The following is a 63312-nucleotide window of genomic DNA, read 5'->3' on the forward strand; positions in this document are numbered from 1 at the left end:
GTTAAATCTGGAAAGGATGCTAAACAGAGGACAGGAAGAAAATCCCCTGTCCCCCTCAGGGCTTTTCCCCTGAGGAAAAGCCAAGCACAGCTGAGTTTTACAGCTAAATATAACACAGCAAGAGTAATCTTGAAAGACAGATGAACTCCACATCAGCTGCAAAAGAGTTCAAATTAACTGATAAGTAAAAGGGAGCAATTTTTTTCTCTCTTGTTCTATCTCTCTTTCTCCCAAACCTCTGGAGAGACAATGCACAAAGAGCCAGCTGTGAGTCTGCAGTTATGACAAACCAAAAGAGATTTGGCAGTGCAGATGTACATGTTGCACTAAGCAGTGAATTGGTGATGATGGGGTCATGGGTGGCCATGATCATGCAATGACAGAGTTTTCAATTCTCAGAGAAGTAAGGAGGGGGATCAGCAGAACTGCCACCTTGGACTTCCGGAGGGCAGACTTTGCCCTGTTTAGGAGCATGGTTGACAGAATCCCTTGGGAGGCAGTCCTGAAGGGCAAAGGAGACCAGGAAGGCTGGACATGCTTCAAGAAGGAAATCTTAAAGGCACAGGAGCAGGCCGTCCCCACGTGCCAAAACACGAGATGGCGGGGAAGACCACCGGCCTGGCTGAACAGAGAGCTTTGGCTGGAACTCAGTGAAAAAAAGAGAGTTTGTGATCTTTGGAAGAAGGAGCAGGCAACTCAGGAGGGCTACAAGGATGTCATGAGGTTATGCAGGGAGAAAATTAGAAGGACCAAAGCCCAACTAGAACTTAATCTGGCTACTGCCATAAAAAAACATAAAAAATGTTTCTATAAATACATTAGCAACAAAAGGAGGGCTAAGGAGAATCTCCATCCTTTATTGGATGCGGGGGGGAAACATAGTGACATAGGATGAGGAAAAGGCTGAGGTACTTAATGCCTTCTTTGCCTCAGTCTTTAATAGTAAGACCAATTGTTCTCCGGGTACCCAGCCCCCTGAGCTGGAAGACAGGGACGGCGAGCAGGATGAACCCCCCATAATCCAAGGGGAAAAGGTTAGTGACCTGCTACACCACTTAGACATACACAAGTCTAGGGGGCCGGATGGGATCCACCCAAGGGAACTGAGGGAGCTGGCAGAGGTGCTCACCAAGGACTTTCAATCCTTTATCAGCAGTGCTGGCTAACCGGGGAGGTCCCAGTTGACTGCAGGTTAGCAAATGTGACGCCCATCTACAAGAAGGGCCGGAAGGAGGATCCGGGGAACTACAGGCCTGTCAGTCTGACCTCGGTGCTGGGGAAGGTTATGGAGCAGATCATCCTGAGTGCCATCACACGGCACATACAGGACAACCAGGTGATCAGGCCCAGTCAGCATGGGTTTATGAAAGGCAGGTCCTGCTTGACTAACCTGATCTCCTTCTATGACAAGATGACCTGCTTAGTGGATGAGGGAAAGGCTGTGGATGTTGCATACCTGGACTTTAGTAAAGGCTTTGACACCATTTCCCACAGCATTCTCCTAGAGAAACTGGCTGCTCATGGCTTAGACAGGCATGCTCTTCGCTGAGTAAAAAACTATCTGGATGGTCGGGCCCAAAGAGATGTGGTGAATGGAGTTACATCCAGTTGGCGGCCGGTCACGAGCGGTGTTCCCCAGGGCTCAGTTTTGGGGCCGGTCTTGTTCAATATCTTTATCAATGATCTGGATGAGGGGATCGAGTGCACCCTCAGTAAGTTTGCAGACGACACCAAGTTGGGCGGGAGTGTTGATCTGCTCGAGGGTAGGAAGGCTCTGCAGAGGGACCTGGACAGGCTGGATCGATGGGCCAAGGCCAACTGTATGAGGTTCAACAAGGCCAAGTGCTGGGTCCTGCACTTGGGTCACAACAACCCCATGCAGCGCTACAGGCTTGGGGAAGAGTGGCTGGAAAGCTGCCTGTCGGAAAAGGACACAGGGGTGGTGGTCGACAGCTGGCTGAACATGAGCCAGCAGTGTGCCCAGGCGGCCAAGAAGGCCAATGGCATCCTGGCCTGTATCAGAAATAGTGTGGCCAGCAGGACTAGGGAAGTGATCGTGCCCCTGTACTCGGCACTGGTGAGGCCGCACCTCGAATACTGTGTTCAGTTTTGGGCCCCTCACTACAAGAAGGACGTTGAGGTGCTGGAGCGTGTCCAGAGAAGGGCAACGAAGCTGGTGAGGGGTCTGGAGAACAAGTCTTATGAGGGGTGGCTGAGGGAACTGGGGTTGTTTAGCCTGGAGAAAAGGAGGCTGAGGGGAGACCTTATTGCTCTCTACAACTACCTGAAAGGAGGTTGTAGTGAGGTGGGAGTCGGTCTCTTCTCCCAAGTAACAAGCTAGAGGACAAGAGGAAACGGCCTCAAGTTGTGCCAGGGGAGGTTTAGATTGGATATTAGGAAAAATTTCTTCACCGAAAGGGTTGTCAAGCCTTAGAACAGGCTGCCCAGGGAAGTGGTGGAGTCACCATCCCTGGAGGTATTTAGAAGACACATAGATGTGGTGCTTGGGGACATAGTTTAGTGGTGGACTTGGCAGTGCTAGGTTTACGGTTGGACTCAATGACCTTAAAGGTCTTTTCCAACCTAAATGATTCTACGATTCTATGAACCAACATGGCTATAAAACCAGTGCAAAAAGAAATGAGGTCTCAGCTTGCTCCAATAGAGGCTGGAGTGAGATATGCCAGGTGGGAGCTCACCGAGCTCATCTTGCCTAGCTTTACATTTTTCCTAAAGTAATCATTTCCCAGGACCTCCGGGGACTTTCTAGACACAAGCACCAGTGGGGTGAGGACATCTTTAGCTATCTCCCTCAGTGTTGACACAAAGTCAAAACACACTATTATAGCAATTATTCTCAGGTTAACATATATGTTGAAACACTTACTTTTACAAGTATTTTGTTCCAGTTTCCCAAATTTACAGACTTTAATACCTGTGCAAATGAAGGCCAGGAGAAAGGAGTTCATCATGGTGTTTTTATATTCGCTATTTGTTGTCAGTCTGTTTACTTTCACCTTTCTCCCCATGATACAATTTTTGTACATTTTTATACATGCATTTAACCATTTGAGTGCTTTGTTGACACTGTCTGTTTCAAACATACTTGACTCTAATGTCATTTTTCTGATGTCCAGTCATCAGACTCACAAGACACTTCAAGATGTTGGAGGAGTCATTCTTTGTTCTCCACATCCTCAGACATTATAGTAGCTGAGAACTATGAAAACAGCACTGTCACTTATTTCCCATCTATCCTTACAACGAGAACTGCAGCACAGACATATGTGATGGTCAACGGAGTAACTTGGGTATTGTGGAGAGGAGCATCTTGGGCTCCTTCCCTTCCCACTGCCATCTTTCCAGTAAAAAAAAAAAAAAGCATCGTGCAAATAGTTAAAGGCTGCTTGTCTGCCTTTAGGAGGATGCAATGAGACAAAGCCCAGCATCTCTGTGTTCTGGCTGCTCATTCACAATCCGTCAGTGTCACTTATGGTTCTTACCTGTGCATTCCTACTCTCCATGCACTGATGCTAACCCAGGACCTACCTCAGGTTGACTCCAGTTTCCAGCTTTGTAACGTGCACTGGAAGTACCACCGAGATTATTTGAATTGGACAGAAAGACTTCCTTTCTGCCTCTTGAGGTTAAAGCCAGACCAACTTGGAACCTCTTGCTCGAAGCAACTGCTTCTTATCCAAACAGCTTCTCCCTCCCAGACCGCTCTGCAATACGCCGTGTATCCCCAGCTCCTCCCAAGCACAGCCGACACTTGGTCTCCAGCATCAGCAGATGCTGTTCCAAAAAGCAGAGAAACCTGAAAGCACAGAAGAAATTAAGTACCTCTTGCTACCAACCTAATCCAACGTAAAACTGTTAGCCAGAAAACAGTCCCTGTGGCTAGGCTGCCAGCCCAGGAATTGAGAGATACTGTGTAGCTCCTCCACGCTGCTCGCCTGTACCACTTCCCATCCATTTCCTTCTAGACCGAGTCAGTCTTCTGAAACAAAAACAGCTCTGTTGAAATATGCCTTTTCCATTAAATCAATAGAAGTTCTTTCGGTTTATATCCCGGTCATCTGGAATGGGCTCTTCTGGCCTTTTGAGGAGGGAGGAATTTACATCCATAATTAGCCTTCCAAACAAAAGCAGTTACACTGGATGGAAACCAAGGGCAAGTTCCCTTCCACAGCATTGCAGCATGAGACCTCCCTAAATGTGGTTCAGCAGGAGGCAGAGAGACAACAGGTCCTGGTATACCCTGGGCGCGTGGACTATATCTGCTATTTTTCTCAGGAAAATGAAATTCCTTCTGTTTGTCTCAGTTCTTGGCTTGTATCAGTTATTTTAGGTATTTAAGTAGTTTCTCCTCCTCTGTATTATTTATGCTATTATTATGCTATTAACCTTTAATAGACCTTGCAGTAAAGATAGGCATATGAGCGTCCCAGGGTAGACTTGTTTCAGTCGTTGCCTCTACAACATCCTTTTGGGAGGAAGGAGAAAGCAGGGACCCTCCCCTCCAGCGACACATCCTGCAGAGGAGCAATGCTCAGCGAGGTCCCCAGGCCCATTCTGCTCCAGCGGCCAAGCACCTAACCCAGCTCGTGTGTGCCTCCCATGTCCCTCAGAAAAGCAACCATGCCTCAGCACGTGACCGCGAGCCCATGAGGTTGTAGCTGCTCTGGTTTGTAGAAGGGAGTTATCTAAGCAATGCCCCCCACACAGCGAGACCACATCCTCTGCCATCTCTGGAAGCCTCTCACCTGCAGGGTGTGGGACTGGCAGCAGTTAACACCAGCCCTGTCCTGTCCCTCTGCAGAGCCAGCACACCTGGAAGTACTTCCAGTAATGAAAAGGACAGAAATCACCCAGCCTTTTCACATATAGGAAAAAAAACTTGTAAAAAGAGAAAAAGAAGAAAAAAAACTACCAACACTTTTCTTTAAAAGAAATTTGCACTTCTTCAAAAACTGGAAAAAGAAAAAGACATCCATTTTCCTTGGAGAAGGAGACTCATTTGCAGAACATGTCCATTTTCTCCCTGGCTTCAAGGAGAAGGTTGTCACCATACCTGTTCAAGTGCTGCTTTCCCTGTAAGGCCAAAGATGGTGTTTCCACATCACCTTTGCCTTCTCCACCTTATCCAGCACAGGGCAGAGTGAGACCAAAATAATGCAGCAGGCATAGTCCCTGTCCTCCAGGGCTGGATGCGTTTTCAAAGGTGGCATCTGCACTTCATTGCATGTCCCAGTTCATTTCCCAGTGCTGCATTTTGGGTGAAGTACTGGGCCAGGCAATGGCTGGGCACCCTCTTCCCATGTGTCCTGGGTGCCTCTGGTGCAACACGTGGGGAGAATGCCTTGAGCACATTTGCCACCAAGTGTAGATACTACAGTAGGATTAGAGGCTTTCTAGGATCACTGGGTCATTTGGTCTGGCCTCGTGTGCCTCCCGGCCGACCCATTTAGATCCTGCCACGTTGTTTCTCAAACTTCCAGTTAATGGAGGAGGCGAGCTCCATCCTGGTCCCAGCTCTGGTGATCAGCTTAGCCCTTGGTGCAGAAACAAGGCACGACCAGGATGACAGGAGAAGGATTCCCTGTGCCACCTCAGAGGTGGCCTCCCATCCCCAATACCTCTTGCCTCTGAGCAAAATAAATGGTGCAATCGAAGATAATCGGCACAACTATGCTGTTACCCATTGCCATAAGTCTTCCTGGTTCTGCTGAAGTCCTGAGGTGTGCAAGGATTCCCCAGAGGTCATTTCAGGACAAAAACACCGGGGCTGGGAGGGTGCAGAAAGCTCCCTTGTCAGGCTGCGCCACGAGCCTGACAGATCCTGAAGGAAGAAGCCACATCTGGGTTCTTGCCCTGAACAGCAGATGTTTGCTTTGGAAAGTCTATGATAGAGAAAGGCTGGAACAGGGGCCACCAGGCAGAGCATTTCTCCTGTACACCAGAACTTGCCACCCAACTGGCTTGAGCACGGCGGGGAGGAAACCTTAAGATTCAAATGCCCCTGGGGCCAAACCCCTCCCATTCATTTCTGCCTGATGCTCCTAATCACTGTCATGAGCCAAAAAAAATATGCCAAAAAGGGGAAACCACCTGGGAAGGAAAAAACCCACCTTGCAGGGAAAAGCACATGCTCCTTGCATGTCTGAACACACACTTGGCCACGTACACACAACCAAGAGCCTCAATGGCCCAAAGTAGCACCTGAGCACACAAGTGACCTGCAAAAGCAGCCAAAAAAATCGGTTTTCAGCCCATTCCCGGGCACAAAACAAAGTTGAGTCTGTGGGACCTAGTGCGACATAAAATAAGGCTAACCCATGCAAACTCTGCTTCGCAAGTCATAAATCTGGGGTGGAATTTCTCTCCCTTTTCTTCTTGGTAAGCGTTTCCCTTCTGTGGCTGTTGGATGCAATTGGAGGCCAGGCTGCCATCGTCTTAGGTTGGGATTTGGGTAGGAGGGGGAAGGAGCTAATCCTTTTTTCATCACATTAAATTAAACTATAAACTATACCTTTTAATTCCTTCTAATTAAATTTGTCACTGGAAAATAGAAATGTTATTTCTTTGTATTTTTTCACAAAACATGGCAAGAAGCACTTTGGAAGAGGCGTGCCTTGGCATTGCAGGCAGCTATCCCGGGCGTCGTGGAACATGCCTGTGGCTCTCCGAGAGCTGAAGACCACTCCCCGGCTGGCACCTCCCAAGTCCATCACAGGTACTAGACTGGCTCACCTCCACACGTGCATTCAGACTCCGGGAAGAGGGGAGAGTGCAAATTCAGCTGAGACAGGGTCCAGCCATCTAAGATACGCAAGGTCCCAGAGCTAGCTCACCCCCTTGGACTCTTCTGGCAGAGAAGAATGCATTCCCGAAAGCCCTTAAAACACCCAAGCAGCTCTGCATTTGCTGGGCTTTCCGCAGCCACAGTCCTGCCCTTTTCTGCAACCATAGCAGCAATATCAGGCTGCGGTGGTTGCCTCTTCAGTGGATAGATCAAAGGTGCTTTGGGGGGGGAAATCACTGGGGCTTTTTAATTTCTAAAGCAAAGCTGTTTGGGAGCCCAGTTTCAATTAGCTTTCAATGGGCTGACTCCCCTAAATCACAAAGGGGCTGGCTGGCTTACAAATGCCAGGCTTTTCTCTACTGACACAGAAATATAGCTAGAGCTTTGCAATTCTACAGCATTTAAAAGTAATTGGCATTTTCCCCTTTACGTTCCAAGATGTGCTCAAGGGAAGTAACCCAATAGGCAGGAGACCGTCTCCGAGGCCTCTGAACTATTCTGGCTTCACAAAGGAAGAAATCCAATACAGCAAATTGCAGCAAGGAGTCAGCTGAAAGCAAGGGCAGGCCATGGAGGAAGCAACATGTCCCTCTCAGTCCTCCTGGCTTAGCGAGCAGAAGGAGTTTCCATCTGCTCTTCAGATCCCCAGCAGCACAGTAAACCAGTATTGCTGAGACAGATCAGAGGGAGCTACAGCAAGATCAGGCACCAGCTCAGTGGAGTGGAGAAACCCAAATCTCACTCGGGGACATGTGCATCATGGCTGTGTTGGAGGTGGTATGTCCTGAGTTGTACACATGTGATCAGGAATTTCAGATTTCAAGGCAAAAATAGTGTTGTTGGTGTTCCTTTTGCCCAAGCTGATGAGGATAATGAGATGTGAACAGTGGTAGAACTGTCTTCCCAGGTCAGCAGGCAGCCTGGAGCCACAGTTCAGGAGGAGACAAACCACACAGCATTTACCTCCAAGGCTGAAACACAAACACTCCAGTGCCAGCTCTGGCAAGAGCTGCTCGTTTGCAAAGCTGTTAATTCCACATCTACATGCCTCCAAGCAGGACCATGTCCCATCAGGACCAAAACAAGAGTGAGTTCTGCCCCTGAGCAGGCTGGTTGAATTAGAGAAGCCATCTCCATCTGGAGGGTACCAGTGGGGAGTGAGAATTTGGGGGAGAAGGGGTGTGCAGAGCCTGCTATCCCAGAGCATCTACCTTTGTGATGGGTGAGGAACCCTGGCAGATAGCCTCCATGAGATGGGAAGAGATACCTGATCTTGTAGCTAAGGTGCGGGGTCTGAGACTGAAGGACTCCTAAACTCATGGGTGGGTGAGACAAATCTCACAACTTCATACACTGGCAAAGCAAACAGCCTTACCTGAGCTTTCTTGCCCAAAACTACTCTTGCAGACAATGCAGAGAAATGGGCTTTTCTAGGGAGCCTCATTTTTGAGCTCAGTCTGACAATGAGGTGAATTGAAGAATGCTCAAGAAATGGGCTGAATCTAGAAGGAGCTTAGATGGCCAGCGTATTTGGACTCGGGACACCTGGCACTGGTGTCTCTCAAATTGAGGGTTTAGGTCCCAGGTGAGCGGAGGTCCCTCATCACAGTTGGACCCTCTGGTACCTAAACTCCGTCCAAGTCCCATTACACACACCTCAACCCTTCAAGCTTCCTTTCCCCTGCACCACTGAACACAGAACTAAGCCTCTTCCATTCCCACCCTAGGGAACTGTCTCCAACAGCCAGAGCACTCACTGATGTCCTCAGATGGAGACCTCTGAGCTCACGCCACCATCCCCTTCCAGCCTCCTCTGCCCCTGGACCTGAGTCCTCCTGATCTAGGGAGGTCCTGTTGCCCCACCAGTGTCCCTCGCTGGCTAGCCACTGCGTTTCGGGATCCTGCCAGCAGCTCTACCTTTTGGACTGAGAAATATTCCCCAGCCCTAACCCGGAGGAGCTGGCAGCCACCTCCTGACCTGTGCAAGAGAGGAATGTCAGGCACGTTGTGAAATACAAGTCCTGCTTCCCAGAACTGTCAGGCTCCATTAGCGCCAGAGGGGCCTGACAATGTAAGGGTTTTAAACCCCAAACCACCAAACTAGCAAAGTTTCCCTTGCTAATGAACCACCCACAAGCTGAAACACAAGTCCAAGGCACGGGCAAGGCATCGTGTGCAAGAGAGACGCAGGCAGACGTGTGCACACAGACATTCTTCTCTATCCATTTTCAGAGAGGCTCCTTTCCCCTTCATGAGGCATAGCTGTTTGTTTGCTTTTTTGGTGCTGCATCCTCAACCTGCCTTTAATATTAAACCAAGGCTCAGCTCCAAGGCACTAGCTTTGTTCCATCGTACTGGAAAACAAAGCAAACCTAGACAGAGAGTCAGCTAAGACTGTGGGAGACATTAGCCATGTTATTAAACCCCAACACTAACTGATTCTTGTTTAAAGTGATATTTGATGCAGAAAGCATAAGAAAACGGGTGCATAAATATGCAAGTCATCCCTAAGGTCTCCCAGGAACCAAATCAGTGCCTCCAAGCCCCAGGTTTATATGAGCCCTAGGCTTTCCACGCCAGCTCAGGGCACAGTCATTTCTAACACAAGGACAGATGAATGCATGGGTCATGTCACCACACGAAGAGCACACAGCACCCATCAGCAGGGGGAAGATGAGGAGAGAGGGTCTGGTGAAGAGTTTATGAAACGGAGTAGCTGAGGGAAAGGAAAAGTCATTATTTAAATCCTGTTTAACCCAGGGCAGAGCTGAAATCACTTAATGTCCCTAGAGAACACCTGAAACACCCAGCTACTGGTCTCCTCTTACTGCTTTCCTGCCAGCCCTGTGCTCCAGCAGCACTGCGCTGGTCTCATCTGTGGATGCAGAAGGGGTGTGGGAGAGGCACCAAGGGGGTGACAAAGGCTGGGGGACTAGTAACAAATCTCTCCATGCTTTTAAAGGGTGGCTTCTAGCAATGGCAACAGAAGCACTGAGGGACCGGGGTCTCACAGGGTCAAATACCGTCTAAGCAGGGGTCTGAGCAATCTCACCAAACCCCATAGTTTTCGATGCAAGTATTTAAAGGGAGAACAGAGGGAGCATTCAAACCGCTCCGAAGTTATATATTGACCATGCAGGCTTTCACCATCAGTTCTGGGCTCTGGGGATTCTGGTGGACATCCTGAACCCCTTTTCCTTCGTGTGATGAAACCCAGGATGCAGTGGACAGGCTCCAACCCTGTGTGAGAAGCAATGCATGGTAGGAGAGGGTGGCAACGCAGGGCTGGGTCACTCCAGGAGTCCTGCCTCTCTGAACCCTACCCAGAATATTGCTTCACCATTTAAGTTCAGATACTGAAATAAAAAAATTGAAGTCACAATTCAAAAGCATAGTGTCATATGCTGTTAAGAACAGACCAGAAAATTTCTCCTATTCTTTCACAAGTCCCCTTCTTCCTCTCCACCCCCACCAAAACCCCATGCAGCAAAGCATCCTGCCCTTTAAAATGTCTGTATTTAACATAGTAAATACTCACGCTATTTGGTGACGATCTGTTTAGTAGGTTTTTCGAGGTCCAGATACCAGAAAAAGAAACCAAGAAGAAAAAAAAAAACAAACCACAGATTTGCCAATCAAAGAAGGAAAAAAAAAAAATGGACGCTAGCAGTTCATACACAATCCAAACAACATGGGAGGAGATGTGCTCACACACTATAAAAGTCTTGAGAGAACAGCCTTGCAGGGGACTAAAGCCTTCTGCGCTCAGTGCAGTGTCATACAGTTGTGTCTACGCTAATATGCTTTGCAGATTTAGGAATAAGTAAAGCTGGACTCTAACGTGCAGTACACTCAAGAGGTCATTAGGAAAACAGTACAGACATCTGCAGTTAACTAAAGAAATCAGTGGAATTATTCACGTACAAAAAGTTACAGGAACGTGCATTTGGGAGGAAACAGGTACTTAAATTAATCCTTTCTAAATGAACATATGCAATAAAAATGGAATTAACACCTGTGCAGATAAAATACTTCTGCTCCCTTACATGGTGATGCTCGTATTGCATTTTCAGTTGTTCCTAATCAGATTCCTGATAGCTCTGAAAACATGACATCATCCCTGTAACGGTGCAAAGAACTGCAAGGTACACAAGGCTTTACTTCTTGATCTTGTGACATTGTTTTATAGATAATTTTCCCTGTTAATAACAAACAGGATTCAGGAACCTTCTGACCTGCAGGAGTTTAGAACATTTTTGTAAGGGGGCAAAAGAAGTATCTAATACCCATTTTTCATGACAGCATGTTCAAAAGTAACCTCAGTGGAAACGAGGAGAAGAAGGAGATTTAGAGAGAAGTGTCTCAGAAACTGTGCTCAACAGGCCAGGGAGGGAAAGAGGGCTGTGAAGACCTGGTAAGTGAGTAACAGCAGTTCACATCTAAACAAAAAACTTATTTTAATAGCTCTGCAACTTGAGCATTCAAATGAATATAATTTTATCTTGGGTAATATCAACATCTAAAGATCAATGCAATAATGGAATTTTATATAATTTGTAGACTTCTGGTCCCTAAACATTTTATATCTAAACAAAGCATATCTTAGTTTTCTCCGCTATTTTGTTTTTATTTGGTAGGAATGCCAGTCAGTCCCAAGGCTTTTTTTTTTTTTTTCCTCTTCTTCACCTTCTTGAAGACAGGTTTATGCTAAGAACCATCCTCCGGATTTTTTCTTCGTTCTTTAAAATATTAGCTTTTACAGCACAGATCTTGTCTTGCTGGTCTTTAATCAACTGTTCCAGTTCAGCCAGATCAGCTTTTAATGGTTCTACAGCACTGTCTGTGATGCTGAAAGAGACACAAAGAGCGTAATGTTATTGGAAACAGTATGCTGCTTCGGGTTACTTAAGCCTCCAAGAAAGTACATTCAGTACCTGAAAGTTCGCAAAGGATTTAAGTTGCGTCCACCCTTCCTGAAAGAAAGTTTAGAATAAGAAGCACAAAGGCAAAGCTAACAACAGGGACCGAGTAGAATATTGTTCAAGAGAGATCACCCACAATTCAACAGTAAACAGTGACTTCTTGGCTAATCTAGTTTTTCTGCTAAAATCCTGCTTTCTGCTAAAATTCTGCTAAAAACTGCTTTGCAGTTATTTCACCCCACACTATGCATACGTCAAGCACCTCTTTCATTTTACCCAGCTAAAAGCTGCAACCACCTGGCTCAGGGATGAAGCAGCACCTGACTCTGTGGTATATAACACAACAAGGACCAGAGAAGTTGTGGATGCCCCATCTTTGGAAGTGTTCAAAGTCAGGTTGGATGGGGCTTTGAGCAACCTGATCTAGTGAAAAGTGTCCCTGCCCATGGCAGGAGGGTTGGACTAGATGATCTTTAAAGGTCCCTTCCAACCCAAACCATTCTGATTCTAAGGACACCCACCTTTCACAGGGGCCCCTGCATCCTACCATGATACGCATGGTAACAGCCATCCCTGTGGGCCTCACCACAAGAGCTTAAAGGAGAGAAGCATGTGGCAGAGAGGGACAAATACAACTGCTGTGGAGGTTGCTGGCCTGCTACCAGCTATTTCCTGCAATAAACCAGCAAGCCAGCAGCAAGACACCAGCAGCTGCTAGCAGCACCAAACTACAGCAGGTAGACGTCTGAGGAAAGGCAAGGTATATGAAAACTGACCCATCACTAGCTGCTGACAAGGGCAGGCAATCCCACACTAATAGGAAATTTAATAAATCCTATGCTAATAAACCACAAGTACACTGATGCATCTGAAGTGAATGGGGCTGTTTGGCTTTAAAACAAATGTGCCCCCTTCCATAATGCTTTGCTGGTCTTCAGGAACGCCGAACAGCCAGGGAAATGATAAGACTGAACTAGCCTGCTGTCATTCTGAATTACCCAGTCACTTTGAGGACTTGTTAGCTGAAGTCTGCATCTCAAGATCATTTAGTTTTCCCCTCCTTTCTACCACATTAGCATAAATCACAAAAAGCATTGCTAGAAATTGCACTAACATTTCCGCAATGGGATCCTTCACTTGTCTTTCACAGAAGCAAAGAAAACAAAGACATGCATCCAAATTCCAGTACATACGGGAAGCATTGTCTTCTTCATGTCTGATACTCTGTAGTTCCTTCCTGAAGGATTGGACATGCCTTAGCACTACACTGATCTGATTAGGACCTCATACGAAACCTTGTGAAGTGCAGGGATACGCTGCGGCAGTCTTAGCTCATGAAAGGGAACAGACTGGCTCTGCTGAGGGGATGCTAGCCTGCCCGCAGTCTCGCACAAAACAGCTGGCCATTGTAAAGCTTGGTTTGACACAAATCTGCAAACAAAATCAGCTGCGCAGTTCCTTCTTCCCACTCCCCCTCTCCTTCTGCACCACTGTGCAGGAGACAGTCTTGTCCTTAGTACACTTTGCCTGTGAACTCAGCAGACATAAAAAGCCAGCGAAGCATGTACAGCCATTGTGCTGGGAAACCAGCCGAAATATAAATGACTTGTTTGGCAAGGCCAAAGTGGATCCACTGAGTAAGTACATGCCTGGAGAAAGGCCTGAGATTTGCTCCCTGTCACTAGGTGTGGTACAAAGGTGAGTGAGTCAATGCCTCAGTTTCTCCAGCCGCAAAATAAAGCCAAACACCATTTCCTTTCCCTTTGCAAGGGCGGTGCGTTCTGAGACCAATTGGAGTTTTAAAGCCTGTCAAGGTTTTGGGATAGAAGGTGCTACGTAAGTGCAAGGAATTAACATCATTACACTTTATATGTGAACCAAAGCCCTAATTCCCACCCCAGCCAGTGGACTAAGCCAGCAGCTGTAAATTTCCAACATTTAACACATTGCTACCTACCAAGATAGGACTTAGCTAAGAATACCACCCATACTTGCTCTGCATGAATGAAGCACATCGATTCGGGAGCAGCAAATCTATCTAGGATGATTGTGAATCCAAGATCAGTACCTAGTTCATGTTTAAGATCAGAGGGGACACAACTGGAAGGGACATTCTGTTTTCAAGGAGCATAAAGACACATTGGTGAGACAAGAAACTGTTTCTAGGCTTGACCTCTTTGTTTTTATTATGCACGTCACCTTCACTCTCCTGGCTTTCCAATGTTGTTTTTTAACCTTGCGTAGACGACAACTGTTATTAACACCACTGCAGAACATGCTGAATTCAATGGCACAAAGAGAGCAGGTTGTGATTTAGGAATCTACTCCTAGTCCCGATTCAAAATCTGCTTTGTTTACTAAAGTCTTCCCCCATTGCCTCTTATATATTTGTGAGAAGAAGAAAACATATCAAGCCCTGTCATATCACACAAACATTTGCATCTCTGCTGTCATGTATATCATGTGAAATGGAGCTGAAAAGACCTTAAGACTTTAACACTTCAAAAAACAATTCAGACTGCAAAAAAATATCCCCAAACCACAAAAATGACTGATGACAAATATGCTTTGAAAAATGAGTAAAACTCTCCCCTCTCCTAAAAACAGAAATCTGTCTCGAGAGATAAATCAAACTTTCCCTGACCACACTCACCTTTGCTCTTTCTGTAGAGCTTCTGCATGCTGTCTGTTCTCGTGCCGCCACATCTGCAACTCATTCTTCATGGCATCCATGTCTTCCTGAATGTAATCCATGATCCTGCCAAGCGTAAGGGCACTCTGGCACAGAGTCTGAATAGAGACCTGAAACTTCTCAATTTCTTTGGCCACCAAGTCTCTCTCTTTCTTCCTAGCTGCTTCCGATACAAAAGGCTTCTCCTAACAGAAAGGATGAATAAGAAGAAAAGCATCACAACTAGGGAAAATGGTTGTTGCACACGAGGTATTGAATGAAGAATGTTTTGGAGACTGCTAACTGTGAAGTATTTGGAGAAATGTTTATGACAGTCTGCAATGAAAGAGAAGAAACAAAGCAATACTGTAGAAATAGATGAGCAGAAAGCAAGCCCTATCCAAGTCACCACTGCTACAGAGGACTGCTACAAAACTGTGTAATAGCATCAGCAGTATTAAATTGCTTTTCAGATCACAAGCGCACAAAAGTAAAATTAGTATTTGATCCCATAAATGATCTCACTGATGTTCTCATCCTCAACATGATCTCTCCCAAAGCAGTGGGTGTAGGGGGGGAAACCTCCTTCGCATTCAGTCATGGTTTACGTCAACCTATTTCTATGTATCAAAAGGGAAATTTCTGTGGCTTAATACGGCACCATTAAACAGAAGCTCTCAACAGACATGCCATACTCAACAACGCTTTTGTTATCAATCTGCTGCTGCCACTGGTTGCCAACATGTTCGCTGTGTAAATCACACATCCATCCACGCTCCCGCTGCGCACTCTATGGGGCAAGGCTGGACTGTCACGGCCTCACTCCAGAGCCCTGCACCAGGACTTGGTGGATTGGCATTTACTCAACACTGCTGCAAGTCACAGTGCATAACGACACTGAAAAAAAGGTCACATTAAACTCTGGAGGAAGACGATTATGAAATCTGAAAGGCAGTAATTCAGAGAAGCAGAAGCATCCCCGTTCATCATGTTATAGGCTACCGCACCATAAACGTTCATTGGACCTGCTTACCACAGTTTTGCTGCTATTTGTCAGCTACAGCGGATGCTAAAGGGCACAGCCTCCTTCTAGCTCTCTAAATCGGTCCCTTCAGGATGCTTCTCTCCCTCCACTGCCTGTATCTGGATTTACAGCTCCTAATGCTGGTCCTAATAATAGCACTTCACACTGCACAGCTAAAATAGATGGCGGTTATTCCATGCCTTGTACTTCTGTTAACAGTGGTTGTAAATTCATGCAGGCTGCAGATGTGGCCTCAATAAACTCCACTACTCAAAAATAATTTGGTCTTGTGCACACTTCCCTCATGTGCAGCCAGCAAAGTCTCTGTGGTCAATCGCCTGAAGCCTCCTAGCTTACTGCAAGTTAAATACAAGGAAAGTGTTTGCTAAAGCGGCGAAGTCACGAAGAGCAAAAGGATGCCATAAAAAGAGCAAAGTGATGCCACGTTACTAACACACTGTAATAATCTTATTCCAGGAAAGCCTTCCCTGAAAACAACAATCACCATTAAAGAGAATGCTGCTTTTTCCCCCCGCTTTGAGAAAAACAACATAACTTTTCTTTCTTTCCAAGAGCCCTACAGGTCAAATTCCCAAACCGAGTTTTTCTTTAAGACACACAAAGCTTTAAGTAAAGTTTATTTAAAGTCATTTCAGTCATTTAATGTATGCCCGAAAACTAGAAAGGTCTTTCTCTACCACCCCAACCGCAGGATCAACCAATTCCTAAGCACAGTTCCTAGCGGCTATATAAACACAGAGGTGGCAGTGTGCTTCTCTCTTGCTCCGACACCAAATCTACCACGCTGTCCCCTCCTGCCCTCCTACCCAATTGGCCTGTCTTCCTGTGCGAGCTGTGGGCTGTTTGTTCAGCTGCGTTTGGAGGCAGCAGGGACTACTGCCAAACACATTTCAGCAGCCCTTGGCTTACTGATGAACTCAGATATATATATATATATATATATTTTAGAAAAATACTTCTAAAGACTTGAAGGCTGAGATTTACTTACATCTGATGCTTGTGTTTTACCACACACGTGGCGCATGAAAACTGTGGGACTTCTGAGTTTACTGCGATTTTATAATGTTAAAGTTGTTTAATTAGGAACTGGGCTGAAGTGACAAATGCTGCTGAACTTGTGACCCTTGCTTCCTAAGTCAATTCATGAGTGCTGGCTAAACTGTTAAAAATAACACTCATCTTAATTCCTTCTCACTCAACCCATACCTCTCTCACAGAAGCAGGTGTTTCATTATACTACATTACATAAAACACATTATTTAGATACTTTCTAGAGCCATCCATGTGTTTGCTATCCTTTACGACACAAAGATGAAAGCGCCACTTCTTGATCCATTTCATCCCCCGAGAGCTGGTGAGCACCCCTGTTCCGAGCACAGCTGCTTAGAGTTGAGCAGATCTTCTCCCCTGGGTCTCCTCCTTGGCCAACCTCTGAGCACAGTGGCCAACGGTGTTCCCATCAGTGTCATCCAGCTTCTCTCCCTGTTGATCTTGCAGCTCCCCAGAGAAGAGAGCTTCTGCCCGCGTGCCCCTGAAGGCACAGATTACAGGACTGGGTCCTGCACACCAGCCATTTACTAGGGCTCAGCACACATCTCAGGTGGGCAAGAGTTTCTCTCCTGGAAATACTCTTTTGCCTCACCGTCTTGCTGCAGCTAGTAAAGATGTATCAACAGATCTGCACTCTCACAGTGTTTCAAACCCTTTGCTCTCTATTCTAACTGTTTTCCTCGTCCTTGCTACATGTTGTGCTCCACCAAAGCCATAGGAAAGGCTTAAATCCATGGCACCATACTTTCCACATGTATTTGGGAAGTTACCCTTACCACTTTCCTCCCCACCATCCATTATAAGAAGCCACAGCCAAGAGATAAGGAATTTGTTTCAAATACAATGATCTCAGAAGCGAGAAGACTCAGACAGTCCATTATCTGAGGATATAGTTGGGTGTGTGAAAACCTGAAGAATGCTTCATTTTTAATTTCCAAATGCCAAGTTCAATGTTTTATGTTCTTGTAATGCTGGCATGACCTCCCTCATACCTAGACAGTCTAAGCAGCCACACTTCTCAATACCAGCAAGTATGGTATGAAAATAAAAATAAAAAAGAAGTGAAAATCTGACAATTCAGTAAACAAGCAAACCAGAATTGTATACTTTAAAACATAGATCCAGCTAACAATTTGAAATATTCCATGCTAAAATACACAGCTGCTTGAAAAGCTCAAGTGGAAATAAAACACTGTGGAATATTTTCTATGAATCAGGAAGATGCCCTTAAAGTGTATTAGTAAGTATTCAAAAATAATTTTACTGTCCCTATAACTCCAGCATACTCTTTGTGTAGTTCAATTCTTCAAAACTGACATAAAAAGGACATAATATTATCCCATCCAAAGTCATTTCAAGTACTGAAACATACTACCACTAAAATCTATTAAACACTATTCAGACTTAAACAGGTACATCAATAGGCTTGTTAAAAAACCCCGTGTCTTTGAAACACATACTAAGTGGTGTAAGAACAGGCAGGAGTTTTTTAGCGTATCTCTCTAGAGGAGAAGCACTTCAATTTCAAGCTCCCAAGAAAAACTTCCCAACACCTGAAGGTGCAATAGCTCAGCTGGCACACTGTTGTCCCTCCTCACATGAGTCAAAAAATAACCATTGATCCTTTCTTTCATTTCACTAACTCTTGTCCTACCAAGATGCCATGTTACATTTCCTGCGGTCTACAGAAAGCTGAGCTCGGGGCAGAGAATTATCACCATGAAGCACTCACGCTTTGCCAGCTATTGCTGATTATAAATAATTAAGGGGGGGGAGGAAGCCATACTGTTTGTTTTCAGTTTCATAGTTACAGTTATGAGTTAAAAATCTACGTGCGACACTCTTTTAAATCACTAAGAATTATGGCAGATGGTTTATTACAACAGGCAACGTGGGTGGTAAGAGTCCTGAATGCCACCTTTGCTCATTTTGCACAAACATGTAACAGGATATATTGAGTTTTAAGAAAAATGCCAGAATCAGAATTGTTCCAGTCTATTTAATTAGGCCATACACCTCAATGAACTCTCTTTTCACAAAAGCCCGAGAATCAATAAATTATCCCCATATAAAAGCCTATATCACTTCTATAGGCCCAACATACTTCCTCTCCTTCATGTTTTTCATAAGGCACCAAGATAAATGTTTATTCTGGATTCCTAGGAAAAAGTCTGCCTTTCCCATTACCTCAGTGAGAACAGAACACAACGTGGACTCGGATGCAGGGACCTGAGAAATTAAAAAACAGGAATTTTCTTTTTCTTCAATGAAGGGAAATTATCAACAGGGCTCCAGAACCCACCAGAATTTACTTGTGTTTAATTTACCCTCGCTAAAGCAATTAGTATAAATACTGCAGTGTGCACAGCTCCATAAAACGGATCATTCACAAGACATCCATTTCCGATAGCTGGGCTGTTGAGGGCATTTGAAGTGCCTGACATCTACTAAGCTAAAGAGGTGATAAGATTTTTTTTTCCCCCCACTGTTTGAAAAGTTTATTTCTAGAAACAGTATTTGCTTACTTTTATATAGCTTCTCCTTTGTTTCCATTTTTTAAATTAACAGTTTTTAAATATGAATCAAATTAGAACAAACATCCATCAAGCACTTAATAGTTTCTACAGCCCCTTTTAACTATTGTATTATGCCCCATTATGAAAACAGACCCAAGTAGTCATAGTTTTATTGAGCTATACCATTTCCCCCCTACCTCCTTCTATAGGACAGGACAGAAACTTCATTTTGGACAAGTAATTTTGATACAATCAATGCAAAAACAACAAGGTGGGGTTTTTTTATTGTACAAAATATTTTTTGATCATAAAGGGTGTTTTCTTTTCCTGGTTTTTACAGAGTCTGCATTTTAAGTAGATTGTAACTATCCACTAGGGATCACCATAAGAAACTTTCACAGAAACACAGGGAAAACAGTAAATGTTAAATCATTTCAAATGAACAGGATGCTTTTTCTGCTTATGCCAGGTACCAAGTTCAGTAACAGGCCAAGGCATTGGAGACACAATGTTCTTTACCATTAGATTTGCCAGTTAGTCCGACCTGCTTCTGAGTTAGAAGGCACCAAACGAAAATAAAAGGATAGCTGTTTAAAGGGGGCTTTTTTCCCCCTTTTTTTTTTTGGGGGGGGGGTGGGTGGGTGTCCCCGAGTTCACATTTGATACGTCTAAAAAGAGCTGGACTTTTCAGACATACATAAACACCCCACCTCAGCCCCCAGAGCCAGTCTGCCTTACTTCACATTCAGTCCATGTTGGGGAGAGGTCAGTTCATAAAGCCTCGTGTATTTGGTGCAGTATTCAGCACACTAAGCAGAATCCTATGAGTCTGACCACACATATGCCAAGAGACAACTCTAGTGGTAATTAATGATAGCAGATAGTATTAATTCAGCCATAATGGCATACTGGGTGCCAGTCCTGCTCAGCTTTCCTCTTCTGCTCACACTGCTGAAACTCTGGGTCCACGACCTCCTCCTCTTGAAACAGCAGCCTCTTCCCTGTTCAAAAAGAATTTGCAATAAACATGTTCCTTGTGTTAACCAACTGCTTTCACACCAGTCTATGCCCCAGAAAAATATCCCAGCCAAACCCATTGATAAGCTTCTTGAAATATGTGAAAGTCACCTGTACTATGTCCTACAACACACTGCTGCTACACAGCTGATGCACTGCATCCTCTCCTAGGGATGGAGATCACAGCTGTCTCACTGCAATTTTATATATCCTTTCTGTTTAACATATCCATCTGCTGTCTCATGTTGTATTTATACGGTACCCACAGGAGAGAACATTTTGTGTTTTTGTGTGCAAAGGCCACAGCAAAGGAGCCATGATACCAGGAATATCACAAGAATGACAAAAATCCTGTTCCTGTGTTCACAGCTTGTAACACAATTACTTGGGGACCACAGTTTTTTTTCTGAGAGTTGGTAGTAGTGTAACAAGGACACTCAAGCATACACTCATTCAATTTAAGCTCCTGTGGTGCTTGCCCATAACCAGACTGCTTGGTACAGTTCCTATTTTTGAGGAATTGCATGCTTGCACCAAAAATTTCTCACTGCAGCTTTATTCAGATCACTGCGTTAACATCACATCATCATGAACAGAGCTGTCACACAAAGATGAAAGCCCTTCTGCAGGTAAGTCCTATTAAATTTTACCGTCAGCATTTCTTATGACATATTAAGCTGGCAGGATGCTGAGAAGCTGTGGTCTTGAATGGTAAGCCTCTTCAAAATACTTAAATGGTGGGACATATGAATACATCTGGTTAACATGACATGTTACTAATTGCATTGACTGGAGGGGACACCCAACATCGTACAGCTGATGGATTAATGTAAAAATCAATGACCTGAAAAACTTTAAACAAACAGAATCAGCAATGATTGTATTTGTTCTAAGCTTAGAAGTACATACTTAATTTATCACATTTGTAATTAAAGTTAATATTATCCAGGTGCTAAGCTATTTAATATCACTTGTTCCTAGCACAAACCTCAAAGCTGTTTCTTTTCTGAAGCCTGTGAACTGCATTTGGTAGTGCAAAGATGGGAATTCTGTGATCCCACTTGCTTAAACTATTTAATAACCTGCCTACATTTTCCACACATCAAATAAATGAAGTGGAATACAAAATGTAACATCTGTTTCTTTCTCTGTTTAACATTAGAGGGTTAGATTCTAAACAAATACATTTAGGAAGTCTTTTTAGGGATTTGTTAGGCTGAACACAGCTAATCAAGGCAGCAAAAACCTTGTGTATTTCCAGAATGACCTCTTTGTTTGACCTGAAAATTGTGTATATTATTTTAAGTTTCTGCACATGCAAAACCTAGATGATGAAAGTCCCAGTCTTCTTTCCTTTTCTCTTCTTTTTCTTTATTAAAACTTCTTAAAAAGCAAATGCATGTTTGGGAAACGCAGCACATAAAAGGTTTCAGAGGAATGCTTTTAACACAAATAAATGCTCCGCGGCGATCAGCAGTTAGAAGTCAAGGTGTGAAACATCCCCAAGAGTTCACCAGTGTTACATTTGGATTAAGTATTAATTCACCAACCTCACCTAATTTCTAGTTGATTAATCCACAATAAATCAGGTAGATCCATTGATCATTTTTTTGCTGAATATTGGACTTAATAAAGTATTAGCCAAAAGTTCCAGCACTCAGACTACAAACATATTTTTTTCTCCCTTCATTTTCCCAACTGACAGAAGAACAAGGCTTTAAAGACTAATGAATATAACTGGGAAAAATATTTCATTTATTTTGTATGTATTGAATAGTTTAACAAAACGAGGGAAGATGAACATTCTTACTGACAGACACAAGGATAACCTTCATTTCATCAGATGTAATTTCCCAAAGCAAGTATTCTTTCAAATTTTCACTGGACTTTTGGTTACCTTACTCCAAAATACAGAAGTACAATTACATTTTACTCTCCAATGCATAATACATTTTGGAATACAGTTGCATACTGATGTAGAAGATATTTCTTCTGGAGAGTTTGATGGAAAACAAATTAAATAAAAGAGCTGACGGTCTGGGGAGAAATGGTCAAATCCCAGACTGATACTGCTTCCCAGCAGACTGCAGAGCTAGACCTGGCACAAAATCTACGGCCATTTGAACACAGCACACTGGCCAGAGTTCATTGACCCATTCTCGCAGTCCCATCAACTTCACAGGACATGGTTCCACTTGCCTGCCTAGACCACTTGGCAGGAATAAACCACTTGAAACTCCTCCTCCTTTTTAATTACTTTTGCTGCCTCTCTCCAAAGAGATTCCACAGACCAGTAACTATTCCTCCCAAAATTGCTAGTCTGCAGTCTCGCAAGAATAAACCTTGCCACTGCTTTCCTCGTGATGTTAGGAACAACCCTCAGAGATGAGACATGCTTATGATGCTAGGGCCACACGAGCATGCTAGACCCCCACCTGCTACCCTCTGCATATCTGGTCCCTGAAATATTCCCAGAGGCAACGCCACATTGGAAATGTATTTTTTACTTTTACTGTCTCCTGTGTCACAGTGTCTCTATCCTCTAAAATAAATTCCCAGGATTCAGTAATGTCTCCAGCTCATGTTTTCTGAACTACATCTGTCAAGTCCCAGTCACTAACTCCAAGCATTTTTAATCATCTTTTCCATTGATTTTTTCCTCTGCTGTCAGGAAAACTACGCTTCTCCTCTCTGGATCGCAACAACTTCAACAACATAATTTGAAAAGCAGTAGCAGCGAAGAAACCTACTGCAGTAGCAGCCAGCTGCTTGGATATGAGATCAGATGATATTCCAGGAGCTTCGCGTTGTATGCAAGTTTTCACGTGATGGACTAGGAAGTCAGCACGTTTTTTTCCAGAATTAGTTGTCTATTATCAGCGCTGCTAACACAGATCAGTGCTTCAAAAGACGCAACAAAAGACAACTGAATGAATGTTTTAGAGACTGAAAACGGGCAATGGGACTAAATGGTTATTGTAGAAGGACACAATGGGCCACGTGCATTTAAAAAAAAAAAATCTAAGGGGTTAAAAGGGAATTGTTTTAGTTAGTTAGTTACTCTTATTCAGAAAAAAACCCCAGAAAATTTAGCACAAACACCAGAGGAAGCTTCCCGAGCATGAAACCCATGCGGTTTTGTAAACCCTCCCCCATTGTCCCTTTCTATGTCCAGTGCTTAAGTTAACACGACACAAGACCGAACAGTACAGCCTACAGCACAAATTATGTACTGGCAGAAGGCATTATTAAATGAACTACTACCAAAAACTTAGTCTTGAGACCGATGATTCAACAGCACCACCTAGTTACAAAACCAGGAACAGCTGTATCTCTTGTTCTAACAAGTGCCAGCTCAACATGCACTCCAGTAACGAGCTTTAAAGCTACTGCATAAACAGAGCAATATCAACTTTTACCCCTTCTTTTCTCCAGTTATACAAAGGCAGAACTTATTCAAGCAGGCAAATTTTCACATCAGACATATTCATTAGAAATAGCCAACAGTGTTTCAATGATCAGTACACAGATGCTACAAGCTGCACATTTATAATAAATGGTATGTGATTCAGCAAGTTGGATAAAGCTTTAACTATTCATAATGGATTATGATCAGGAAACTAAAGGTGTTTTCCTGTCTTAAGGAGGATTAATTTTCTTCATTAACCTCAGCCCTTGCAATACATGAAAGGAATTTTCTTCCAGCTAAGCAGGCCTGGATCTCAGACAGTCCCAAACTTCAGATAGGAAGGTAACTCCCCCCAAGGGTCTGACCTGCCTTCCCACTTTCTCAACTTGCTGGGGAAGAAATGAAAAGGCTGGTCTGTATGGCAGCATAACCCGTTACCACTGGACACAAAAGCATACGGGAGTATCTCTGTGTAAGAGGAGAGAATTGCTGATTTTACCCTCCCAAAATTCCAATCCTGAAAGTTAACACTGTGTCACTTTTGCTGCAGATTATAGAGGCAATTATAAAGTCATACAGGTTCTAGATAAGACCAGGTTTTTAAAACAGTCTACTGTCTATCATGGTTTTAGTCCCTCAGGGACATTTTTTTTTCTGCTGTACACTTTGCTCATAACCTATCATAATACCATTACTCATTGCCAAATTACTACAGCTGATAAAGCCAAAAGGGGCAGTCAAGTTGTCAAGGCTCCAAAAGTCACTACTGATTTCAGACAGCTATTTGAAAGAGCTTGATGCTCTGTGAAAAGCTGGACTCTTGAGGTCTGAGTTGCAGCAGCTTAAACAGTATGCCCAACTATAGATCATTCCTGAAAAAGAATATAGGTAGTAAAAACCTTCAATACTGAATTAACATTAAAAAAAAAATGAAAAGATGTGATTGGAATTGAAGACTTAAGAGTTCGTGAAAAGCATTCACCCTTCCAAAGCATTATGTACCTGTCTGTATTTTTATAACAGCACTCTGCACTGCATTCCTCAGTGCCTCCTCACCGGCACACCAAACTAGATCAGTGATTTAGAAACTTGCCAAAGGGCCAGTGGATCAGAAAAGTCCATCTAAATGCTCTGCCTTTTGCTGCTTCTTGTAACATGAGCTTTGCAAGGCTGAAAAAACAAGAGCTTTCCAGTTGTAACAGGAAGACACTGAAATCAGGGGCGTTCAGCCTTTTGCTTTTGGTTTGTGATTGCTGCTAGACCCTTTCTACACCCCTAAAAAATACTGACAAAAAACCCAGCAACAACAAAAACCACTTTCCCTTTTCCCAGCTACTAATTGTGGAAAAAATCCAATCAAATCACTTCATAGATTCAGACCTGAATGCTGGGGTATGCTAGGACATTACTTGGGAAACATTTGGTGACACGAAAATACTTTATATGGTTAACTGCACCAGAGATCCCATTTTTTTAGACAATGATAATGATTGCTGGGCAATAGGATACCCTCTTCAAATGCCCAGAGGACAGCTAAGATTGAAACAGTAACGGTGCAGCTGTACAAATGCACAGTGTGCCCTACTAGGGTAAGGCTGAAATGAGCACACTTTGTTACAGAAAACAAAAGTATAGGTTAAAGAAGGATCCCTGAAAAATTGTACTGGAATACTGAAAAAAACCCCAAACCACAAAAATTAAAGGTGAGAAAGAGAGAGCACTACACAGAGAAGGTAACAATACTTGACAGACTAATGGAGAGAAAAAGCAGCATAACACATCAAGGAGGAAAGCTTGATCATAAATGGAAAAAACGCTTTTAAGGCAGAGAAAAAGGTCATGATTACAATATTTAATATTCACAGTTCTTTGGAGGCCACTACCATCTTACCCTCTCTGTCGTCTTTGATGATTTCTGTGATGCCTCATAATCTTTCTTTGTTTCTAGGATTCTTTTTACAAGCCCACCTGTCAAAAAATCAGTATATTTCTCAGCCTTGGTTGGCACTAAAATGTTGTTTTAAACATTCAGACAATAAAATCAAAATCAACTGCTTAATTTTTTTTTAATATAAACAATTTTTAGAGCAACATGAACAGCATTCTATTATGTGTTTTAATTACTGAGATACAAGGTATTTGTTATTTGATCTATTTTCTCCAGTGTCCTCTAAATCAAATGGAATCATTAGTAGCATTTACTGAACGACTCTTGATACAGAACCAGATCCTTGAGCTGTATTAACACAAAGGCTTTTTCTTTGCACCTCTCCTTTTGGAAGAATTCAAGAACTGCACACAGTATCACAGGTATATAGATAGACATATATATGTATTCCTTTACGAGGAATTTTTGGATACAGGTAAGCATATCTGCCTAAATCACATCCAGTGTAACCACAATGGAAGCCCCTGAATCAGAGATCTGAGGTCACCAGTAAGCATAAATGTTAAGAACCGGTCTGTCAATTTTTCTAAAAGCTTTTCTATAACTTGCCTTGAACAGCCAATACCATCTCATATCTCAGAGCTGACAAGCTATACCCGAGACTCAAAGAAACATTAGTTTATGACTTTTATGCAGAATTTTAAATCCTGCTGACATTAAAGTTGTATAGAAAATCTGTACTTAACATCAGTTGCAAATCCAGCTGCTCAACTAAACAAGACTGCATTTGATAAATAAATTCTGTTTTTCTTGAAAAAGTTGCAAGCTCCTACCCTCAGGAGGTATTCTGCTGCTTTATTCAGCATTTTAAGTATTCAGCATTTGGTTTAAACCCATGGTTTTATTCTATATATACATAAATATATGTAAAAGCAAACATACCGTGCTTTTCATCCTCAACCAGCTCCAATTCTGGCTCCTACACATGCAGGAAGAGAGCTTTAGTTGCAATAAGTTGGCATTGCTATAATATACAACTATGCAAAAATATTCAGCTAGAAGCCACTTAAACAAGTAAGTTACAAACAAAGTATGGAAAAAAGCTCTATAATTTGCAACATGAACAGACCATTTCCATCTCTGGCATTTCTGGCAGTGGCAGTGCTGCCTCCACCACAAACTGGTCATCATCATCATCATCAGAAATCTGCTGGTCTATGATCACATTTGAGACTGTTTTACCACTACCACTCCTGAAAAAGACACAATGAAAATGAAAACCTTTTAAGATCTGTCCAAACCTATTAAGATCTATCCAGAATAGAAGAGACAGCAGTTCCCTCCCTTCCTCCCATAAAATAAATCAGCACCAACTAAAAGCACATCAAATTCTGTCATTTCCATTCACTGCCCAACTCTGAAAACAGTTAGCCATCCTTGTCTCGCATAAGGACATATATTTTCCTTCTAAACACACTTCTTCAGTAACTGGCACTTATCAGAGATCAAGTATGGCTGTTTCAGACTTTTTTGAGCATGGGATATTCACTGCATGTTTTACGAATCTCTTCTAGTGGTAGTTTAGATACCACTAGATACCCTAACGTTCTAGGGTTATCTGTTTCAGAGTTCCCAAAGGCAAAAAAATTAAATCATATTTATGAACTTCCAGATGTGACTACCAACCATAACTTTTAGATAATGCACTGGATTTGCAGAAACAATAAAACAAATAAAGCAGGTTTGAATTTTCCAGTATGAATCAATGAGCAGTGGGATGATCCATCCTAAAGCTGTTGAGCAGCAGGTGAGGCACAGAAGATCTGAGAATACTGTGGCACAAAAGCTAGAAACGTCTGCTCTGCATCTCCCACATTCCTTACCTTTCTGGAAGTAAGACCGCTGCGCTTTCTTGACGTTTTACTCTGGGCGGTGCTGGTCTTGCACTGCTAGGACGGGGAATGCGTCTGCAATAACAAAGAGGCTTTTTCATTTATACTATAAAAGGAAGCCTCACATGTCCTCCAAAGGAACAGACATGTAACACACGCATGAGCTGAGTAAACTAGCCAATGCATAACAACACTGAAAACATCCCCGGTATACAATCCAATATCACAATACTTGCTATCCTAGTAGGAGTCTAGGAAAATCTAGAAAATGTGTCCTAAAACAAAGAAAACTGTGATTCTGTGTAAAACCACCTCTTGATTTGTCTCACTAAAAAATAACCTGTATACAACACAGTTATTTACCATTAACAACACAAACTGCAATGTAAACGGGGAAAAAAAGCCATTTTCACAAGTGATGCAATTACACAACCCTTTGCTGGGCAAAGAAAAAGTAAATTGGGATTTAGGAGGCAAGTTCATCTTATCCATAACACCATACTTAGGAAAGTCACGTATGTCATACAATGTTCTTCTCATTAGACTCTCCACACATCCCTCATATTTTAATAACATTACATTAAAGCACTTCATAGATTAAGAAAGTAAGTCCAAAACACTTCACAATGTAAAGTTTTCTTTATAGAAGGACATGAAAGTGAATAAAGGGAACCATACGCGGGATAATATTTATTTTTTTGGTACCACTAGCAGAAATGTACTGCTCCAAGTTTCCTTGCTGTTTTCAAATGGACTGTTACCTCCAGACACATCATAGTTTGATTCAAACAGAATAAAGGATAGAAACAAACCTTTGGATGGGCTGAGGTGGAAGATCGCTAGGTACTTCACCATTTTCAGACACTGCAGGCTTTTTGGGAGCCATGTTCTCTGCTTCTTCTATTAAATGAAAAAAAACATACAATTTTAGCTTAGTTGGCAAGGCAAATCTAACTTTTCTTACGACAGTATTTTTGTGTCTTATCAGCACTATACTTGAATATGTGCTCATGAAATACGTCACAACAAACTTTTAAAATTAGAAATAAAATTCTATAAGCTTATATAAAAGTTAAATATCTTGTGAACTTCCAGTTTTTAAACACCTCGGAGCATTCACAATTCAAAAGGGACACAGAAAAAACATTTAAACTTTATTTTTTGTTTCTTAATATTGTGAAATTCCCTTATCTGTGAAAATGACATCATTGCATTCAATTCTTCCACAGTCGCATGGTAACATTTGCAATGTTTCAAGTTGCTCATTATACAAAATCGTAAGAGGAAAAACCGTATATTATAATATACGTATATTATAATAAACTATATTCTCTATGCTGGGTTTTTTTTAAACCTTTCTTTTGTTTACCTTAACTACTTATTTTCCTCTACTGCTATTCTTAGTTGACCCAGATTTGAGCAGGGCATTGGAGTGGCTGACCTCCATCTGTCCATCCCTTTCAACATGAAGGATTCTATGATTCAAGGATGAGGACTTCTTCTGTAATCCCACCATAGTTATGCTCTCCACAGGGTTGACCCCATTTGCAGTTTAAATCAGACAGAACCAGTTTAACCACTCCTTCCCAGTTGACAGGTTTCCCACCGAGTTACTCTGACCAGTCCAGTGCAGTTAACAGCATGAACCCACACCTGCCAAGCTCAGGTTAGACCATTCTCTATACCGGCCGAGAACAAGATGAATGACATCTTTGTCTTGACAATCTAACTGCGCAAGATTATGGACATCATTCACCACTTTCTGCTTTAGCATTTCTACAAATAATTTTGGTAGGTAAAAAGCATTCGATGTTGGATTCCATCTAGAAAGCTTGCTCAGATGAATTATCTGTTGGTAAGTATTTCTTCCATATAATGCCACACACAGAAAGGACTCCTCTAACACTGTTGTCCACTTCAGTGTCCCTCTGCTCTGAAATCACCAACAAATGGAACCATTGAAAGAAAAAAGGCCAAGGCAGCTGGGCTTTTACCAGCCCAAATTTAGGCCAAGAAATGCAAGTATCTTTCCCGGCATCTACTGCATTCCACTTTCCTAATGGGTTTATGCGTGTTCTCTGAACAGCCATTTCACAGGTAGGACCTCATTTAGAACTACTGAACAGTACACGTACTACATTTTTATACAGTGTATTAATTCTACATATGGTCCACTGGAGAACATAAGGAAGATAACTAAATATATTTAACAACCTTAAGTGCTATGTTAAGTCTTCCCTCAGTCTTACTGGTACGGGAACAACCACTGTGCATCAACCAGTCCTACGGTCACTGGCACACGAGATGGAGCAGTCCCTATGTTAAGACTAAGCCAGGCCCAAGTCAGAAAGTTGAGTTCTGTTGCTGGCTGTACCATGAGCTTCTTGTGCTTCCCTGGGTACCTAATTTAGTATTCCTGCCTAACGGATGCGATAGGGATTTCAAAATTCCCCTTCCACACAGCAAAAGGCATTTTCCCACATGATGGAGATAACAGAAGTATGGAGAAATAAAACCCAGAGGTCTGCTCCTTAATAAAATATTTGATTTTGCATAAAGGCTCTGCTTGGAGCCTGCACATGCAATCACAGGAGCTGACACAGCCCACTGGTGACTGTGGGTACCCCAGGTAGGTCAGACAGAATGAAGAACTCTTTCGCAGCTTTTATGCAGACACGCTTGAGGAGAGGCATGAGCACATCCAGGATTTTTAATTTTTTGTGTGTCACATTCAGTCCGTCCATAGCACAGCTTCACTTCTCATACTGGAAAGCCACCACTGACCTTTGGCACAGCAGGTTTCTGCAGGTTTGTGGGAAGCATGTACAGTCCTCCCTTGCCTCTAGAGACACCCAGCTCCCAGGAAAAAACACCTGCAAGAACCGTTATTTTTGTTTTCAAAGATACAACTACCATTAAGCAAGGACGGCAGCCTGCTAAAGAAATATAGCTTTTGGAGCAGTTATCGGCCATAGTCAAGGTCTCAGCTGATTTCTGGCTCTCGCTACATCCCGACATGCATCATGCTGACATAACAGCTGCTCACGAGATAGAAAGTCAACAGTTGCAAGGAGTCCTGCAAGCATTCATTTACTCTGTGTGAAAAATGAGCATCTCCAAAATCTTACTTCCCTGGTTCATCCCAGCCCCAGAGCACCAGTGGAGACAGAGCAGTGATGGTATCACAGCACAGTGCTGTGACACCTGCACAGAGCAAACTAAGAGATGCTTCAGGGACCCCCTATATACCAGATTTCCAGGAGATTTCCAGATTCACTGCCTATTACTGGCCCAATTATCCAGTTATTTGAGGCAAGGTTTTGTGGATCACTTTCACTTTTAGTATGAACAGAAGCCACAAAGGCAACAAGTAATAGGAGGAGGGAAACAAAGTCATGTACTGACATTAAGAAAATGGAAATCATACATTTCATTAATCTGGTTGTTGCAATAACTACCTGTAATATATTGAAAAAGTTCAAAACAGGTTCTGCTTATTTTCAAGTTAGAACCCATAAAGTGCTTATAAACTATTACTTCTTTTTTCTTTTTTTTTCTTTTTTTTCTTAAACACTTAACCCAAAGCACAAAGCACTTTCATAGATGGCTTTTTGGTATTCTTTTAAATAGAAACTACTTGGATAAAGTCTACTCAAAGCATTCAAACAACTAAATTATGTTTTGTTACAGTTTAAAAATTCTTTAATACAGAGCATAAAAGGAAAAAAAGCACTAAACTAGAGAAGTGCTTCATTTATTAAAAAACACTGTTTTTTCTACTAGAAGTTTTTAACTATCATTGGTATGTTCAGTGCTGGTCTTTTGTCACCATAATGTTACCGAGTCGCTGGCAAATTCACCTGGAAATAACAAATACGATGATTTTTCAGGTAAGTTATATAAATTCTTTAATAACAATCTCACCAAGTTAGGCATGAAGCACACAACAAGAACTACAGCCAGCTTCTTACTTGGGAACTACTACTGGGGCAGGGAGAATAGGGACGAACACATTAGGGACTGTTTCCAACAAACTCACACTTGTGTGCTAAAGCCATCAATGTTCTGGTCACTAAGCTGAACACACTCATCAGAAATGAAACTTTTTTAAAAAGTCAAAAGACAGTGGAGGATCAAAATGTTTCTCTTGATAGAATATCTGAGTAGACACTCCTGAAAGTTAAATGAGATGTGTAAAAGGTGAATTGTATAGATCTGAACAACAGATTTGAGAGGCAAAGCCATGCCAATCTACTTTGAACTAGGAAAGCACAGGGACTGCTCACCCCTCAAAGTAAGTTTACACAGTCTGTAAATATAAAAATTAAAGGTCCAGAGGAAATTCAGAAGCAGTTCACGGGTTGTAATACTTTAAGTAGTCCCAAGTACCCCCTAAACCCTTGAAAACCTTGAGGAAGAACTATCTTCAGCTCTTCTCTGACTAACCTACTCCAAAGGTAAGTTTGGAGTTGCAGAAGGGCAGCGACTGTGACTTTCAAACAGTTTCAACACCCAGTTTCCATTTAATTCCACTGGAGTTAGCTGGAGTATAAATCTAATGCACAATTAACCAACCAAAAGGTATCATGGACCAGCTACACAAGCAAACAAGACAGTGCCTAAGCATCTTGCAAGGACTGTGACTTCCAGGATACAGTGACAAACTAAGCAGAGTTTCAGTAGTTTCCTAAACCTTTCCACTAGTGTAAACTGGCACTGCCACCAAATAAGCACTCCTGCCTTCACACTTCCCATTCCCTCCCGTTAGCACATGCATTCACACACTGCCTGGAGAACTGGATCAGCACAACTCTGTTTCAGACACTGCCCTCCCAGCCCTTTTGCCAAGCTGGTGGAAAGGATGTTCATATTTTACATATACACCAGTTCTCTGCGGATGGGGTGGTAGGTGGCTGTGATGGCTCAAATGAATGAGTGACATCATCTTAAGCTTACTTTGAGATAAACTTTAGAAAGCAGCCTGGTATTACTCCTCCCAGAGAAGCGCACCTCAACGTAATTAACAAAACTGTGAGAAGATAAACTTCTTTATCTTTTTGGGAGTGAAACCCCCAAAAAAGCTCATTTTAGAATTTAACAAGGTTCAGGAAAAATCTTACATAATCATCAGCTTCTGAAAAAGCCTCATGCAGGCCTACACTTTTATAGAGTGACCGTGAAATCCAACTGTTCCTCCCTTCTTGCCACAGTGGGTGCATTTATGTGCACATATCTCAAGAAAGTGAACCTAAGTAACTTCAGGAGTGTATGAGCAAATAGATGAGGCAGGCCAAAACACCCTTTTGCTAGAAAGCTTTAAACATATACTTTTTATTTAAGAGGCTACCATGAACTAGCCAGTGAGGATTCCTAATGGAGGACACCAAGGGAAAATAACTGATATGCTGACAAATCCTCATTTATAAAGAAGAAAAAAAAACAAACCCACAATGGAAAGGTTCAGAGCCTCAATGCTCAGAAACAGAATGTAAGACTGAAGCAGAATGCAGAAATAATACTCCAGAAGATCCAGGAAAATAAGTTTATTTCAGTCAGTAAACAATGTTTTTAAAATCCTATAAATGATTCTTCCTTTGGAAACTTTCATTTGCAGTTAAAGACACAAGAGCACGGCAAGAAGGGACAGGTGATCACTGTCTTATGATTACTCCAAATAGCATCCAACTCAGCTATCTGCAATGACTGTTCTTATCGACTGTCATAATTGATTTCACATTCCAACTGTGAAAGCTATTAAATGTGTGAATGACAATTTCACCTCTATAAGAACTTACAGAAAATTAAGCTTCACTAATGTACTACGATGTTACACTATCTTACTGAATAAAGCTGAAAATAAAGACCAGTTGATACAATATTTGGTTCTTATACCACCTGAGAATCCAATCCAAATCAATAATGAACCTGGGGGTACTCCTCTTACAAACATTCAAATTATAAATAGAGGAATATAAAGTTATATTCTGTAACAGATACATTCCAATAGACAAGACAGCTCCAAAAAATTAAAAGGAATTAGCATGGAAGTTCTCCCATTTGTGTAAGGTCACACAAATGCCTTGGCTGACCATCTACATTTCATTAGACTGACACAGCTATGACACCCTGAAGGCCACAGGTGGACTGGGAAACAGCCTTTGACCTCCCACATTCATGGTATCACTCTCCCAACTAGGTCAAGCATCTGGATCTGGAGAAAACAAAAACGTAGCTTTTTGCTTAAACCTCAGTTCTTCCTCCTACATTTTGCTTCCATGGCTCCATGTATACTGTAGCTGGATACAAATACCTCATTAGCAACGTATGTCTTGGGGGCTATATACAGCTTGAAAAAAAAACAGAGAAATAAGAATGCAGAGATGGAATTTTCCTCTAAAATCCTGTAAAATGCAAACAATAAGCGAGACTCCCAAATACTTGTACAAAAAGGCAATGTGCAACGATTCAGTTCTTATATAGAACAAGTCACCAAGGGATTCAGGTGCAGCAGCCCTGCATTTTCCTTGGGACACTGTAAGCAACTTTGAAAAGTTGCATAAGAGTAAGGAGAGAAAATAGAAGTAAATGTTTTATCAGGGAACATACATTTTTAAAACCAGGACATTAATCACAAGATGTGATTAATACACAAGGCAGCAGTTGGATTAAGTGTAAGTCACCCTCCTTAAATCATTTTGCTGCATGGATTCAAGTTCGACCCCAAAGCACTCAAGTTAAACTTTCCAAGGCAGTCAAGTTTTTATTCTCCCTACCTTTCTGTTTCACTGCAAGTCCTGGTTCAGCTTTCTCTTGCAGTTTAGCAACACTGTCCCCTGAAATTCTATCTGCCATGCTCTTCGTTTCCACAGTTCCTATAACAAAACGGTTTATAGTCATATGAAACCAAAGATACAATAAAAATTTAAAATAAAAAGCCATGCTAAATACCTGTTAGACTTACAGTATTTACCTAATAAAGTCTAAGTAATTGCTAAAAATACACAATATTGTTTGTATACTACCTGGAATGCATAATGCACTTCGGTTTGTTTCAAAGGCTTTAGCTTTAAACACATTTCATACTAAAGCCATTAAGAAATTTCAAGCAAGAAAAGCTGATTTCTGGTGGCTGAACTTCACAACTTGCTCGTAATACCATAGAAGAGCCTAGTCCACAAATGCTGTTCACTTTTGATGCTACCTAAAACAGTTTCATTTTTGCAAAAAAATGAAAGACCATTTAATCTACCAATTGTCTTAAATTAATTCCCCCAGTTACAACAGGACGATGTTCCCAAAAGCAAAGTAACACACAGTGGAAGAAAGCTGTAACATTCAGGTATACATCTGATTTCTAAATTATCTGTCCAGGGAGAAGAGACATTCGGGGCAGATGGACACAAAGGAGAAACGATTCAGCTCCACTTGTACATCATTCCTGAAAATATACCTGTGCATTGAACACACGTGGTCAAGAAAAGTTAAACTATTCATACAGTTTGTCAAGATATGTACAGAATGGGTAGAATATTTAGCTTTAGTTTTATCATTAAAAATATATACACACACACACACCCCCCTTCACTTGGAATAATATGTTCAGTTCTCACATTCCTCAAAATGCAGCAAAAGCAGAATAAATTCAGAAATAGGCAAGATTACAGATACAGAAAGAGCATGCGTGATTAAAACAGAGGTACCAAAAACGCTGCCCAGGAACTGAACCCAGCGCTTCCAAATCTCCTTATCTGCAAACAGGTAACTGTAATGCAAAGGTAAAGAACAGATTCACAGGGCCCCTATCTACAGCCAGGACACCTCAGGTAACTTTTCCACCACCAGAACAAATGAGCAAACAGTTTTGATAGCACAGGAAGAGATTTACCAGATAGAGCCCTCCCCAATGCTTGGGTTGAAACATCCAACACTTCCAAAACCAGCGATGAAATTACTGCATGCAGCATAAAGCTGAAGCTTTCAGGACGTACAGATCAATAGCGGAGGATCTACTCCTCCACCCATGCCACAGGAAGCATCCACAAAGATACACAGTCCATTGCAGCAGAAATGCTGAGTTCTACTAGTTTAGGAGGAGATTAACACACAGTAGAGAAAGGTCAACCAGCACTTTCACTTACCTGTGCTGACTAAGGCCAGGATGAATGGTCATTTAATAAAAGTGAAACTAGCATTTAAACATTCATCACCAACCTATACAGCAGTGCTACAAGTTACCCATAAGGTGTGGAGCTTAGCAGAAAAGTCAAACCAACGGTGGAAAGTGAAGCACTTTACTCCATCATTTCCATTTAGAAAGTAATTCAGTGTCTGAAAGGAAACCTGTTCAGATCTCAATTAAGAGCAACTGCAAGTTTAAAAAAAAATTACGTTCAATTTATCAATCAACTTCTAAATTAGCAAAAATGGTCTCTATTGCATGATACAAGTTTTGCTGCAAGGCATGTTGGAACTATAAAAGCAGTCATTGCCTGAGTGGTAATTAATGTAACATTAACTATAAAAAAAAAAACAAACCACCCAAAAACATTTGCTCCAATACCATTAGGAATTTGTTCATAATAGAGGTGAGCAAATGCTGGTATAACTTGCTTTAATTACCAGGATAGCAAATATACCTGGTTTTACTTAACTAGTCTTCCATTCACCACTTCAGTTTTATTTATTACAAGTTTAGTCATGACACTAGCCCTTGTGTGTTCTCCTGTTGTGCATTTATTTATCTCCAGTTAATATTAGAAAATACAGAAATCTCTGATCATCATCACCAGTAACTACAGAGACCAGCGTGCAACAGGCATCAGCATAGCTCCAGGAGGTTTTTAATACCCTCTGGACAACTTACTGGAGCACCTCTGAGCCTTACTCACCTACTGCAGCTCTGCTGCATTAGAACAAAAAGAGGGCTAATGCCCCAAAGTATTTATCACTTAGGTAAACTGAAATTTGAGTGCGCTGGCCTGCAGCATCATGAAAAGAGGAGTATTTTAAAATATTTACCTTAAAGCCAAAACATGGGATAAGTCATTAAGCGTATTTCTTCTATCAGAAAAACTGGATCCAGATTTTAAAGGAGGGATGATCCTCTAAAATGGGGCGTGTCTGGTCACTGTAGTTTAGTGCCAGTTCAGGCTTTAAAACAAATATTCAAATCTTGGGAAATAAAAAAGTTATAGGATCAGCTAAGGATCACTAAGTAGTAAAATAAGACTACATTTAATGGAATCCAGATGGTATTTTTCATCTACAAAATTATTAAAACCTCACAGCACATAAGTACGTGAGATGTGGCATAAAATTTTCAATTTTCGAGCACCAACTTGAGTTAAGCTCCTAAGTCAACAGACGTTCATATCCAAACTGCCAGATCTTTCTCAAAGTATTTAAGGTGCCTAAACATACTTTTAATTTTTTCCCCAAGTCCTTTTGAAAACATGGCTATTGGTTGATATGAAAACACTACCCAAGCTCTGATATAACTTCAGTATTTTGCCTCAGACACATGGAAACCTACTAAAACACAAACCCAATGAAAATGTGGATGCTTGCGAAGACACAGCAACATGCAATCTCTTCACACAGATTAAAAATAGTGACATTGGCAGATTAAGTGTATGAAGATCTTCATGCTTCATTAGTCTAAACAGTATGCTTTTAGCCAGAATTAGCTATTTAAAAGGTATCAATTCAGAGGTGTTATTGTATCTTCTGAACTGAGATGTTAAACTGATTTATGTACAGTGACTTCTTCATTAGAAATAAAATATCAGCTCCCAGGGCACAAAATCATTGAAAGAAAACTTGAATCAGAGTAAATAATCAGGTCACCGCAATAGGAGTAGGAGGGAAAAGGGCATTTAAATGCAGACAGAAATTGCAGTTACACCGTTATATGAGCTCCAGTTAGCAGCCAGTTTTATTCCTTATCTATGTGTTTCTCTAGGCTCTTCCTCTTGGCTTTCTTACACAAAGGGCTAGCAGTACTACGTTTAGATTCCTTTCTTCCTGATGTGAAAGTATTAACTACTTGGGATATTCTGAAGAGAATCTAGTTTCCATTTAGTATGCAAATACAATATTTAATACACTTACATACAAAAGCTGGTGACATAACCAACTGCAATGAAGCACCTTCACAGATAAGATAAAATTATTTACTTATTTGTAAAGCCTGGCACAACTGTCTATTATACTCAGTTAAAACTATCTCAGGACTAAAATCTTCACTTAAATCTTGTCTAAAGAGACAAAGAAAAATGACTAATGCAGGTGCAAAGCAGATGAGGAGGAATGTTTATTGATGATTGTACCATTTGTTAGATAGCTCCAGTCAACAAAGACTCAGAAGAGGTTATCATCCAAAGGCTGGTAAAATGGCCTGTAATCAATACAGTTACAGTTTATATCAATCCACTTCCTAATGGGCAAGCACAGATACCACAGATCTATTATCACAGGTGACAGTCTTGACAGACTTAGTGTGGAGGAGTGGCTGGTACAGCAGGGGCACGATCTAGGATCCGTGAGCAACCCATGTTTTTAACAGTAGCAGGGATATGCTGACAAAGACGGCTGGTGACCTTGACCATCCTTCCCTGGGCAGAAGAAGGAGCCTCGCCACGTGATGAACAACAAAAGCGGAACAACACCCGGGATAAGGAGGAGGCAGAGATCGGCGAGACCAGCCAGCAGCTACCAATGAGAAGGGTGTTGTGAACGCGTGGACAGCTGTGATTAACCAATTATAGGTTGTTATGAAGCGCGTGTCCGAAGGTGTTGTGAGTGCGTGGATAGCTGTGATTAACCAATTACAGGTTGTTATGAAGCGTGTGTCTGAAGGTGTTGTGAGTGCATGTATAGCCGTAATTAACCAATCATAAGTTGTTAGGAACCGCAATTAGCCAATCATAAGTTGTTAGGAAGCGCGTGTTCATAGTAGATAACTATATAAGCCCTGTTATAAGTGTAAATAGAGGAGGATGACCATACTCATATTGAGATCCATCATTACTCCGGATTTGCACTCCCGCTCCGCCGTCGAAACTGGGAAACTCCGACACTTAGTACCAAAGCAAGGACGAGATGACTACAGAGCTACTTCCTCATCTGCTGTCAAGACTAGCACAGCCAGGATTCAGTTTGGAGTCCTGGCACTGCACACCCATCAGGTGTGACGGCCACAATGCTACCAGGGGTGACTCCTGGCCGGCACAAAGAGATGGGCCTTTTACAGATTCTCATTTCCTGCTGATAATTCCTCGGTAACAAATAAGGACCTGGCCTTCCTTCCCCAGCACTCTCAACAGAAAAGCCACAGGGCTTGGTTCCTTACACCTGTCTGAGCTAGTGGAAGACGACATGGGATAGGATTCAGTAGTGATGATACCCAGATCACCTTCCCTGTCCAACTCAAATCACAAGGTCCTAGCCTGACACCAGTCCAATGCAATACAGTTGACCACGGCTGTAATGACAGACATTGGAGAGAGTCAAAGATCTACAAACATGTGCCATTTTTTCAATACTCAGAGGAATCTTCTCTAATCATCAAACGCCAGAGGTTCTGCTTAACACCTTATCTTCATCTGTTCTCCAGCTTACACTTGCAGTATCGTAAATGTCTCAAGCTATGGAAGTCACTCAGAAAGGTTTGGCTAGTCTTGAATTCGCCCAGCCATCTTTTCACTGAAGAAACCTCAGAAAGTTTACACAAATGTGGATGGTTTAATGTACTCCTTATCAAACAAACACCCAGGGAAATTCCTTTTTGCACTGGCCAGTACTCAGTTAATCTCAGGGAACATGCCTTTTTTTGTTTTGTTTTGTTGATTGGGGTTTTTTTACAAATATGATCTTTTCATTTATAAACCCAAAATTTCTAAAGACCAAACACTAAGACTTCAGATCCTTGAGAAATGATGAAAAATTCAGAAAATAAATGAAGTTTGGATTCCCTAGCCAAATTTAGGAAAAGTACTCTTCCTAAATATTAGTAAGTGATGAAGTTACAAATTTAGGGTTCATGGCTGTATGATTTATCCCTAAAGGAAAGCACATCTTGCCTCACAAATGTCTTTCATCCTACTAAAACAACCTTAAACTACCTATCTTAAGTCTTACTAAAACAAAAATACTGCTCTGCTGTAAAGATTTAACAAACCTTTACATGTGACCTTATGTAAAGGTAACATGGAATAATTTTATCAACTCAGACATACTGTCCACTAATCCCCAGTGATAGAAAAAAAAAAAAAGCCTCCCAAAGTTTGGGAAGGCATATTTGTCTGAACTTGCTAGATTCTGAAGCAAAGAAACAGTTCTTGTGAAACTAATAGAAATAGTTGTAGACCAACTAAAAAAGCCCAGTCAGAGAGAACATAATAAATATCAAGAGCAGACTGAATTTATATCTGCAATTGCACATGAGGAATGCGAGCAAACTGAACTGAGTACCACTTTCTATGTATCGAATCCATGCAGAAAAAATTTCTGTTGGATTCATGAATGCAGACTGGGACTATAAAACAAGCACTGATAAATAATAAACACGGACATTTAAGTATTTATGCTATTCCTATTCAATAACCCTCCAGCATATTTAATAGAAATAATATCCTCCCTCTAGTTACCTTCTTCTTCGGGTCTGGCGCGTTGCCTTGATCCTTTTGTTGAAGGCTGCCTTGATATTCCTGCAGGATTTTCACTCTTTTAAAAAAAAAAAAAAAGCCCACAAATTTATGTAATTGTATATAAAAAATTATATATATATAAAATTTACTTACATGTGTTGCTTTTTTTATCTATATGTACTATATATAAAAAATATTCACTTACAAAACTGACCCACACATAGACTTGACATATTCTTAATCTTCTATTTTCCTCAAAGTCTGCAGGTATTATTCCTGGATACATGCTAGCTATTTTCTTTTAAATGAACCTATATGATTAGATTTCATTATTGTAAAGACAACATCCAAATGTGAACTAAGAGTATCCAAGGCAGAGCAATCCTGTGAAACCTGTAGAGCATCTATGATGTCACTGCTGGTCTTCGGTCACAATGCTTAGCTATCAGTGAGCTACCGAAAGGAGTAAGATGCTTACGATCACCTATATGTTTCAGCTACATCAGATACACAGTTCCTCTTTAACCTTCTGGGAAGTGTTTTAAATTGCATTCCAAAATAGAAGCAAAGACTAAAAAACTGTGCCACTAGAATTGCACAGTCCTTTACTCAAATGGCACTTTCCTGGACAAAGACCCTGGACAAACTAAGAAATGGGTCCTGCCAGAAAGTCCAGCAAACAAGCAGTGGATGATCTGAAGGTGCAACTGGTACAGGAAGGATAAGAGTTCAAAAGTGGAAAAGATCAAATAGGAGGAAAATTCAGGACGCTTCTGAGGACTCTGACCTTAGTCCGAAAGTGATTCAGAGAGGCCAGGAAATGAAAGCAGGCAAGCACACACAAGAATTATTTTGTTTTCTCTGGATATAGTTTGCACTGCCTGAAGTCGAGAACACCTGACTGACAATACCTTCTGCAAAGGCACTATGTTGCAGAGGCGCAGGTCCATGAGAGCTGCCACTACTATAGGTAGGGTATACTACAGTTTTACTACAGCCGGGGCCCAAATGCCTCCAGAGAAGGTGCAAGGTGTAAAGGAGGACTCCTGCCAGCCCAACAAAACTCCTGGGTATGGGATCAGGGTGGGAAGGAGGCAGTCTATCCCCAGTGGATGGACACCAATCTTGGCTAGCAGAAGGGGCAGACTTCTGCTTACATGTAGACTGGCGGACGGAGCCAGTGATGGGATCTGGCCCACTATGCACGCATGCAGGGCTTCCAGCTTCTTACAGGACTGTACGTACTAATAAACCAGTAGCTTCCAACAAGCTATTCATGCTTCTCATAACTTTCCTGTCCTTTCACCTAACTCCCTGATTTCATTAGCAACATTTGTTGCTAAAGAAGCAGCAACCACCTCTGAACACAACAGATGAAGTACAGGTGATTTACAGAATACCATTTTATGTTTCTATGCTTTCTATCCCTATAATACATGTCTGCATCTTATTCAAAATCCTGAAATATGTTTAGCACCTCACAGGATTTCCTCCTTATCTGCTTTTTTGTAGTTTGTGTGAATTAACAGTCCATGCAGTTTGCATCCAAGATTTATTGCCAGCCCTGCTGATAATGTCCGTATTGATAACATAAATGAGAATTACAAATTCTTCCATTTCTATGCAAATGTTAACATTATATGTTCCAATAACCTGTAAGAGAAAATAGTCAAATTACACAATGTAAAACATTCATTTTCCATAACATCTTGCATATAGGACAATGGACCACGCATGTCCTAATGGAAAATAACACTACAAGATGTTTAAAAATATAGGGTACTGGTTAAGTATTTTTACTCAAACTACTTTAGGTGACCATGCAAGAGAAACATCCCACCTCTACAAGCTTACAGCAATGTATCCACTGGCCCTGGAGACACAGCTACATGAAGGAGGGGAATGAAGTTGACATGTCAGGAACATAGTGATAAGTTTGCTTTGAAGGCAAATGTTGCTTTTTTATATGCCAGAATGCACCACGAGCTCAACAAAAGTTCTTGACAAACAAAGGGGAAATGCTTATTAACAACAGATAATGACAGTATGCAACTCTGATAAACCGAGAAGTTGAACTGTTGGAGGTGCTTTATAGGACAGTGAGCAGTCTACGCCAGAGTCAGCTTCAACAGTTAGTTTAGGTCCTTTAGAAACTACATCTCCTTCACCTCCATGATTGTAATATAACATGTATGCTCAGAATTTCAGGTGTTCGATCAGCCAAAAGAAAGCCCTACATCCTACGCTTCGCAAAAATCTAGCTGAATGGACAGTACATGGTCCTGCTTTGAGATAAACTAGTTTTCACTTGCACTATCTTCACTTGATTATTACAATTATTATTTGACCCACAAGCAGAGCTACCAATACTTTTGTTTCACTCTTTAGAAAATGCTGGCATATTATAAAGAAAAATAGACAGAAATCCAAAATGCATAGCTAATACTGAAGTGGTTAATCTTAATCTTAGTTCATCTTAATTACTACCATCTTTCACAATCACAACACTATGCAAGAAGCAAAAGTAAAGCTTACATACCATCAGGGTCTGGCTCTACGGGCCCGCAGGCCACATCTGGTATACTCAAACTTCAGCAGCTCTTGGGGTGATGTAATTATTAGCACAGGTGGGAAAGGAGTTGAGAATAGGTGCTGAGGCTTCTGGAGGAGTGGATTCAGTCATTTATTTATGTCAGGTAGTGACTACAAACACCGCTTAACATTTTTGTAGAGCCACATGTGCACACTGGCAACAGGTGCAAAGTAAAAGCTAAAGTTTAATCACTATGGTAGCACACAAAAACATAAATATTGTGGGATTTATGATCTGAGTCTTTCCAAAGGGAGATAAAATAGGTCATTCTTCCTCTTACAAATTCATAGGCTCCAAGACTTTGAAAAGCAGTCACTGGAGCCATTAAAAAGAAATCTTACACTTCATCTCACACCATCCTGGAAAAAACATATTAAAGTGGAATCCTAGATGGATGTATGCACACTTCCCAGTTTTGAGTAATTACGCTTCTATTTGGAGAGGATACAGCAGCCTTCTGTAAACCATCCAATCTGCTGCTTTGTCCTCATTATTAACCTTTAAATAGGTTGACTTTTACTTTAAGACATAAGAAAACGATGATTTCTAATGTTTCAGCAGGTCAAGAAGAGGAATATGCTTTGAAAAGACATCCTGCCAAACTGTTAATTCCTCCCGCTTTCCATGCAACAACCAACCTCTATATTCATGAAAGGATGTCATGAGGAGTTTCTATCTGTGACTTTTATACTGCTCTCATAACTAATTCTGTATATGCTTAACATACATCTCCTCTAGCCATGGCAACTCCATGCATCAATAGTCAAAGGCAGAAAAAACACTCCTACCCAAGCAAGGGAGGGGGAGAATTCATTATATAAATAGGCCACTGGGATTTTCCCCCTCTAATTCATCAGATCCACCGACAGTTCACTAATATTAAACAAGAATTCAGTCTGCGAATAGGAATCTAACTCAATCATCCCTCCACAATGTTTTGGATGACTTCTTTTCTAATTAGATCCACAGTGCCAGGAGGTATATTTGCACCTGTAATGTAAATAGTATGTATATAAATATAGAAGTTTTATATAAATAAAACTACATATACAAATACACTTTTTAATTTTGTGCAACAGACTATTCCTCAGAAATACACACAGCTCATTTCTAATGCTTTTACTGCAAGTTATGTATCCCTCAAAGACTTTCTTTGCTCTTTCCCTCAAACTGTCTTTATTCCCAGTACTTATTCCTAAAATGGCTATCATTATTAACAGGCATAATTTATTAGTGTGCAACAGCAACAAGGAAAGATCTCTATTTGCTAAGGTCACTTTGACTGCTGTGATGATAACACTTATTAGGAAAGTATCAAACAATTATCTTTTCCTCAAATGAAGGCTCACAAGGTGGTGTTCTATTGGTGTTAGCTTCTGCTAATTAAAACCTTTCAAACGCAAAAAGAACTATTAGAAAAATCCCGCTTTTTAAAACCTAAGTTTTAATGACGGTTTTCTATTACATGAGCCAGTTATGAATAACTGACACCAAAAAGAGAGGGTCATTCACAGTACCGGAACAAAAATATTTGAGCCATGTTCAGCAGATTTCCATGGAACGATTCTCTCTGCTGTTTCTAGGGCAGTTATGTCTTTTTTTCATTCAGTAGTTGTTTCATTATATAGTCAAGATGAGTTCCAACAGAAATAGAAGTTCATTAGATATGACTTAGAGGCTGATTCAAGTGACCAGTTCCAGAGCAATACAGTTTGTAGGGCAAAAATAAAAATCATTATAGAAGTGGCCAAAAGTGACAGGATATTACAAAAAGCTTTAGCCAAGAGTTTCGGCAGCCATCTGTAAAATGGATGAGACTTTTCCAACGTGTTTGGCCTTAGGGGTAAATGACATACCTGTTCTGCAGCCACTTTCATATAAACAGCACCATACGCTCAGAAGCTCTACGACCTCAATCACCTTTTGTCAAAAGACAAAGTTATCTTTATTATTTAGAAGGTCAATCAGTCATGCTACAAAGCGTCCATTTTAAACAAGGCTTTTACCTGAGCTGGACTGAGAGCTAACAGAATACAACTCAACTCGCTCTGATCACAAACAGCGTGGTATGCAACAGCTAGCCTTGAAGCAGCAAGTAGTCTTCTTCTGATTGCCATGTGTTAGCCAAATGTCTCATCTTAATTCCTACTTATACTTGCTTTCTTTTAGTTCCAGGAAATTATAGATACTCATGTGATGACTCTTACATGCTGGCTAACATACAGTTTCTTTAGTACCAGAAAAATACATTTAGGGAAGAAAAAAGTCAACCTGTCAAAATTTAAGTAGCATTTTAAAGCTGGCCTCTGATAATTAGCAGCAAGAAAAATTAAGACTTGCATGAATACAGATAGAATCTTATTTACACTCCTAATCTCATAGGAGCAAAGCCAGGAACTAAGCTTTAAGTGATAGCTTTGCTGTACATGTAGAATATGAAAAAAAATATATAAATTAATTTGTTCTCTAAAGTAAATGCAGCACAGAAGCCATTCAGCCTGAAACTCCACAGACATCTCAAATGAAATAAAAGTTCCCATTTCCCCACTGCTTTTCCCCCCACTGTTTCCATGTTCTTATGCTGCCAAGCAGCGTGTCTGAAGAAGGGGCCTAATTCAAATACAGAAGAAGCAAGATGAAAATCAAGTGTAAGACAAAGAGCTCATAACGCTGTGAAGCCACGTGAGACTAGGCTTGGAAAGAAAGAGAAGCTGTGGCTAGGAGCATGAGGATAAAGAGTGGAGGAGTAGGAGCCACGGTAAGTGGGTAAGTGACCACGACAGGAACAAACCAGAAAAGAAGAAGAGGTTAATCCTCAGGGCAGAAAAGAGTGGGTGACATGTTAGGTACTGGCATATGAGCCATTGCTTGAGAGGGGCTGCTATAAATTGTTTCACTTGTATTATATTTACAAAAAGCTAAAGACAGATGCTGAAGATTTATTCATTATGCAGCAGAGACTACAAACTATGATCCAATACTCTTCATATGCATAAAGACATAAACTGTTTCCCGTCTTTTTAATACACTTGTTTCACTGCCACATGACTTAAATGGAGTTACAGTAGTTTAAATCAGGGTAAATCCCTGGAAATAAAAGCATTACCCTGCTGTGAAACTACTGTGAGGACAGGATGATCAACCCCAGTCCATTAGAATTCATTTCATGATGGAATTTCCTCTAAATCACTTTGTGCAGCTATCTTAGCTCTCCAGCTCTAAAAATTCATTGGGAACATTTTCATTTCATTCCTCTCTTCCAGTCTTAGGAAGATGTCCATTTGTCATGCACTGGTCTAAAGTGTGTGTTTTCATCACCTAAAAACTAAGCAGTGTCTACTGTTACACAAGCAAGTAGAGGAAAAGCATGTCATCTAGATTTAAGGTAATAAACCCACATGCCTTGGAATCACTCCCAAAAGCACTTAAGACGGGAAATGAAACTTTACTGCCCCAGTGTATTATTGTGGTGCCCAAGAGCACTACGATAGTTTGGGATGAGGCTCAGAATTTCCATTAGAGACCAAATTTGCAGGAAGTTTAACTTGGCCATGAACATTTGCTTCAGGCTAAAAACTGTTTTATAAGCTCTCCCTCCAAGTGCCAATAATTTAAAAAGTTTGGTTGGATTTCAGTCAAAGAATAGCTATAAATTTGTCATCTCATGTGGAAGACACGATGATGTCAGTGGCCCATAGACTCTCAACAGAGACTCCTGCTAGACTTGGGATCCTGCCTATTTTTTCCTAGCCTGAGCTGCTTTAGGTTAATTTATTGAAGTCTCACTCTTTAAACATTTAGCCATATGGCTCCATAATTCCCAAAATTGCCTCAGGTCATCAAGAAGCAGCAGATGCAGACACAATGCTATCACAAGCAACAGCTACTGTTCAGAGGCAATCAGTGAGTTGCTATCTGCCCTACCATCATCCAGCTGCAAAACATGGGCCCAGACACAACATTGGACTCACTTTCTTTCCAAAACAGTAACTTCTATTAAAGTACAAAAAAACCAAAAAACTAACAGCTTTCCAGGAAAGATTCAGAGGAATAAACAGAAAACTTTGAACAAATAAATATTTTTTCTCAAGTACCCAACATATCAATACACAGAAATAAAATCTGGAAAAGGAAGTAAACTGGGTAGACTTTTTCGGTCCAAGCTCAGAGAAATTAAAAAAACAAAAACAAAAAAAAACCCCAAAAAACAGACAAGCATCTATTTTACAGCTCTAAAACTTGTCATCTACCTACCTTTCAATCCTACATTCCTTTCATGCAGACTCCCAAATCATTCTAAAATGCAACACTTTCAATATTGACCTTCCCAGATCTTCTGTACTACTAACCTCATTATCTGGCTGGCACTTGCTATCTTTAGTGGGCCTCTGCATTTTTCTAAGTGTGGATTCCTTAGAATCTGCAGACTGAAAATAAATTAATTGCTTTAGATTCAGTGTGCTGAGAAGCGAGCTACTTACCCGAGTAACATGAAAGGGGAAATGAGCATAGAGTAGCACTGAGCACATTACAATGGTATTCTTATCCATCTACCTGCCCTCTTTACCTTGCCTCCCCCACGTAGGAGACTAACCAAGCAAAATCAACAGTTAAACACTGTTTTTTGAGTAATACGAGGAAGGTAAGAATCCTCACATCTGACAAAATTAAACTACCCCCTAACAGAAGCACCTTTGACGCCCATTAATCCCGAATTTCTACCATGAACCAGCACGCAACAGAACAGAAAAGGAGAATAGGAAATATTTAGAGGAGGAAGAGAGAAGATAAAAAGAACAACAAAATGAAAGGCAATGAAGAGATGGCTCTTAAGGCAGTTTAGGACTTTACACTGAGAAGGTCTGAAGTATGGGGAAATGGTGGATGTGTTCTTTCTCAAAGATGCAACATGATGAGCAGAGTCCACTGCAAATAGAGCACCCTTGCAAGAATCCAAATGGGCTTCCCAACAGTTCTTTCAAGAAAACAAAAAAAATTAAGCTGGAAGCAAGCAGCTTAATCTAAAAAGCCAGACAAAAAAAATACAGATGTACAACTCCATCCTACATGTCCTGCTACAGAAGAAGTAAGCTCAAGAGAGATATTAATGACTAGTTATGGCCCAAAGGAACTCTCTGCAGCCCCATCTTCCCCAAAAGCTGGCTATGGCTGCAACAGCAGCATGCATTACTGGGAAGACACATCAGGATATAAGTACACAGCTCCAAAAGTCACTGCCACCCCTCTCTGCCAAACATAATGTAACGTGATCGGGAGAATTCAGGCATGCAGAGTTCAGAAAAGAAACTGCTTATTAGATGTTCAGGAAGCACAGTCAGATGAGTCTGATGGCTCAAGTCAAGATACATCATGACAGAGACATGAAGTTACACACACGGCCTCAGTCACACTCTTACCAGATCAAATCCACACTGACACTTTCACTTCATGAGAGTAATTGCTGTTAAAGGAAGTACTTAATTGTTAAATGAGCAGAGAATACAAACATGCAAGATCATTATAACAAATGTTCAGTCCCTACCACAGCATGCCAAAAGTTATTGTTCTCTGAAATAAATTTCAATTACCTTTTTCTCTGCTTTATCCTTTCCATGTTCTCTTAAATGCTCCACATCTTTTTCTCTGTCCCTTTGTCTATCCCTTTCCCGATCTCTTCCTCCATCTCTGTCTTTCTCTCGTTCTCTGTCCCTAGCCTTATCTTTGTCTCTTCCTTTCAGTGTGTCCTTTTCTCTTCCTCCTTCATTTTTTTTCTCTCTTTCCTGTCCTTTATCACACTCGAGATCATCTTCTCGTTCTATGTCTCCTTTCCCCTTTTTTTTTTCTGTTTCTCTTCCTTGCTTGGTTGTTCTGCTTTTGTTTCTTTCCCTTTCTTGTTTTTCTCCTTCCTTAAAGGTGTCTCTTTCAGGGTCTTTGTGTCTGTCTTCATTATCCTTCTGTTTATCACTTTCCTTTTCTCTTTCTTCGCTCTCTTTCAAGTCTCCTTTGGGTTTTCTGTCTCTGCTTGAGCTTCTGTCTTTAATTTCAGTGTCTCCTCTACCCTAAAAAGAAAGTAAAAATTAAAAATTAATTCCAATACATGGCAACTCTATCATGCAGTTAACTTTCCACAGACAAAAATGCAAGCTAAAAAAACCCAAACAATAAACCATCAAGAGTGGTAGCCCCTGTACCCCACAAAAGTTGCAAATGCCTACCTCTTTATGGGTTTTTTGTTCTTCTGTTTTGGATTCTCTGCTTTCTTTATCTCGAGATTTAGAGGACAGAGGTTTCCCTTTAGCATCAGCTCTTTCCCCAGCTAAGATCCTTTTTACAGCAATATCACTGGACAGCTGCAAGGAATAGAAAAACATGATTGAAATGAGTAAATTATTTTATTAAATATCTCCTTTCTTCCTATCTCTGTCATCAACGTGACTTGGTGGTTTTTTTTGGGGGTGTTGTTTTTTTTTTAAATAAAGCTTGTATTTCTGCTCTTTTGGAAACATTATTTTGCAGGACTAATAATGCTCTTTTATGTCAAACACCTCCTTGTACTTCTTGTAATAATTTGATTATATGTGCCAGAGCTATATAAATATATGGTGCTTTTTATGTATTATATAGCACAATAGCAATTCTCATTGCAACAACCTAAATATTTTTCAAAATGGTAAGGTAAATGACTGACAAATCCTTATACCACAACTGCTAGATTTGTTAAACATTCTTAAAACCACACTATGTTGTATTTGCATCCACTTTTAGGCCACTCCACTTTCACCTAATACTTGCTCAATCAGCAACAGTCACTAAAGTAAAGAAAACTACATTAAGAATGACTTTCAATAAGCTGCAGTTAGTGTTTAAAAAGCTTCTGCATCTAGTTCATTTGTTAATACGACAAGCAATTATTAATTAGATCATTTAGACAGCAAGTTAATGTCATGTTTTCATGTCCAAGTGGCAAAGAGTTTGACTACATTAACAAAAAAAAGAAAAAAATCATCACATTGCCAGCGAATTCTTCCTGAAACAGGAACAGCTTTTAGATCACTAAAACTGATATTGCCCTGGGGGTTGACTCCTGATTCTTTCCTGGTTTGTAAATGCAAAACTATGAATTTTTGTGGGTTTTCACATTTGGACACTAACTTCTGCACATTAGCAACACTTGCCTGAACTAAGTAACTCCAAGAAGTGGGCTCAGCTCAGCACTAAAAGTATCAAGCTAGAGACTTGGGAAAAAGATTTCCTTCATGCACATCAAGCTTATGTTTCACAATAGAAGCCAAGGGGCTAATTGTCTTAGCTCAAATGGATAGACTATGTCCTCTAGATATTAAATCTAATCACAACATTCTATACAAAACTGTTCCATATCAAGCACATTTTCAAACTCAACCAGTCTCCGTGCATATGTTTATCAACTTTCCCCTTCCTGATCTCAAGCAATTCATAAAGAAGCAGCTCATAGCACTCAGCTAATTAAAACAAAATAACATAAATTTAAATGAGATTATCAGACAAAGATAATCCAAACTAAATCTGCAGACAGCCTGTAAACGCTGTAGTATTTCACAGTTAATTATACACTATTTCTTCACACTCATTAATTAATTCAAGGGGTTTAGATAATACCTTTGTATTTCAAAAATCTCTGTAACACCTATAAGCAAAGGATCTCCATTACTTTTAATGCAACAATTATTTTAAGAATGTAACAATTACTTTAAGAACTGCCCCTGCAGTTATTTTTAACAGGTTATCAAATTTCTCTTTTGCTGCATTTCCATATTCAAAAAAGTAAAAAAAAAAAAAAAAAAAAAGGCAGCACATTGGAAAAATTACTTTCATTACAGAATTAGAGATTTGACTGAAATTTTAAAGGAGATAAAGTCAAAGGTGGCAGCATCCGGTCATATAATTCATGTGTCTGCATCCCAAAGTTTTAAAAGTTCTGAAGCTTCATACTGTTCTTCAAACCTAGTAAATGTTATTAAATGACCAATGAATAAGGCAAAAAATAAAAAAAGTACACATTAAAAGCATTAACATAGCCAGAACGTATTTGAATGGGGACCTGGCTCAACTCTGCTAAGGATCATATACCATCTATCTGTTGTTATTATTATAAGTGGTGACCCAACGTGTATCTCGCGTAATTAAAAATAGCAGATGAGTGTCGATAAAGTCTGTTAGAAATAAGCTCTGATAATGTATCACTATGGGTATAAAATATATATAGTAATGTCATACTTTATTTAAGCAACACTTCCCAATTGCTTGCAGAAATTCATTGGTTTTTTCGGGTTCGTGTCCGGCCACGACACGCGCTGGTTTTACTGACAGTGGCTCTCCTGTTACCATTATAACAGCATCAATTGCCTTCTGAAGGAAGCTGATTTTGGCATCTTTATCCTGGTAAAAGAGCAATTAAGAAATAATACTGAGACTTCAAAATAATTCTGCACACCACCTAAAGACTAGAAAAACTCTCATAAGAGGAACAGTTGCAGAAAGCATCTGTACAACAAGAGCAGCATGTGATTTGTAAGGTCAGGAAAGAGGGCTGCCCCTGATTTATAGTTAGCTATTTATTTCTGATTAAGAAACGACAGCTTTGATAATGGATGAACACTGAACTGGAATGACCAAAGTGAAAGTATAACTTTGTCTTTTTAATACGTTTATCATTTAGCTCCAGTGCATTTTAAGACTGCTATAAGACCCTTGGCACTCTCTTTTCAAGCATTACATGTTAAAGAAAACAAAGTTTCGTTTAAGAAATGATTGCAAATATTACCAAAAAAATCACTAAAGAGTTATAACAGGACTGTTACAGCAGATATTGCTCAGAAGGACAGTTCTTGCCCTGAATATTTTTCAGCACAGAAGTCACAAAGTTATGGGACTTATATGAGTCTAAACTGAGGGACTTACACGCTTGTATGCATACTTTACAAACCAGACTTAACAGTGAGTAAAGAAAACATACGAAAGATGGTGGGAAAGGGATACAGGCACATATTTTTATCTCTGCAATTACCAGATGTGTTTTAGTTTTATAAATATACTTTACAAACAACTTTCTCCAAGTGCCCTTCAGTAGAGGTGATGGCTTTTGGTGATTATGCAAAATCATAAGAAAAAAACAAAGACAAAATAAACCAACCCCCACCAAGTAAAATTTTATTGCAGGGTTCCTGGCCCAGAGAATGAAATAATGGTGTGAAGACTCTGCAGCTGCAGAATACTCAGGGGGAAAAAAAAAGGTTTTTATTAATAAAACATAATAAAATTCAAGGAATATTTACCAGGCCCAGCACAGAAGTCTACTCACTCATCCTTTACAGTCATGAGTGGAGATAAAGAAAGTATTTTACTAGCCTGTTAAAAAGTAAACCCATGTGAGAAGAATTCTGTATGCATGTTTTAATAGGCATCGGTTCAAAAGAATATAAACTACAGCATTCAAACTGATAACTGGAAAGCCACTGCCGTTTCAGTTAATTCCGAAAAGGAGCAGTTGTAATTATCCAGTTAAAACACCTGATTTTGCACTGCACTTACTGTCTGAGTATCTCAGGTGCACAGATCCAAAATAACCTGGATCTAATCTGACAGACATACTGATAGAGAGGAAAGCAACAGAAGCCAGTATTTCCTCAGTTGAGCAAGGCCAACACTCTTTACAGGCCATCTGGTAGCACTATCTATCCCTGTGGCACTGGAGCTTAATAGAGCTGTTCATGTGTTATCTCAAGTCCCAGAGCCACTCTCCATAAACAAGAATCGGGTTCTGCTGCAAGCACATGAATGATAGTTAAACGCGTGGGAAGACAGTCTCCAGAGTCAGGGTACTTCCCGTCTTTGACTCTTCTGAAAGAATTAAAACAAACAACTGCCACATAGCTGGAATTTTCAGATTGTCTCCATTAACATCAGGAGCACTTCACCCTCACCAGTGCTCCCTGCATTCAAAAATAAAAAAGGAAAGGAAGGAAATACTGCAACTTTCTATTAAAATAGTCGTCCATCCTTCCAAGGACATATGCAATCTATTAATTCAGGGAAGGAGACAGGACACTATTCTAAACCAAACAAGTTTTCAAATAAAGATCCAAAATTTTCTCTTACATCCTCATCATTTTCAGCAGTTACATTATCAGTGTGTTCTGTCCATATAAGAAATCCTCAAGAACCCAGTGAGAAATCTACGGCTCCTACCTGCATCAGCTCTATCAAAATAGAAACAAACATCTGAAACTGCTGAGAGCTTAAGATAATATTTTTTATTGGGTAGCTTTCAAACAAAGGTGTCTCCACTATTCCAAGTGGTAAGAGGTGTTTTTTTTATACATATATATATATATATATGACTTTTTTGTGTATATCTATAAAGCTGATGTGGAAGATTAAAAGAGCAAGTCTGATATCCAATCTTTACATTTACAAGAGAACGACCTTTTACTAGACCGAACAAGATGAACCTTTCTGATAAACACGCCAACAGCAATACCATCCAATGTAGCTGTCCTCACGCTTTACATTGCCCTTACATCTCTCTTCCATTGATTGCTTTGACTGTACATCCCTGAAACAAACTAGAACTCAGCGAGGTCCACATGCATGCTCTGCAGGGCAGATTTGGCTCGTGGGATGCTTCCAGCCTGCCTCCCACCTCTTTCTACACAGGAGGAGGGGACCAGCTATCCATGCAATATGTGTTATCCCAACAGTGGAGACATAAAAGGTAGCACAGAAGAAATGGTGGGTACTTTAGGACCCCACTGCTATGTCCAGGTGAGAGAGACGAGTTGAAATTAGAAACGAAGACAGTTGCTGCACGTATGTGTGCATGACAGGGGTGTCCAAACCAGGAGCCAGCCCCAGCCGCCACCGAGGCTGGACCACGAGCTTCGGGCTTTCCTAATTTCAGTCTATGCACCTCATCACCTGCAACAGCACAGCACAGCCAGCTTGCAAGGAGCAACTGTCAATTTTTCCCAGCCCACAACAAGCAGACTGTGGACTACAGCACTGGGACTACTTCACAGTGGGTACAAACCTTTTCTTTTTTCTGAAAGCATTCTGCTTGTTCCAAATCTGTGCATCTTCTGCCAGATCGTCACACCAGATGAGTATCATTCCCTAGAGTTACATAAAGCAGATCACCCTCGCATAGAAATATATACAGCTATTTACAACATGGACTCAGGCTGCTGCTCTCAGACTCTAGCTCTCTGTCGGCAGTTTTGGTCTCTGCATAAAGATTACTCTCCTGATTTTCTAAAACTCCAAAAGAAATCACAGTAATTAAGCATCCTGTGACAGCCCAGTCTTTCTCCTGACCAGTGTCTTGAAAAGAGGAACACAAGCTAGAGCTGTTTTCCCCCACATTGCAGCATTTTAGTCTCCTCTGCCTGAACTCTTGAAAACCATGATCTCATGGACTGTGAAATAAATTCTCAGAGAGGTACTCAAGCAACTTGACAGCTATCACAGTATGCAGGTACAAACAAAGACCTTCCCAGGAGTTCCTAGGTAATCTGCTTTTTCGATCCACAAATAAAATGCACGGTGCTCTCCAAAGAAGAGGCAGCATGTGCTAAGCCACTCTTCGTCATAGAAACTATTGACAAGCTTCACCACAGAATCATAGAATCATAGAGGTCTTTTCCAACCTTAATGATTCTAAGATCATCAAGTCCAACCGTCAACCCAACACCACCATGCCCACTAAACCATGTCCCTAAGTGCCGCATCTACACGTCTTTTAAATACCTCCAGGGATGGTGACTCAACCACTTTCCTGGGCAGCCTGTTCCAATGTTTAACCACTCCTTCAGTAAAGAAATTTTTCCTCATGCCCAATCTAAACCTCCCCTGGCGCAACTTGAGGCCATTTCCTCTCGTCCTATGGCTAGTTACTTGGGAGAAGAGACCGACACCCACCTCGCTACAACCTCCTTTCAGGTAGTTGTAGAGAGCAATAAGGTCTCCCCTCAGCCTCCTTTTCTCCAGGCTAAACAACCCCAGTTCCCTCAGCCACCCCTCATAAGACTTGTTCTCCAGACCCTTCGTTGCCCAGCTTCGTTGCCCTTCTCTGGACACGCTCCAGCACCTCAACGTCCTTCTTGTAGTGAGGGGCCCAAAACTGAACACAGTATTCGAGGTGCGGCCTCACCAGTGCCGAGTACAGGGGCACAATCACTTCCCTAGTCCTGCTGGCCACACTATTTCTGATACAGGCCAGGATGCCATTGGCCTTCTTGGCCGCCTGGGCACACTGCCGGCTCACGTTCAGCCGGCTGTCAACCAGCACCCCCAGGTCCTTTTCTGCTGGGCAGCTTTCCAGCCACTCTTCCCCAAGCCTGTAGCGCTGCATGGGGTTGTTGTGACCCAAGTGCAGGACCTGGCACTTGGCCTTGTTGAACCTCATACAGTTGGCCTCGGCCCATCGATCCAGCCTGTCCAGGTCCCTCTGCAGAGCCTTCCTACCCTCGAGCAGATCAACACTCCTGCCCAACTTGGTGTCGTCTGCAAACTTACTGAGGGTGCACTCGATCCCCTCATCCAGATCATTGATAAAGATATTGAACAAGACCGGCCCCAAAACTGAGCCCTGGGGAACACCGCTCGTGACCGGCCGCCAACTGGATGTAACTCCATTCACCACAACTCTCTGGGCCCGGCCGTCCAGCCAGTTTTTTACCTAGCGCAGAGTACACCTGCCTAAGCCGTGAGCCGCCAGCTTCTCTAGGAGAATGCTGTGGGAGACGGTGTCAAAGGCCTTACTGAAGTCCAGGTAGACCACAGCCACAGCCTTTCCCTCATCCACTAGGCGGGTCACCTGGTCATAGAAGGAGATCAGGTTGGTCAAGCAGGACCTGCCTCTCATGAACCCGTGCTGGCTCGGCCCGATCCCCTGGTTGTCCCGCTCATGCCTTGTGAGCGCCCTCAAGATGAACCGCTCCATAATCTTCCCCAGCACCGAGGTCAGGCTGACAGGCCTGTAGTTCCCCGGATCCTCCTTCCGGCCCTTCTTGTGGATGGGCGTCACATTGGCAAGCCTCCAGTCGTCCGGGACCTCCCCCGTTAACCAGGACTGCTGATAAATGATGGAGAGCGGCTTGGCGAGCTCCTCCGCCAGCTCCCTCAGCACCCTCGGGTGGATCCCATCCGGCCCCATAGACTTGTGAGCATCCAGGTGGCATAGCAGGTCATTGACTGCTTCCTCTTGGATTATGGGGGGTTCATCCTGCTCGCTGGCCCTGTCTTCCAGCTCAGGGGGCTGAGTACCCTGAGGATAACTGGTCTGACAATTAAAGACTAAGGCAAAGAAGGCATTGAGTACCTCAGCCTTTTCCTCATCCTCGGTGACAATGTTCCCCCCCGCATCCAATAAAGGATGGAGATTCTCCTTGGCTCTCTTCTTGTCATTAATATATTTGTAAAAACATTTTTTTGTTGTCTTTAACGACAGCAGTCAGATTGCGTTCTAGCTGGGCTTTTGCCTTTCTAATTTCCTCTCTGCATGACCTAACGAGATCCCTGTACTCTTCTTGAGTCGCCTGCCCCTTCTTCCACAAGTGGTAAACACTCCTTTTTTTCCTGAGTCCCAGCAAGAGCTCCCCGTTCAGCCAGGCCAGTCGTCCTCCCCGCCCGTTCTTCTTATGTCGTATGGGGACAGCCTGCTCCTGCGCCTTTAAGACTTCCTTCTTGAAGATCGTCCAGCCTTCCTGGACCCCTTTGCCCTTCAGGACTGTCTCCCAAGGGACTCTCTCAACCAGCGTCCTGAACAGGCCATAGTCTGCCCTCCGGAAGTCCATGGTTGCGGTTTTGCTGGCCCCCCTCCTTACTTCACCAAGAATCAAGAATTTGATTCCATATTCAAATTTCATTTGAATGACCATTTCATGGTCGCTAAGCCCAAGACGGCCTCTGACCACCACATCTCCCACCAGTCCTTCTCTGTTAGTAAACAGCAGGTCGAGCGAGGCACCTCCCCTGGTAGGCTCACTTACCAGCTGTGTCAGGAAGTTGTCTTCCACACACTCCAGGAACCTCCTAGACTGTTTCCTCTCTGCCGTGTTGTATTTCCATCAGATGTCCGGGAAGTTGAAGTCCCCCACGAGAACAAGGGCTAGCAACTGTGAGACTTCTGCCAGCCGCTTGTAGAATGCTTCATCCGCCTCTTCATCCTGGCTGGGTGGTCTCTAACAGACTCCCAGCAGGATATCTGCCTCGTTGGCCTTCCCCCTCATCCTTACCCATAAACACTCGACCGTATCATCATCACAATCGTTGAGCTCTAGACAATCGAAACACTCCCCAACATACAGAGCCACCCCGCTGCCTCTCCTCACCAGGGACAGTACCAACAAAACCAACAATCCTAATTTAGATTTTAGTTATCCCAACAACAATAAGAACAGTCACAGAAATAAACGTACATATCAGATCAGTAATTAGCTGCAAGAAGTGCACAAAACATCCATGCAACTGGCTGTATTATAATACTTTCAGGTGCTATGTTAAACAATCACCAACAGATGCAGCTGTCTAACTAGCAACATACAAACACTGCGTTATTTGCCATGAATAAGCGACCAAAGGTTCTAATCAAGTTGGTAGCTGAAGTCAGCATCAGCTCAGCAAAGAGGCAGACAACAGAAGAGCAGCAAACAGAGACTAAAGTCACCCTTGTACTTAAGAAAACCATTTTTCAGTAATAACATTAACCTCCTCTTTCAGTAATTAGCCATTTGTATACTGTAATAAACCTATTGTGGAATGCATATACTAGACGAATGCCTCAGCAAGTCCTGGGATATTAAGCAAAAATATTTACTGTATATCTGTATACAGTATATATATATGTGTGTGTGTATACACACACATATATAAAGCAATAAATATAAAATCATACATTCCATTGAGAGACCACAAGACTCCTTAAAAAGCTGTGTGTGGATTTCTAGTATTTGTGATTTATTACCAATGCCTAACTACTTTAAGGCAATCTTTCTACATACTGATTCTTTTCATCAGTAACACAACAGTATTTTGGAAACCCAGACCTGGTCGTAGATTAACCCTCACTGTTTTGAGATCTTTACAGAAACAGTTCTTTACACACAACAGCTTGTTTGTGTCACATCCACAAATGCAATCTATCGGTGTTCACCCCATGCATAATATAACCAACAGGCAATAGCTTTTACAGTTTCTTCATAAAACTAAACACAGCTCCTTGATGTTGAATGCGGAAAAGACCAAAAGTACCTTGTGGCAAGTTTCAAAGAATACGAATATTACAGCTAAATAAATAAGGAAGTTTCATACCCACCTTAACGTTATCTGATTTCAATTCAAAATCTGTGTAAAGTCCTTTCATAAAACCCGTCACTCTAATTACCTTCAAAACAGAAGAAAAGGAGTAAGTTAAGAACACTTGAAGGCCTCTGTTCAATATAGCTTTTGTGACAATAGGAAATACAATGGCCTTATTCGCTTTCAGAGATGATACCTCATTTAGAACTATTTCTAGAGCAGGTTCAGAGGCCTGCTGTGCCTCTGAACATGGTCTGAAACAACGAGACGTAATCCTTGCTTACAGCTCAGGCCTCCCTTCCTATTTAATTCCATCTTTAACCTTGATGGTTGGTGAATCTGGGAGATTCACAACATAAACACCAGCATATGCATTTTAAACGCAGCTCTGCGTTATTTCCTTATTGACTTCTTTACATGTGACTATATATAAAAGCAGCAGCTCGGTGAATATAAAAATTAAGACTTTTTTTTTTTTTAAATGGGAGGTGGAAAAACAACCTACTAGCAGGTTTCACGAAAGCCCGAGGGAAGAAGTCAGCCCCCTCGTCTGGTCTTAACCACCACCAGCCACCCTAAAACCCCTGAGATTTACTTACTACCCTAAAACCCCTTAGATTCACTTGCTACTCTGAGCATACCCCCTGCAGCAGTGACCTGCCTGCGCCACCCAGCCCTGCGCAGGCCCCGGAGCCCAGGAAAGGTGACGGGGTCCCCACTCCCGAGCGAGGGAGCGCTTAGAGCCCCGGGTGTCCCCCCGGTAGAGCCCCCCCACAGCCCCGCGCCTGGGGGACCCCCCTCTCCTCCCTCCCCGCGGCAGCCAGACCCCCGCCCGCCAGGGGGCGGCCGAGCCCGCAGTCAGGTCCTGTTGCCTAGCAACAGCGGAGCGGGCCCGCAGGCCCGTTCCCGGCCCACCTCGGTGATCACGTCGTGCAGGTAGCGGAAGGGCGGCTTACTCAGCAGCCGGTCCGTCAGCGGCGGCTTGCGGATCACTCGGCCCAAGGATTCCTGCGTCCGCCGCACCACCGCCTCGTTCATGGCGGCGGCGGAACCGCGCCGCCGCCGCCACCGGCGGCTCCGCACATTCCCGGCCTGCCCCGCGGCGCATGGCGCGTCACTGCGCAAGCGCACAGCCGGGGTAGGCGGTTGCTAGGCACAGCGCGGCCCTAGCAACCGGCCGGCGGCCTGGTTCGGCCCTGCCCTCCCCCGCCCTGTGCCTGAGGGAAGTCCCTGGAATCAGCCCCAAGGCCTCTTGTCCCACATAACTAGTCACACCCCAGCCCCTTGTTTGAATAATCAGCAGGTAAACAGTGCTCAGAAACTTCAACTGTAACTTTTGGCTTGTTGTTTTTTTTTTTTAATTTTTCTTGAAATAAAGAAATAGAAAGTAAGAGTGACAGATGGGAGAGAAGGAGCCAATGCCCAGATTGCCCGATCCCATGTCACGCTCCCTAGCAAAGCCAGGCCACGGCCATTAAAGAACAGCACAGGACCCCCAGCACCATCCTCATCTCCTGCAGGCCCCTTCCCACCAGGCAGTGTACTACACCCTCCCTGCAACCTGCTTCATCCTCGCCCCATCACAGCCCTCACCAACAAGCAAAAACCTGGCTGGCAGCGATGTGGAGGCTGGGGCACAATCTCCCTGACCAGGTTTGGGAACCTGAAAAAGAAAATACTGCTTTTCTGCTTGGCCAGTTGTGACCATTAATGTTTGAAAGCTGAACTTCAACAGGGCTGCATGGGGGCTGTGCTGCCGTGCTTCAACTTACAGCTCCAGCTTGCCTGCCTTGGTAAACATGAATCAGATTTAGGAACAAAGAGAGACATGTTACAAAGCACATTTATCTGGTATCAGTTCAGGCAAGGAAAGAGGTTATTTTTTCAGGAGAGGAAGGGAAGCAAACAGCTTCTACACTGACAGGGTAATTACACCTGGACTCCTGAGAGCAGGTGGTTGCAGGGAAGCAATTTCTGCCTTCCCCCAGCCCAACACACTGGTGGGTTGATGAGGTTCCCAGACAGGCTGTGACTACAGGATCTGGTGAGCCTGGGAAGAAGAGGAGGTGTTGACAGCTTCTACATCCAAGGGCATCGGAAGACATCGCAGAGGAAGCAAGAAGAGTGGGAAGAAGCTGCTCTGGGGAAGAGGGTTGTTTATTTTGGAATCATATGGTTTATCTGGATTTCTGCCACCAGCTCTCCATGAAGCATCTGAGATGCCTGAGAAGGAATCTTAGGGGGTTTGTTAAATTTGACCTTTGGCATGCACATTTTGCTGAGGAGATAGTACCCCAAGGAAGCACAGCTCAATTTAACTGAAGAACCGAAAGCTAGCAACCCACAAAGTCTCCACAAATCCCTGTGGACCAAAAGGGAGGCATTGGAATTGAAAGAAGACTGTAAAACAGATAGCTTTAAGTTTAGTCTGGAGACCTAGTCTTTTTGAGGACCTTGGACTAGAATTGTTCATAGACGTTGGGCAAGCTGAGACCAATCCTCCTAAAGATGTCAGTAGGAAATTCAGCTGACCACACAGTATCAATGAGAGACAAAGCAGCATACCAAATGGATCAAGAGAAGATTCACAGATCTCCAACATGTGCCAAAAGCCATCCTAACACCAAAAGGGTGGCAGAGAATCTTACTGTTTTGAGCACCTCACCAGCATCACAAGCAGGAGTAGACATCAACACACACTGCCTTTTCCTCCAAGGTTTTGCCTCCTCCCAGAGGAAGGGACTCTGACCTTTCCAGCCACTAGTTTGACTTAATACAGCAGAACTTATTTGCAGAAATAGCCTGGAAAGCAGCAAGACAGCACCATGGTACATATTGCTGGCCAAATATTCAAGGCCCAGCAGCAGGAATGTAAAGCTCCCTACCTGTTTCTTTTTGCATGCCACAAACAGCAGGATACTATCTCCAGCCTCAAATAACCTCATGAACTCAGTAGCTTAAGCGCACACATGTATATATGCAGTTTCCAACCCCTATCAGCTGAGCTACCAAATGCTGCTGTAAAATATAGATGCAGCTTGACAACAGAAAGCACCCACTGTCTGCCTCAGTCAAAGACATGCCTAGTTCAGGCCTGAGGATACTGGTATCAGGACATCAGTAACATGGAAGGACATACAGACTGCATTACCTTAGAACAAGATTTTTGTTGCTATGATAAATATTATCAGGTTTTCGTGCTTCACTGGGTTTCTCAGTTTTAAGACTTTTTATAAAGGTAACGGGAAACCAAACAGTTTGTAATTGTGTGGAATTCTAAACCAAGTGGGACTTTTCCAAAGATCTCCATGGTGTAGGATTTGAGAAGTTTACATTAAAATCAGTTCCTCAGGCAGAAATAAACATTCATATAGTACCCCTTACCCTAACATCAAGAACAGCAACCAAACCAAGTCCATGGAAAGAGCCTGAGACATAGAAACAATGGCATTTGCTTGAGAGACAGCCTTCCACTCTCAACGTGCTCTTGAACTAATCCCCTCTCCTCCTTTAAACAGCTGCTGGTTTGTTTGCCTTTTAAATTACTACCACCCTTTAAAAGCCATGTTTTGCCCTTTGAGCTGCTAGTCAATGTAGAATTGGGAATTTTGTCCAGCAGTCCCACACATTTTGGATTATTATCAACCATCAAAATTACTCCCAGCCCATCAGGTAAACATATCAAATGTATAGTTCAAATCACTGTGAAGACAGCATGCTTTTGAAGATCAGCAGGAAACTCGTGAAACACAAGCTACTGTCATGCTGTACATCTTTGCTCCTAGATGATTTGAAGTAATTGTATTTTGATGCTGCACAGGCCTGAAACATTTGGTTGGCAGGTTCTGCAAGATGCCTTAAAAAAATATAGATTTAAAATAGCCTATAGCTGCCATAGAGTTCTGTAGAAGTCCATGCTGCCTGCATCTCTGGATATGTTTTATTCTGTGAAGGATCTCTCTCCTATCCTATTGCCACCAACTCCAGAACTGATATCAGCTTTGCCACGCAGCATCTCCACATGAGAAGTGTGGTCGCCAAAGTTACAAAACTTCAAGGAGTGTGTATTGCACTCCCTGAGAGCAGCTTATATTCTTTTACAAGAAGGCCTATTTACATATATTTACTACTTACGGTTAATGTAGTCTCTGGCTTCCAAAATTATTCAGAAAATTGGTATCCAGCCTAAAGTCTTGAGCTAGGTTCTCCTGACAATGGCAAGAGTTTGCTTGCCAGACCTCCCCTTACCATGGGGCCTCATCTATACACCCACATACAACCTAATTGGGAACAGTCATGCTCCACGAGCAGCCCAGGTTTATCTGACAAATAAACTCAGATGAGTTTCAAATGAATCCACACTCTGTGCTACACTGGCAATTTTTTAACCTTGACACGGAAAACTAAGGGTTGTGACTGTGCCCTCTCTTCCCTGCTGCTTTAATAGCACAACTCCACTGCAGTGGAAAACTAACCATTTTCACTTAGCATGGACATACCAGAGACACTTGCATGTGGCATCATCTTGTGAATGTTTCAGAAAGCAGGCTCCAAGGATGGGAATTCACAGTGAGCAGAGCTGCCACCCGGGACCACTTACACAGTTCCCTTGTCCTAAAAGGTAATTACATGAACCCAACACCTGCAATATGGAAACCAGTGAGATTTTCCATGTGTTCTGTCGTATTAATTAGCTGTCCTCCCACCAGTAAGCCATGAAGAAATTGGTGACTATAGGTCTGGGGCTAATGACTTCTCATTTTCATTTACTATTTAATTCTAATTGCAAGGAAAGTCAATGATGGGGAACCTACACAGTTTGGAAAGGGGAATGAAGCTGGCATTTGACACCAAGGGTGTTCCCCATTGCTGGCTCTGCATTGCTAAGCCAGCGCTTGCAATAACAAAAATCATTTTATTCCATGAAACTTTGGACTTGCAAATTGCAAAATCCAGGTTCAGACACCAGTTGCTTAAACCAACTTCTCTCCTTTCCCCTGTGTGCTAGATAGAGATCTCCAGCATACATTCCCTCTTCTCCAAGGCAGCTGGGCTCAATCTCACCAGTGCAACACACTGACAGATGCTAGTGACTGCTTGGCTCTAATCTGGTACTGTAACGAAGCAGGCAGATATTTTGAAGTGCTCAGCATCTCTTGTGAAAGTGTGGAAGTGACTTCACACTTCAAAACACACTTCACTTCAAAATCTGAACCACGTCCAACAGGATAAAGTCTATGGCAGAGGGAACTCCTTTGTACCAGCCTACCTGGTGACAACTAACACAGAGTCATAGGCACCTTCTACACCTTTTTGTTTTTTTGAATACAGGATTAATCTCAGCAAACCTTTTTTTCTGCCAGCTGAGGATCTGGCCTCTTACATACCTCTTTTGGGGCTTGGCACGGCCCCTGGTATTTTTTTCATTTCCTGGCTGCTTGCCATGAGATGTATTTGTAGGACTTCCAGCTCTGCAGAGGTTCTGTCGCCCTGTCTCTGACATCAGCAACAACCCAGCTTG

At 42.0% G+C, this 63312-nt stretch overlaps 1 protein-coding gene across 5 annotated transcripts; it reads right to left on the reverse strand.

Moving 5' to 3' along the window:
* Positions 1–10647: 10647 nt before the first annotated feature.
* TRAF3IP1 (TRAF3 interacting protein 1) lies at positions 10648–58875 on the reverse strand. Of its 5 annotated transcripts, none has more exons than XM_076342012.1 (15): positions 58707–58875; positions 57808–57876; positions 50712–50873; positions 48671–48805; positions 48044–48514; positions 46805–46882; positions 39863–39938; positions 33989–34087; positions 28028–28115; positions 27207–27290; positions 26453–26576; positions 26266–26302; positions 25327–25403; positions 14381–14604; positions 10648–11653 (listed from the first exon to the last, which is right to left on the reverse strand). In XM_076342012.1, exons 1-15 carry the CDS (start codon positions 58827–58829, stop codon positions 11488–11490), a joined length of 2013 nt encoding a protein of 670 aa, XP_076198127.1. In that variant the 5' UTR covers positions 58830–58875; the 3' UTR covers positions 10648–11487. The 5 variants fall into 5 exon arrangements, with proteins under 5 accessions (XP_076198127.1, XP_076198125.1, XP_076198123.1 ...); XM_076342010.1 differs by having other exon boundaries at positions 58748–58814; XM_076342009.1 differs by lacking the exon at positions 10648–11653 and adding an exon at positions 11718–11778 and having other exon boundaries at positions 58707–58874.
* Positions 58876–63312: the final 4437 nt, after the last annotated feature.

This window comes from Aptenodytes patagonicus, chromosome 6 (assembly GCF_965638725.1).
Source record: "Aptenodytes patagonicus chromosome 6, bAptPat1.pri.cur, whole genome shotgun sequence".
Taxonomy (NCBI): Eukaryota; Metazoa; Chordata; class Aves; order Sphenisciformes; family Spheniscidae; genus Aptenodytes; species Aptenodytes patagonicus.

Coding starts and splice junctions, on each gene's coding strand:
- TRAF3IP1 (XM_076342012.1), bottom strand. CDS start 58,829: ATGAACGAGGCGGTGGTGCGGCGGACGCAGGAATCCTTGGGCCGAGTG. Junction 48,515..48,670: donor AACAAAAAACCCATAAAGAG/GTAGGCATTTGC, acceptor CTTTCTTTTTAG/GGTAGAGGAGACACTGAAAT. Junction 25,404..26,265: donor GGTTGAGGATGAAAAGCACG/GTATGTTTGCTT, acceptor ATTTTTTGACAG/GTGGGCTTGTAAAAAGAATC.